The 69,650-nt window shown below is 41.5% G+C and overlaps 4 protein-coding genes, 1 long non-coding RNA gene and 2 pseudogenes across 18 annotated transcripts; 2 read left to right on the top strand and 5 right to left on the bottom strand.

The window, feature by feature from the left end:
* Nucleotides 1-6,292: 6,292 nt before the first annotated feature.
* Nucleotides 6,293-8,468, bottom strand: LOC112200225. Of its 3 annotated transcripts, XR_005809432.1 has the most exons (6): nt 8,250-8,468; nt 8,064-8,165; nt 7,893-7,978; nt 7,173-7,214; nt 6,994-7,061; nt 6,293-6,803 (listed from the first exon to the last, which is right to left on the bottom strand). It is a non-coding gene; the product is annotated as an uncharacterized LOC112200225 (long non-coding RNA). The 3 variants fall into 3 exon arrangements; XR_005809430.1 differs by having other exon boundaries at nt 6,293-7,061; XR_005809431.1 differs by having other exon boundaries at nt 6,293-7,061; nt 7,910-7,978.
* A 7,739-nt stretch (nt 8,469-16,207) lies between these two features.
* Nucleotides 16,208-17,044, top strand: LOC112199755 (annotated as a pseudogene).
* Nucleotides 17,045-17,530: 486 nt separating this feature from the next.
* On the bottom strand, nt 17,531-23,367 carry LOC112200604 (annotated as a pseudogene).
* Nucleotides 23,368-23,940: 573 nt separating this feature from the next.
* LOC112197382 (receptor protein kinase TMK1) lies at nt 23,941-28,149 on the bottom strand. The gene is made up of 2 exons (XM_024338027.2): nt 25,417-28,149; nt 23,941-24,707 (listed from the first exon to the last, which is right to left on the bottom strand). The coding sequence occupies exons 1-2, from the start codon at nt 27,674-27,676 to the stop codon at nt 24,172-24,174; spliced, it is 2,796 nt and encodes a 931-aa protein (XP_024193795.1). The 5' UTR covers nt 27,677-28,149; the 3' UTR covers nt 23,941-24,171.
* A 4,257-nt stretch (nt 28,150-32,406) lies between these two features.
* On the bottom strand, nt 32,407-40,079 carry LOC112199882. Of its 10 annotated transcripts, none has more exons than XR_002936086.2 (8): nt 39,866-40,070; nt 38,834-39,179; nt 36,498-36,669; nt 36,198-36,242; nt 35,949-36,070; nt 34,384-34,936; nt 33,220-33,579; nt 32,407-32,982 (listed from the first exon to the last, which is right to left on the bottom strand). XR_002936086.2 is itself a non-coding variant. In XM_024340856.2 (8 exons), exon 3 carries the CDS (start codon nt 37,902-37,904, stop codon nt 36,792-36,794), a length of 1,113 nt encoding a protein of 370 aa, XP_024196624.2. In that variant the 5' UTR covers nt 37,905-38,067; nt 38,834-39,179; nt 39,866-40,079; the 3' UTR covers nt 32,407-32,982; nt 33,220-33,579; nt 34,384-34,936; nt 35,949-36,070; nt 36,198-36,242; nt 36,498-36,791. The 10 variants fall into 10 exon arrangements, 7 of the variants coding, with proteins under 7 accessions (XP_024196624.2, XP_040374353.1, XP_040374354.1 ...); XR_002936092.2 differs by having other exon boundaries at nt 36,498-36,634; XR_002936090.2 differs by having other exon boundaries at nt 36,542-36,634.
* A 1,307-nt stretch (nt 40,080-41,386) lies between these two features.
* Nucleotides 41,387-42,955, top strand: LOC112199754 (conserved oligomeric Golgi complex subunit 8). Its single transcript, XM_024340726.2, has one exon. It carries the CDS (start codon nt 41,387-41,389, stop codon nt 42,923-42,925), a length of 1,539 nt encoding a protein of 512 aa, XP_024196494.1. The 3' UTR covers nt 42,926-42,955.
* Nucleotides 42,956-43,314: 359 nt separating this feature from the next.
* On the bottom strand, nt 43,315-49,444 carry LOC112197904 (histidine kinase 4). Of its 3 annotated transcripts, none has more exons than XM_024338862.2 (12): nt 49,079-49,444; nt 48,058-48,474; nt 47,563-47,796; nt 47,297-47,466; nt 46,834-47,055; nt 46,560-46,746; nt 46,424-46,475; nt 46,091-46,320; nt 45,758-45,856; nt 44,855-45,570; nt 44,073-44,579; nt 43,742-43,991 (listed from the first exon to the last, which is right to left on the bottom strand). In XM_024338862.2, exons 2-12 carry the CDS (start codon nt 48,397-48,399, stop codon nt 43,742-43,744), a joined length of 3,009 nt encoding a protein of 1,002 aa, XP_024194630.1. In that variant the 5' UTR covers nt 48,400-48,474; nt 49,079-49,444. The 3 variants fall into 3 exon arrangements, with proteins under 3 accessions (XP_024194633.1, XP_024194630.1, XP_024194632.1); XM_024338864.2 differs by lacking the exon at nt 49,079-49,444 and adding an exon at nt 48,600-49,066; XM_024338865.2 differs by lacking the exon at nt 49,079-49,444 and having other exon boundaries at nt 43,315-43,991; nt 48,058-48,399.
* Nucleotides 49,445-69,650: the final 20,206 nt, after the last annotated feature.

The raw sequence follows: 69,650 nt of genomic DNA, 5'->3' as shown, positions 1-69,650 counted from the left end.
ACATTAGTAGGCAAATTGGTACTTCTTATAGTCTTCGAAATAAAAGTTGAAAAACTTTATTTTCGATCATTTTCACGTATTCATGACATATATAGATATACGTCATATTCACATTTTCCACCTACTTTAATTTTTCTGTAGCTCGCGTTAAAAAATTTCCTTCTTAAATTTTGTTTGCTCATGATTCAATTCTCCTTAGGCATGCAAGTATGGATGAACGTGAATATAGGATTGACTGTTTTAGTCGATGTCGTGTTTCTCCAAATTCATTTTCCACCTTGTTGTTGCTTTTGAAAGGTTCACATCACTTCATATGCAATGTACAAGTTATACAACATTAGTAGGCGTATTGGTATTTCTTATGGTTTGTGAAATAAAAATTGAAAAACTTTGTTTTTGATCATTTACACGTATTCATGACATAGTTATATGTCGTGTGAAAAAATTGAAACGGTTCATGATTGTTATGTTATCGATCAACCAAAAAGTTATATATATTACTTCAGTTGACAAAGTGGATCGAAGTCAAAACTATGATGAAATTAGATAAATTTTTTATAACCTACATATAATATTTCAATTCTCTCATCCAACCGTTGGCTTTCCTAGTTTCTTACAAATTGATAAAGTTGCTCTTTGAAAAACTTAATTGATAAATCTTTGGTTGTAAAAGTAAAAGTAACTTTGGTTGACTAAATGATTTGAAGTCTTTACGAAAATGAATTTGGTGGATTATTTTAATTTAATTTTTTTGAATGAAATTGAAAGTAGATAAATTTAATGAAAAATTTATTACTACTCTGTAAAATTTAAGAAACTAAAGTGGAATACATGGATATATTACTACTAAGGTAATGTCAAATACACATATTCTCCGACCCTATTGTTTTCGCTTTCTTTTTCCGTCTCCATTCCTTTATAGTTTTTGGCCCTATTGTCAATTACATGTGCACCCTCCCTACTATATATTACTACTCAAACAAATTTAAGGAATTAAAGTGAAATTATTGGAAATTGAGTCTATGGTTTTGATGATTGTTAAAGACCTCAAGAATATTTTCTGAAATTTTTTTTTTTTATGTTAATCTCTAATTTATGGACTTGATAATAAGGTACGCAATGGGACAAGTCGGTGAGAATTAAAGAATTTTTTGACTGCCGAACTATTTATTATGATTTTTAAAAAATTTTGAATTATGAAAAATTATTTTTAAGGAATAAAAAATTTAATGACCCAAGGGGCCCAGAAGAGTCGGCTCTCTCTACCCGTTTTCTCGACCAACAAGGCTACGATGGTGACCCGACCGTATCTCCTCCATTAGGAAACGTCGCGGCGGAGAACTGGTCGCATCTAACTCATCTTTCCATCGCCGATGTGCCTGTGGTCTTGGTTTGTCGATTGGTCAAGTGTGGAGGGAGAATCGGTTGCCGAGAGCTTTGGCAGCTCCGCGGTTCTTCGGCCTAGTTTTCCGGCGATTTGGTCCCCATTGGCGATGCTGCTAAACTTCTGTAATGGCCACGCTTTCTTATGCCAATAACCATGCCGGAAGTAATTTTTATCATGGTTGTACTTGTTGAGAATGTGTATAAATATAACTCCCACATTGAAAAAATATAACTTTGCTTATGAGTTTATAAGGGTTTGGGCCACTCCATCCATTGTCAATTGATTTTGGATGTGAACCCCAGATTACTTTATCATGATATCAGAGCGGGTTACCCATACATTTGGTTTCAGGATTGGCCACACGTGCTCACCGTCACCCAATATAACTTGTCCACGTGATTGGTTTTGGATGTGAACCCCATATTACTTTATTAGTACTTCCTTGTGATTCAATTATAATTTTGAATTCTAGTCACCTGCTTCATCTATACCTCACAACCCAATCATCCCGGCCTCTTCCCAACACTAGCTCCATGGTGTGGTTGCAATGGAGATCGATCTAGTCACTGGTCGACATCGATCAAGACTCAAAGAGTAGAGAATAATAGTTTCAGTTTGTTTCGACAGAGAGGCAGCAATTTTGATATGGTAACTTCGTTAGATAACGGCGTGTGGCTTACACGGGCTGTTAGTTTTGTCATTACAACTTTACTAACGGTGCATGGAATAAGCTCCCCTAGAAGATGACTTGGAATCAAATCCAAATGGCATTCCAAAGGAAAGTGATAGGAGCATATTTATGCAAAGTTATTATTATTTAACCCTATGCTTTTCTTTGTTAGTTTATATTATTTTTAGCTGATTTATTTGTTTTTGTGTTTATTAGGTTTTCCGAAGCAAATTAGGAAAAGAAGGCTTAAAGAAGGAAAGTGCGTGGAATTTTGATTCAACAAGGATTTTCGATGGATTATGACTTTTCTTTGAAGCAAAGAGTTAGAGATCCACAAGGAAACAAAGTGGAAGAGTTTTAAGACGGAATAAAAGGCTTTTAGAAGTCACAATCAAGGGCTACAACGCAGAAGAGAAGCAAGAAACCATTGAAGCAACTCAAGGAGAAGAAGTAAAGTTCGGAGCCTAGAAACGATCGATCGCTGGCATCTGACGATCGATCGTTTGCCCTGTTTTCCATCTTTTTGATTCTTTCTTCTTTCCAAAACTCATGTATTTCTTTTGTGTGTTTTCCAAGATGATGAGTAGCTAATTTTCTTTTAGTTAGGGGCTGCTTTCAGCCCTAGACATGGTATAACTATGATGTTGGTGTTTATTTAATAAGTTCTTTGGATTTCGGATATTCATTGGTTTATTGTTTGTTCATTGATCAACTTTGTATGTCTATTGATGGTGCGCAACATTAGTATGCATGCTAGGTTGTAAAGGTATGAGTGTCTTGTATGATCATCATATCTATTTGCATTCTAGAGTAGCGAGTGAATGACTTGAGCCGCATTCATATAAACCAACGTCTAGGTAGATTAGGACAATATCAGTACCAAAATTGCCTAGCCTTATTCATAATCTTTTAGACCTTAATGACTTCTAAGTGAGATCTGTGCGAAAACATCACTCTAGGTTCCATTCTAGAAGCTAAGTTAAGTTGAAAACATCATTCTCTTAACATACAAAGTAAGAAAGATTGATAGGTTAAGTACAACACATGTAACGTCCCGTATCTCAATTACCCGTTTACTAGTCATTTGGACGGTAAACGACTTTTATTTTCACTTTTATTATCGTTCCAGTACGTTTAGTGGCCCTAAAAGTCGACTTTTTGTTCGGGTCAAAATTTGAGAAAATGTTCTTCATGAAAGTTGTAGGGGACGTTAAACCGAGCGCGTGCATATGTAGTACGTAAAAATTGGACTTAGTATGTGAGAGTTATGGCTAAAAATGTAGAATTTACTGTTCATGGTAAGTTATATATATATGGAAATTACTGTTGGTAGATTTCTATTTTTGGAAACCTACCCAACCGGGTAACTCTTCTTTCTCTCTCTCCCCGACTCTTCCTCCCCTCTCGGCCGAATTCCTTCCCCTTCGATTTCTTCCTCTTCCGGCCGACTCCAGACGTAATCCGGCCACCCCCAAGCTCGGTTTCTTCCCCCGGTCACGTCTGTGGAGGTATCTTTGGACGATTTGGCCGGAAAAGCTCGGATTGAAGGAAATTCCTCCCCGGTTGCAATTTTGGGATTTTGCCGATTTCCGGCCATTCCGGCCACCTCCGGCCGCCATATTCCCATCGAAGGTACGGTTTTTGATGGTGATTATTTTCCCTAAGGTGGTTCGTTCCAATTTGCATTGTAGAAGCCGAATTGACAATTTTCCATTCTAGGGTTCTTGGAGCTTCGGGGCTTTCCTTCACCGGCTCGATTCGGCCACTTAGAGGTAAAATTGATCAATGTTGTAGTTGAGAAGTTGATTGGGTCTGTTGAGATGATGTTGTTGCCGGAATTTGGTGGTCATCGGAGAAGGTCGCCGCCGGCGCGTGGTCCCCACGCGCCGCCACTGTAGGTAGCGTGTGGTGGCGCGTAGACTTGTGTTTTAATTGTCGTTTTAATCCTATATAGCCTATAATGATTGTAGAATGTAATGCTTGAAGTTTGGTGGAAATTGGAGGATTTACAAATTGAGTTTAAATGATTAATTATTGATTATCGTGAATTCGATCGCTGGATTCCTTTCGAATTCACTCTAGGTATTGCATCAATGACAGATTAATGTTGGAGCATTAAGGATGGATATTGTAGAGGGTTGAGGAGTCGGATGTTAGGAAGGGGGATGTTTTGAATTTCCAATTAAGTATCGTGAAATTAAAATTCCGTCCTGTGGATTATATATATATTTATGATTGTTATCGTACAGGACGTGAGGAGGATTCCCTCGAGGAGGGTTCGGATCGACGGCAGGATTAGCCGTACACTGTGAGTGGACTTTTGTTTTTAAGTAATTGATGCATGCATTATTTTAAAAAAAATATGCTCTATTTATTCATCAATTTACATTTCGAGTATGAGATTATAAATTGATTTCGTATTATCTCATATTAATACTTTGATTATTGATTAGTTTCCGAAATTGCTTTTGAGTTATAATCTTAATGGTGAAATTATCTTATGTCCGAGGTGATTTCCGGAATTATTCTCTAATTATATTTTATTTCGATTTGAGACTTTTAAAGGAGTTTCAAAATGGGATTTCGATGGAGTTGTATTTCCTCTTTTTTTTTTTTATCGACTTCGGTTTTGGCATTGAGAATGCCTTGTTGTTGATTTTGGAAATGGATTTTGTTCCGGTTTACGAATAATATTATTTCTGCCTATTTACTTTGAATTTGAGATGATCTTGGCGTGCGGGGTCACGTCTTTATACACTTGGATTCTTATTTCGTGAGATGTGTGGGGAAACTATACAGATTTATTGGCTTTCTACGATCTTCTTCCTCACCATACGCGGGTCATGTGAATAGGTCTCCTCCTCACTTACTTTGTGTTTGTGAGTGGCAGTGAGGTAGCTTTCTCCTCCTCACGTGGGTGGTAGTAGAGGTGATATTCTCCTCCTCACACAATCTATGTGTGAATGGAAGTTGAGGTTATTAGTTCTCCTCCTCGCACAATCTATGTGTGAGTGGCAATCGAGGGTAGGTTGAGCCTGAGGGGCTCCATTCCCGTATGGTGAACCCATTTTCCCCATGTTCTTTTGTTGTTGTTCTTGACTAGCGGGGCTAGTCGGTCTTTTCTTAATTATTGCATGCATCGGGAGTTTTATTGAGATAAATGTGGAAAAGTATAAAACCCTTTTTCTTTCAATTATTTATTTTTGTCCACTCACGCTAACGTTTTTATATACTTTTTCCTGGGCCCTTCGGTTTCAAATGCCCAGTTCGCAGTGTAGCTGTTCGGCTTTAGGAGTTGAGGCTTAGCACCACCGCTGTCACCTATCCCTCGTAGGTTACTTGCTAACCTACTATGTGTATTGTTATTCTTTTGGTTCTAGACTGCTCTGATAACCTTGAGATTCTGTGTATTATTATTGTAACCTTTGACTTGGTTGTAATTTTGAGTTAATTGGATAATTTGGTACTCTAAATTGTGAAGTTGTGCGGTTTTGGGAGCAGGGTGGCTCCAGGAGTTTTGGGAGGGTTGTTTAGAAGTGAAATTGAAATTCTACAGGTTATGGGTTACCCATTTTTAAGGAAGGTTATGCCGAAATCTTTGGTAAACCTTCTTTAAAGGTGGGTCCCGCAGGGCCACTTCGGATTCCAGGGTGGAATCCGGGGCGGACCCTGTCAACAAATCATTGGCTTAGCTTGAGTAAGGATATCTGAATGAATTGAACATGTTAGTAAATACATCAGAGGTGTAATCATTGTCTAGTGGTGAGAAGTAGTTCCTAGCTAGTTTTCTCATATTTGATCAAAACCAAAATCCCAAAATCTTTTTCTTTTTTCATTAGTCTTCTGTCCTTCGTTTTCTTCATTTTATTTAGTATAGTAATTCAACTTCGATTACCCCCAAATTTTGTGTGCGTCTTTGTCTGTGTGTCTAGTTAGTGTATATTTAATTTTAGGGCTAAAGTCTGTTTAGTCCCTGTACTATGCCTCTCTCATCGTTTCAGTCCCTGACATTCCAATTTAATCTGAAAAGTCCATGAGGTCTCAATTTCCATCTAATAGGTCATTTCCGCGGGAAATTAGGAATTGGTCTTTGTTGAAACGAAAAAATTCGCACATCCAATTACAACGAGGCCCGTCTATGTCAGGAAAATATGAGTGCTTTATTTAAATAAAATTAAAAGCCTCTCATGAAAACAAGGATGGACAAAGTTGATAGCTTTTAAAACTCTAAGCCAAAAGAAAAAGCACAAGAGTCATTAAGCTGGTCTATTGGATTTTTACAAGACGTCAGAGTTCTTGTTTTGTCAAGATATAAATTACAAAGCAACTACAAAATACAAGAGTTGTAGTCTTCACGGAATACAAGTTCCCCAGGTAGTTCACTCCAAGTTGAACTCTAAAACTCTATGTTTGATACAAACCAAACTCATGATCGTGGCAATATAAAAAGCACTGCATAAAGACAAAAAAAAGGGAAGGAAAGCAAAGGGGACAGAAGAAGCCGCAGCGTGCTCCATAGGAATCAAAGGTGGAGGATCCGTCTGCATCTCTTTATGGTTTTACCACTTTCAAAGCTCCAGTGGCGGTACCTTTAGGTGCCAATACTGTTTCAGAGCTTCATTCGGCGTGCCTTAGGGTGCCGAAACTGCTTTCAAAGCTCCGGTGGCGGTGCCTTATGGTGCCAATACTGTTTCAGAACTTTGATACGGCGTGCCTTAGGGTGCCGATATTATCCTCAAGTTTTGGCTGTTTAATACACCGAACTGTTAGAGGGCCCCTTATAATCACAGGAACTCTGTCAATTCCACTTAAACACCACATATAATTACCCCCTGCATCCTTTCAAAATACCATAGCCAAAAAGAGCCAGTCCCGATCTCCATTCCAAAACACCTATTCTCAAAATAGCCAATGGGTAAATAAAAGAAGGCCTCACCCTTGAGTTTAAATCCTGGAGTTCTGATACTTGGCTACGGTATAGTCGCTGTTCTTGTCTCCGGCCACCTGTATAGCCAGGGAGAGAGGCTATCAAAATAAATACAATTCTGCAGCAGACTTTAAATTTAATGTCTGCAAATAAGTTGAAACAGCTGATACTCTAAAGAAGAAACTCACCTTTAGAATGCTGTGACTACTATCACCTGGTCCGACTTGAGCCTGCACAGGAAACAAACTTGTTAAAGTTAAATACAAGCTTTGAAGCATTTAATTCCAAGAACAAAGCTAAAATAGCCAAAGAGACAGTCTGAGGCTTTTAACATTGAAAGATGACAAACAAGAAAGAAAGCTGGGTAGTGGGATTGCCAGGCAGGTCACAAGTTGTCAAAACTAATCACACTCTTTGTGGCAGCCAATTCCAAGACAAGTTTAATGGACAGGTTCTTATATTTGCAAATGATCAAGACAACCAAATGAGACAGACCAAGACTTGATCTCAAGGGTTGACAAGTATGTGTTCGTGGGTGCAGTGTGTCAAGAGAGTGGACTGACAAGAACCAACTTGAAGGTTTAATTGGAGGCAATTTGGCTCATTGTTCATCAAAAATGTGTTGAAAGTGCACTATCATTCAGGGCATATTCCAAAGCCAAATTAAATCTATTCAAGGAGAGGGCAACAGGTCCTGAACCAACATTATTGCAAGAAATATCCAAGAGGTGCCGACATGAGAAAGTAGAGGAAGAAATATCTTGGTTTGTGATCTTACAACCAAGTATGAATGTTTAATTAATCATGCATTCTCTCTGTGCAAGGTGTGCTGTGTGCAGTACCACCACAAAGAAGAAAAGACAAAAAAGAAGCAAAGTTAATAATAAAAAAAAGGAGCTAGTCTTTACTTCCAAACCAGACGCACCAAAACAAAAGCAATATTGGGAGTCCAGAGGCTTTGACTACCGGACTACGACAAGATGTAAAGTTTCCCCTGTAACAAAGAAAAAGGGGTTAATCGCAGGGACTTATCGGTGGGAGCAAGCATTCCCTCTTCAAAATTATGCTCACAAACGCACCTGAAGAGTCAAAGCCAGGAGTATTGCTTTCGCAACCCAAGGTGTACCTTTGCCTTGTTCGACCTCACAACACCAGAAAACAATATTCAATTCCCCGAGTCGCTGATGGGAAGAACCAAGAAGAAAATTTCAGTTTTGTTGTACACAAATCAAACAAAGGAGTGAAATGAAGGATGCAATCCTCACCCGGTTTGTGTGCAGAAATCTCAATTGCAGGCTCTGAAATCCTCCTTGGGCAAGAATATAATTGCGACTCTATCTTCAATCCCATCTCCAAGTTGATTTCTGTCTTCAAATCCAACTCCAATTCAACCTCGCAGTAGATCAGTATTGAGCTCGTGTTCTACCTGGTTTGGGATAAGATGGGGCGATATGCTTGGAGAGAAAAAGAATAAGAAACAATGAAAAGAAGAGGAGAATTGAAAGTAAAAAGAAAAAAATGAAATTATGGCTGGGTGTCCTTATCAAATTTGGGACTCTGGGAAGATTGGGCCTTTGAACAGTTCGATGGGTGCCTGGGCCTTCGAAAAGTCTCTCTGATGCCCAAAACAAAAGTTCGATATACTTCCCCGAATTCTTTTCAAGAAAAATTGAGACTCGGAGTTCACTCGCTACATTGGGTGTCCCCGTATTAAATTTGGGGCCGAGAAAGCTTCATGGAGCGAGGAACATGATTCGCAAGGATACAAAAGAAGCCCATTTCAAAATTTGGGCCCGTTGGAAGAGTTCGGCAAAACATGACGCTATGGGTTTCCATTTCCAAACACCCAGGCTTTGGTTTCGTTAAAGATACTTCGGAACCTAAAAAATATCTTTCTGGTACAAAACCAAGAAAAATCCCAAATTCCCAAATCTTCAGAACTACAATGGTTTGATCCCTTCACAGGGTATGTAGGCAATCTAGCGACCCACTAGATGCAACCACAAATTCAAATCGAATCCCTGACTCCACCAGTCAAATTCACCCAAACACCAGAAAAATCAAATCATTCCCAAATTACCCAAATACAAATTCAAGGGCTCTAAACCCTCAAAAATATCTCAAACACGAATCCAAAAAATAAATGGGTCATCTACCCATTTAAATCCCAAAGGCTGGAACTACATGTGGTTTGATCCCGCAAGGGTATGTAGGCAATCTGGAATCAAATAATCTAGATGCAACCGCGTCCTAAACACTATTCCTATTCCAAAAATCCAAGCCTTCCAATGGGTCATTCACTCATTGGAACTCTTGAACTACGAGTGGCTTGATCCCTTCCCGGGTACGTAGGCAACACATTGGTTTCTTTATAAATGGAATCAAAGGGTGTTCTCTTGCAACAAGAGATTGTAATTAAGAGACACATTCTGTCTTGAATGGGTCGAACCCGAAATAATTAAAACTCTATTCTGTTAATGAATATGAGTGAAATTACGTTGGGTGACATTTTCACTTTGTGCAATTTTTTGCCTAACAGTCTTGGATGAAATGTCCAATATACCCCTCAGTTCTTTCTTTTTCCTTTTTAATTTCTTTTTTTTCTTTTTTCTTTTTCCTTTTTAATTTCATTTTTCCTTTTTTTATTTTTATTTTTTTCCTTTTTCCATTTTAATTTCTTTTTTCTTTTCCTTTTTAATTTCATTTTTTCTTGTTTCTTTTTTCTTTTTCCTTTTTAATTTCTTTTTTTTCTTTTTCCATTTATTTTTCTTTTTTCCTTTTTCCATTTTAATTTTTTTTCCTTTTTCCTTTTTAATTTCTTTTTTTCTTTTTCCTTTTATTTTTCTTTTTTTCCTTTTTCCATTTTAATTTCTTTTTTCTTTTTAATTTCTTTTTTCCTTTTTTTATTTTTCTTTTTTCCTTTTTAATTTCTTTTTTCCTTTTTTTTTTCTTTTTTCTTTTTCCTTTTTAATGACCATCGTATTCTGTTGCATCAGTAGCACCACGTCGGCGAACTAATCCAGATCGACCCGAAACCCCAATTCTTGTTCTCCACGCCAGCGGCCATTTTTCTTTTCCATCACTATTCTTCTTCTTCACTTCTGGTTTTTGTCAACTTTGCCATCAAAAACCACCATTTCAACCAAACTAAAAATCCAAATCACCATTTTGAGCAAGACCCAAAAACCTCAAAGTTTGAAAAAATGGTAATTTTCAGTGAAAAGTTAAAAAATGGTAATTTTCAGTGAAAAGTTTCCAAATTGAGGCTTGATGTGGAGAGAGAAAGTGGGATTTGAGTGGGAGAGAGAGAAGTAGGCTGTGAAAACAAGAGGGGAGTGGTTTAACGGCGAATTTCCGAGCTGATTGGGAAACAGATGGGTTGTGGAGTTTGATCGGAATGGGATTGGTGGGTTGAGGAAGTAGAAAGTAGGCAAAATGAAAAAGAAAAAAGAACTTAAAAAGGAAAAAAATTAAAAAGGAACAAGAAAAAAAGAAGAAATAGCAAAAAAGAAATTAAAAAGGAAAAATAAAAAAGGAAAAAAAGAAGTTAAAAAGGAAAAAAATGAAAAAGGAAAAATGAAAAAAAAGGAAAAAAGAAATTAAAAAGGAAAAAGAAAAAAAGAAATTAAAAAGGAAAAAGAGAAAAGAAAAAAAAGAAATTAAAATGGAAAAAGGAAAAAAATAAAAATAAAAATAAAAAAAGGAAAAAGAAAAAAAGAAATTAAAAAGGAAAAAGAAAAAGAAAAAAGAAAAAAATTAAAATTGAAAAAGGAAAAAATAAAAATAAAAAAAGGAAAAATAAAATTAAAAAGGAAAAAGAAAAAAGAAAAAAAAGAAATTAAAAAGGAAAAAGAAAAAAAGGAAAAAAATAAATTAAAAAGGAAAAAAAAGAAAAAAGAAATAACTGAGGGGTATATTGGACATTTCACCCAAGGCAAATTCCTAATTTCCAGCGGAAATGACCTATTAGACGGAAATTGAAAACTCAGGGACTTTTCAGATTAAATTGGAATGTCAGGGACTGAAACGATGAGAGAGGCATAGTACAGGGACTAAACAGACTTTAACCCTTAATTTTATAATTTTTGGTTGAGTCTAGGTATAGTTTTATTTTTGTCTTTGTCTAGTGTCTGTTTTGAGTTTTCAGAATTTGTTTTGCAATTGTTAAGCCACAATCCTCTGCGGGAGACACCCTCTTTCCTATACTACCATCGATAACCATTGAGATTGCAGGGATTTATTTATACGCCTATTTTAAGTGTATCAGAGAGCTTGTAGCATCTGTATCTTGCTCCACGTGTTTACCGAGCCTATATATCACTAATGTATTAGAACCGACCACCACTTAACAATAGTATTTGAAAAACTAAAGATATCTCGTAAATAATTATGATATTACAGACATTTGCTTCCAATTCCAAAAGTGCAACAAAATTCCTCTCAAGTGAAAGTGTAGACTTTCAATATATTGATCGAACTCGGCCCCAAGTAGCATGTCAGATTGTAAACCCTAGATTTCAATGGTTGCGCATAGGGCATCCAGAAGATAAAACTTTAGCTAGCTTCCACGCCAAATTAACACCACTCATATCTTCACAGTCGAGTATTCAAATAAATAGACCCATGACACGACCCCTTCCTTGGATTATGTGGTAGGTTCAACGACCCCGAAATTTTTGGTTTATGTGGAAAGGATATATAGGAAAGTTAGTTAAAAGAAGAAACAATGAATCCAAAGTGGATCCAAAGTCACACTAGATGCAAATTACTGCGTAAAATGTGCAAAATTAAAACTATGTATTGGAAGGTCATCATCAAGATTTCAAACGGGAAAATGATCATTTACTTGATTTTAGGCTAAAAATTGCCCACGTGCTCCACCAACTGTTTTTTAACCCCATTTACCCAAAACACTCTAAGGGATTATTTCCCCTTTACCCAATTACTTTTTTTTTATTTTTTTTTTTGAGACTTTTTTGTCTTTTCCTTCTTTTTCACTTAGAGGGAGAAGTCATCCTCCATCTTGCCGGCCTCCGGTGACCAGTGGCAAGGCGCTGGCGACCGGTGACCGGAATTAGGCGAACAGTGACCGGAATCCGGCGAACGGTGACAGGAATCCGGTGACCATGACCAGAATCTGGCGACCGGCGACCGGTCCCTAATAATATCCAGTAGCCATATTATTGCCCCCCAGTAATCATATTATTGCCCCCAGTAATGTTATTATTGCCCCCCAGTACTCATATTATTGCCTCTCAAAAATCATATTGTTGCCTCCAATAATCATATTATTTCCGTCCAGTGAATTGTATAAACTCCCAAAACCAAAATTAATACATTACAGACACAATTGATCATATTATTGCCCCCCAATACGCATAGTATTGCCTCCTAATAATCTGATTATTGCCTCCAATAGTCATATTTTTTCCGTCCAGTGAATTGTATAAACTCCCAAAACCAAAATGAATACACTACAGACACAATTGATCATGTTATTGCCTCCCAGTAATCATATTATTGCCCCCCAATACGCATAGTATTGCCTCCTAGTAATCATATTATTGCCCTCAAGTGAACCAAAATGAATACACTAAAAACACAATTGATCCATTTGTATGTTCAATTGTACACGTTAACTTTTTTTTTTTCCTTCACCATTCTCGGAGATCACACTGTAAAAAAAAAAAAAAAAAAAAAATTGATCTGGGCACCCAGAAATTGCTCTGGGCACCAGATCAGAATGACTGGGGACGAATCGGACCGGCAGATCTTGAACTCGATATCGGACAGGCAGGTCTTCAAGCTTTGGGCCGACGAGCTCGTCTCCAGTGACTTCTTCCTCCACCCCACTACCGCCGACCTCAACCTCAACCACCTTGAGTCTTCGTCGCCGTCGGGTTACCCAAGGAAGACCCGGCCAAGATTACGATCGAGAAACAGATCTGAGTTGTCCCAAAATCCGCCGGAAAGGTTTCTTCACCGTCATCGGCTTGCCGGGCGACGACTTCTGCAGTGAAGTCTTCACCGCCCTAGATTGGATTCTTGGGCTCCGACGCTCCAACGAGGAGGAGAAGGTGTGTGTGTGTGTGTGAGAGAGAGAGAGAGAGAGAGAGAGAGAGAGAGAGAGAGAGAGAGAGAGAGAGTCTGAGATAGAGTCCGGTAGGAGGAGAGAGAGAATTTTGTACTTTAATAATTTGATTGGGGGTGAAAATGTCATTTGCGATTAAATTGGGTAAATGGGGTCAAAAAACTCTTAGTGGAGCAAGTGGGCATTTTTTAGGTTAAAATTGGGTAAGTGGTCACGGCCCCATTTCAAACCTCTGAGGGGATTAGGAAAAGGAAAAACGAAAACAAAATCGATATGGATATATATGCATTGTAACTTCGGATAGAAATATCTATGATTAATCTAGGTGTCTGTTCATTACAGGCTAGCTTTGCACAATATTCTAAAATGGTAAAACAAAACAGAGTAAAATCATGGATGAACTTTCATGTCAATTCAACCAATATTTTGACCACTTTATTTCCTCTAGCTACTGAGATTCAAAGGAACATCTTCATGCATAAAATGCCAAATCATGGATTGCATATGGATGATCGAGCTTTCAACAAGTGAAGTGTTTAACCAATATTACATCATATGACCAAGTCCTACTTTAATTAGTTTTCTGTAAAACTAGACAGTGATGCTCGCCAAGCTAGTTGGGCTTTGCCTCTGAGTTCTGAGTATTTGTACGGATTTTGACTGGATGATCGAGATGAGAAAGCGATGTTTAACAAATTAGCTACATTGAAGAAGCTAGCTAGATTGAGAACTACTGCCATTCGTTTTTTTTTTTTTCCTACATCAAGAATCATGCATTATATATAGATATTGAAATATAGTTTGTTCAAAAAAGATTCATATATTGATGTCCTCAAGTACGTATTTTAATTAACGCATCTAACATTTTTCAAGTACACGTTTTACAGTTTTACCATATTAAGAATGAACATTGTGCAGTATTGATGATCATTAACCAACCGATCACCTTCCATGTGCATTACTGGTAATCATATACATACATAGCTGTATTCTCTTCCATATTACATACTTTGTAATGTGTTCTTCGTATGGCATGATATATATAAATATATATAGAAGGGGGCGGATCCGTGGCTACCTAAATTATAGTTAAGATTATACTCTGATTCTAGACCATTAGATCATATAACAACTAATGGTTCAGATTAAACAAAATGTGTTATTTATTTTTAAAATAATATATTTTATTACATATCTAATCAAATAACCAGCCAGTAATTTCTTTCCTATTCTCCTCCAAATTCATTATTACAGACAACTTAAAAAATGCTCAATAATTACAGGATCCATTCCCTCAAATTACTTTCTTGTTTCTCTTATTCTCTAAATTCATTTGTTGCAGGGAAAAAATTAATTGAGAAAATAAAACTGATTTTTTTTTTTTTTTTTTTTTGCATTTTGATTGATATGCAACTCACCTAAGGAGTAGAATCAACAAATGAAGAATTTTTTTTTCTCAACCTCTAAACAAAATTTACTCTATGTTATATGAAAAATTCTAAATAGTTTTCCAATTGATACCTTAAAATTAATGAGGTTAGAAAAGAAAGTGACTAAATAGATAATGTCATTTGATTTGGTATTCCAAAATGGGTTTTTCCTGCAGTAAATGAAGGAGTAAGAAAAAAGGAAAAAGTATAATCATCTACTTTTGTATTTTAGAATATGCATTTATTAAAAATAAAAACCGATAAAAATATTGTTTAATCTGAACCATTAGTTGTTATATGATCTAATGGTCTAGAATCAGAGTATAATCTTAACTATATTTTAAGTGGTCACGGATCCGCCCCCTATATAGAATGATACATATACATACGTATATCAGTAAAATATAACAATATCACAAAGCTTGATGAGTATGCATTTTGATCAATATAATTTGAAAATAGAACAGCTAATTAATAGGTTATATATAGATACAAATTAATAGGTTCTTTTTGTAGTCGTGATTGGTTGGGTCTTCTTAATTTTCAGTTCTGTTAGTTGTTAGTTTGATTGGTTTATAGAGACGAGGTTGTTTTTCATGTACTTCGTTTTTCGTGTTTTGCTAGGGTAAGGTTTATGTCCCCCCGAGTGGCTGTTTTCTTTTCTTTTTCTATTAAATTTCCTCGTTCATCGAGGTTTACCAAAAAAAAAAAACTTATCTCCACATACGAATATGCTTATTTTTAAATTAGTAAATTTCACTCTTTCCGACACAAAACTTGCATTCTTTATGTGTCACATAAATATTGTAACTACTAAACATGTATACATACGTTTACGAATCATATAGATACTAAACAAGATTATAGTGATGAGTGGTCGACTACCCTAGCTGCAGCTAGCTGGCCTCAACTTGCATAATTATTGAGATTAATGCACACATCTTTCTGCATGCATGCGGTTCCTTTTCCTGTGTCATTAGTAAGCTATACACAAATCACCTAATTTGAGATTAATGCACACATCTTGGTTTGGCATCTATATTGATAAGTACATGCATACAGGGTATCGATCTCGATCGCAGTATGTTAGAGCAACTCCAACAGATTCCCTATATTTTGATTTTTCTCTACTTTAGGGAAAAATGAGCATCTTTTGCTCCAACAGATTCCCTATAACTATCTCTATTTTAGGGAAAGTGAGGAGAGAGAAAACCAAATTCCCTATATTTACAGCAAACTCCAAAATTTTAAAGAAGAATATGGAGATTTTATAAATTACTGTAAACTAGGGAATCTGTTGGAGTTGGAGAAGAAAAATAGGCTGAAGGTTTGACTTTTGCTTCTCTATAATACAAAAATTATAGGGAAGCTGTTGGAGTTGCTCTTAAAACGCGTAAAGTATTTTTCTTTTCCCTTGAGGGAAGATAACTGTCCACATGATATTAAGTAATAACTGTTGCCGTATTTTGCAGTGATCGAGTGATGGCTAGGTTGACAATATTCACTCTGTACATCACTTCAGCAATATTGGTCCTTGTCGAAGGCATAGGGTTTAATGCTGATAGCGGCGCAACCCAACCATGCCATTTCAAGTCGACACTTATGACATAGACAATGTGAGGGTATTTCTAGATCGCACCGGTGCCGAATTCATTGGAAGTAAGTGGGAAGGCCGGCCTGACATGACTATTGTTGGCATCACTGTGTTGGCATACGGAACGAGGATGTGCCCAACTTGGCGGCAAGTGCCGATGAATTGGACTAGTGGTACACAGAAGTTATCGATGGTGCCTTAAAGCCCTTCCGTGTCACTCACATCACTGTTGGCAATGAAATGATTCCAGGTCCCTTTGCTAGGGAGGTTTTAACCATAATCAAGTCTCTACAAGACAAGCTCGTTAAAATTGGGAAAGCAGATATGGTGACAACATCTGTGGGATCATCAGTTTTGGGGGCTTCTTATCCGCCTTCTACCGGTGAGTTTGCAGCAAATAACCTCAATGACATGAAAGACGTTCTCCGGCTTCTATCAGCATACGGAGCACCGCTGATGATCAATGTCTATCCATACTATGCATATGCTGCCGACCGAAGCCACGTTTCCTTGGACTACGCTCTCTTTAATGCAACCGCCCCTGTGGTTCATGATGGGGAATTGGCCTACCAGAACCTTTTCGATGCTATGGTGGATTCATTCTACTGGGCAATGGAGAAAGCAGAGTACCGAAATGTGAGTATCGTGATGTCTGAGACTGGCTGGCCTCGCACTGGCACTATCCCAGAAGTTGCAGAAACATATAGCCGGAACTTGGTGAAACGGATGAAGTCAGGAGTGGGGACCCCCAAAAGACCTAACGATACTTTTGGAGCGTTTATATATGCGTACCACGATGGGCCACATGATTCTTTTGGAGTTTTCGATCCAAACCACACCGACCGGCCTTTTTATGCATTTCCAAGGCGGGAGGCCCCTGTATTACCGTTGTGTTATAATAAAGTACTTTTGCAATCTTACGTAAGATTGCAAAAAGATAAATAAGACATTTATATTAACATGAACGATTCTGGATATTAGTGTAAAAACCTCTGCCGCATCATTCGTTCATTCCTCAACCCCTACTTACCACGATTATAACCCACCAGTTTAGAAAAGCTAGAAGACATACATCAATCAAGGGACTATGCGGAGAATGCATAGCATGGTATAATCCAAGGCTAGCTTGGGATAGTGTGGTGAATATAACAATCCGTTAGTGCTATCTGCAGTTCTGAACTTAGGATGATTAATCAAAGGTATGTGCCACTACTAAACACATCTAAACAAAGTCCACGAAGGAATGAAGGATTATCATTACATATTCATTGATAATTCTGTCTAGTGGTCATCTCCACAAGCTCTAATGTACCAGAACATTTGAAACTACTATGACTTAAAAGTTGGTAACAACTAAGATCTGAAAAGCACAAGAGGAACAAACATGAAGCAGCAGATGTATAAATAACACTACAAGCCACCAAGGCATCTTTACCGCCCATCTGATGATGTAAACGACTCTGCAAATCCACAAGGCCGATTAGGAAGGCTGGTCTGGGTGGTATGCCCGCTAGGAAAGATCGATGAAGATGAGGATTCATCAATGTTGCTTTTGCCCTCCGCAGCCTGCCACATCTTTACTGCTTCATTTAACGGCACATCGAAGTTGATTGCATCCATCTCATCCAAATCTTCTTGCTTAGATGGCTTCCATTGCTCAACAAGCGATGAAAGTACATTGACTGCATGACCTATGTCAGGCCTTTGGTACGGCTCCCTTGCTCTGCAATGACCAGCAAGCTCAGTGTTGGTGCCAATTTCGGCATCAACGAGTCAACGGAGGTTCCGTTGAAATCCAAGTGTAAAGTGGTGGGGTTGTTTTCTTCAAGTGGGCCTATCTTTTCCTTCGATTAGTTTGGCTACATGAGTAGCCCTGGTCGTCCACTTGTGACTGAAGGTATGCCCTGGTAGTCCTGTGCCTAGCCTTGGTCGTTCACCTCTTGTGACTGAAGGTATGGCCTCGGGCTTCCTTCATCTGATCCTGGGCCTCCAAGCTACCTTGTTTGGTGAAACTGATAGTCTCGTCTCGGACTTCCTTCACCTGGTGTTGGGCTTCCACCACCTTGTGTTGGGCTTCCAAGCTCCTTTCTTGGGTGGAACTGATGGCCTCACGTCGGGCTTCCTCCACCTCGTGTTGGGCTTCCAAGCTCCTTGTTGGGTGAAGCTGATAGTCTCGTCTCGGACTTCCTTCACCTCGTGTTGGGCTTCCACCATCTCGTGTTGGGCTTCCACCACCTCGAGTTGGGCTTCCACCACCTCGAGTTGGGCTTCCAAGCTCCTTTCTTGGGTGGAACTGATGGCCTCACGTTGGGCTTCCTCCACCTCGTGTTGGGCTTCCAAGCTCCTTGTTGGGTGAAGCTGATAGTCTCGTCTCGGACTTCCTTCACCTCGTGTTGGGCTTCCACCACCTCGTGTTGGGCTTCCACCACCTCGAGTTGGGCTTCCAAGCTCCTTTCTTGGGTGGAACTGATGGCCTCACGTCGGGCTTCCTCCACCTCGTGTTGGGCAAGGTCCTTGTTGGGTGAAGCTGATAGTCTCGTCTCGGACTTCCTTCACCTCGTGTTGGGCTTCCACCACCTCGAGTTGGGCTTCCAAGCTCCTTTCTTGGGTGGAACTGATGGCCTCACGTTGGGCTTCCTCCACCTCGTGTTGGGCTTCCAAGCTCCTTTCTTGGGTGGAACTGATGGCCTCACGTCGGGCTTCCTCCACCTCGTGTTGGGCTTCCAAGCTCCTTGTTGGGTGAAGCTGATAGTCTCGTCTCGGACTTCCTTCACCTCGTGTTGGGCTTCCACCACCTCGAGTTGGGCTTCCAAGCTCCTTTCTTGGGTGGAACTGATGGCCTCACGTTGGGCTTCCTCCACCTCGTGTTGGGCTTCCAAGCTCCTTGTTGGGTGAAGCTGATAGTTTCGTCTCGGACTTCCTTCACCTCGTGTTGGGCTTCCACCACCTCGAGTTGGCGGAGCTCTATGGAAAGGACTATGCATTTTGGCATAGCTTTCGGAGAGAAGAGAAAGTCGAAGTCCTCCCCTCAGCCTTGTGAAGGCTGGGTATTTATAGGAGAAGAGAGTTGACGTGGAAAGGGAAAGGCATGGCTCAATCCCATAAAATCGGGGTGTCAGCCCCCCACTCTTTGCCTACTGACACTCCAGGATGGGCTGACAGAGTTGGTACGTGACAGGTGTCACCATGATGTGTTCTGGTTTGGTTGAGATGGAAAGGACAAAGTATGGGTTCTTCCTTAAAATCGGAGTGTCAGCCCATACCTTCTGCTTGCTGACACTCCAAGGGATGGCTTTGACAGAGTTGGTGACAGGTGTCACCACCATGTGGTCCGATATGGTTGGTGAAGGGTCAGAGACAGGTGGCGCCTATCCAAGCTTCCTTTTCCTGGAATTACTCTTAGGCCATGCCTTATGTCGGAACTTGACATGTGACATGGTTGGTGAGATTTTGCTTTGATTGGTGCTCCATGTCTCTTCATGACGATTACATGTGCGTAGCTTGAAGGTCGAGGCTTTAGCCTTGGAGCTCGTGGTCATGATCCTTAGAGGTCGAGGCTTCTAAGCTTGGGGGTCGAACTCTTGGTCTTGGGGATTGAGACTCTTGGTTCCTTTGGAATGTGCTATTCCAGTAGTGAGGTCGTGATATGCTTTTGCCTTGCCATCCAAGATGGTGAGTTAATCACATGGTGACTGTCCGAGACTTAAGAGGTGGAGATCCAAGGTTGAAGACTTGGAGTACCAAAGTGAGGCATCTCACTAGTCATGATTATTTCCATCTTAGGGTTATCTTTTCTTTCTCGATAAAAGGTTTAAGTGCGTTGAAATGTCAGAGTCCTACGTGGACTCTTTGACATTTCAACGCGTACCACGTGGAATGGGTTGAAAAGTTAAAAGTATTTATCGAACCAAATTATGACATCAACACTCAGCAACTGTACTAATACTAGAAATTGTTTCCTCATTGACATTAATTCTTGGATCAACCATCTCTGGGAGTGCATCTGTTTTAATGATCTTTCTATGAAACCATGTCACTAGGTGACAACTCTCCTCAGGCTGGCTTTCGTCAAGTGCTTTTCTTCCCGTGATCAACTCCATTAATATTACTCCGAAGCTGAAAACATCTACCTTCAGCGTCATCCGTCCAGTTGCTGATACCATGAAAATATTGTGAGTTTATGTATTCATTAATTGACAAATTACAAGGAAACAAGTAAAACAAACTATATGCACAACTGCGCATTAACCGGGGGGGGGGGGGGGGGGGGGGGCGGCACAGGAGACAGAGTAGAAGAGGGTTTCTAGCATTTGTTTAATTCAAAATTTGGACACTTGTTTAGTACACAGATAGGAAATTCAATGTTAGATACACATGGAATACATTCAAGTTTAATCAAAAGGCGGCAGGAAAGGAAAGTGTCCTATAGAAAACAATATAACGATCGAACTGTTTGGTTTCCAAGTTTAGCCAGCTACACATACAATCCTCATCAATCATTCTCTGTATTCTTCACATTCCTGATCAAAGTTCTTCACATTGTGCATTCTTAACATTTTTTTTTTCTTAACATGCCAAAACTATTATTGTCTCATATTGAATGTGCGCACTGTTAGGAATTTTAGTATGTCTGACGATCGACGTACAATTAATTTAAAGTAGTCCTACATGTGGTTGATCGGAATACTGAAGTTTTATGATTCCCAATGCCCTCACATATTCAAGATGAAGCTACAATTTTCACCCTGTAGTGAATACTGATCTTCTAAAGTGGTGAAACTATGCCAGGATCTCTAGAGCACAATTAGTAGGATATAATGTTATACTGGCCTTGTTCATTGACCAATATAATTTACAGGAATAGCCAATCATACATCACAGAGAAAACAGTTTGAACAGTGAATAAAAGTAATTTACCTGCATATTCTGGAGCCAAATAGCCAAAAGTTCCTGCTAGCCTTGTCTCAATAGAGGCTTTCCCTGCTGGAGCAAGACAAACCAATCCAAAATCTGCCACTTTCGCCCGCATATCATCTCCAAGTAATATATTTGAAGGTTTAAGGTCTCTATGAATGAAGATTTCGTTGGCCAAACCATGCAGGTATTGAACACCCCTCGCAACATCCAAGGCAATGGTTAGTCTTCTAGTCCATTCAAGTGGCTCCAGCCTTCTTCTTTCCAGTTGAACAAATGTCTACTAAGCGTCCCCTGCGGCATGTACTCATAGACAAGAAGCCTCTCATTCCCATCCAAACAATATCCAAGAAGTCCCACCAAGTGGCGATGTCGGACCTTAGTAAGAACTGCAATCTCAGACTTGAACTCATGCAGGCCTTTCTCAGCTACCACTCCGGATTCCATTCTCTTCACTGCAATTTTTGTTCCATCATGCAATTCTCCTTCATACACAGTTCCAAACCTACCTTTTCCCAATATATTATCTTCATTGAAGTTATTGGTCACACCCCTCAAAACCTGGATTGAAATTATCATATTTCCAGCCTCAACTTGAATATCATTAGGTCCGTTACTGTGATTTTCACTTCCAATGCCATTAACCCTGTTAGCAACAGTAATTTTGACAGCATTTTGATCACCAGAGTGACGAGGATGTATAACCAATGAATTTGGACTTTGCACTTTACTATAACGACTATGTTTTCTCTTAAGCAAATAAAAAGCAAGCAAACCAACTAGAAGTGCTCCAACAATACATCCCATAACAACCCCAACAATCACACCAGTCTTGGATTTCTTGCTACCTCCACCATTAGTAGGGCCACTAGGATGGTCCTTACCTATGTCTGGGTTTCCTCCTAACTTAACCACCACGTTTTCTCGAAAGCTAGGTACTTTACCACAAAGTTTATTGTTTGAGAGATCTATTTCTTCAAGGTTGTGCAAATTTGTGAGCTCTTGGGGTATAATACCGGTTAGACTATTATCTCTAAGTATCAATCTATTCAAGGATGTAAGCAATGAAAAATTGGAAGAAATCGTACCCGTCAGACCCATGTTGGGAAAATTGAGAACTGTAATGTCATCTTTTCCTGAACATGTTAGACCAGTCCAATGAGTACTACCACCACAAGGATCATTCCCTATCCAATTCTCTGCAAACGCAGTAGGGTAACCCATGTCTTTGGCAATGGAGAGCAATATAGTCACGCGGGGATCGCATTTAGTACCAGCATCATTGGTGCAAAAGTTATTAGATGTCACGTCCACTTGCTTAATAGCACCACCGGTGAAATTGGGCATAAGTCCTTGAAGCAAATTGCTGGACAAACTGACATTCTGAAGCAAACTGAGGTTTTGCAAAGACGCAGGAACAATACCTTTGAGCTTGTTATGCCCCAAATTCAAATCCAATAAGTCGGTAAGCTCTGAAAATTCTGGTAAAGGACCCGTGAATTGATTACCGTGTAGCCAAACTGGAGTCAAGCTGGTCATGTTCTGTAACACAGAGATAGTCCCATTGAGCTTATTGTTGTTGTTCAACAAAAGGGACTGGAATCCCGGAACCGGAAAAACTGGCAGGCAATTCACCTTCGAGATTATTATAAGCCAACTCCAAGGTAACCAAACTAGGCATATTGTTGCTGTCAAAAAATTCCGGGATCTTTCCGGAAATGTTTGCATCGCCAGCTGTGAAACTGGTCAGCTTGGAGGCAAACTTAGTGCTATCCGGAATCTGCCACGCCTGGAAGGGGTTGTAGTCGACGTGGAATTCTTGAAGGGAATCGAGGCCGGAGAAGAAATCATCTACTGGAAAATAAGTGAAGTTGTTCTGGTTGGCATAAATCTCCTCAAGCTCTGCCAAGCCTTGTAGGATTGGGAAGGGTCCGGTGAGATTGTTGCGCATAATGTGCAGACGCAGCAAAGAAGTCAGCTTATTGATGTCTGGACGGAGAGAGCCGGAGAGATGTTGATCTTTGATCATGATGGTGACCACCTTGCCATTTTCGCACGTTACGTCCCCCCAGGTACAGCAATCGGCGCCAGACGACCAATGCGTGGGTGCTTTTGGTTTGATGTTTTCGAGAATAGCTTTCATGGCTGGCTGGTCCTCGCTGAGCTTTTGGGACTGGGAATGCACAGGTGCGGACAGTGACAGCAAAACGAAGACACAACCCCAGAAACCCATTTGGAGTCGTGTCTAGGGCATAGAGTATAGGGTGTGGGGTTTATGTAACTTATATTTTTTGCCAAGAAAACCAGAGATTGAAAACAGCTACAGAGTACAGAAAGCAAAAGCTTTTATGATATGGGGGAATGGGAAGTGTGGAGTCGTGTCTAGGGTCTAGGGTTTATGTGTTTCAACTATTTAGGTTTTGATTTGAGAAGAAGAAGCGGCGGACATAGAGGAGGGGAAAGGAAAGTGATAACAAGTGGGTTTTAATTCTGGAGATGGGGACATGGGGTGGTTCTAGTGCTTTGAATGTGTTTTAGATTTTGGTATGCTTGTTTTGGAAAATAATCAGAAAAAAAAACTCAACGATTTGCGCATGGGATTATGGTTTTGATTCTTTCCTAATCCCCGCGGACGTTTTAACTTTTGATTAGGGTTCCCTGCCCAGTACGTATACGTACGTCTTTCCTGTATTAAACAGATTTTACTTTTTGGTCACCGGATATCTAAGGGATTTTTTTTTTTCGAAAATGGTGATTGGTAACGTCAAAAATTTTATTAGTTAGTTTCGAACCATCACATGTTTGTGGTAGAACAAGATTTGGTTGGTTTGTGCGGTTGTCTAGCTACTTGGCTAGCACAGTTTCTCATATTTTATGGGATGTATTTCGCACTCAAAAGAGGTATAGCCATTCTGTTGGCCTCACCATTGACACATAAGACTACCAGATTCCCAGAATAAGTATTCCTCGACTCCTTGTAACGAAACACGTCCGACATGGCTAAAACAACAATCACTAACATTATCCCTAATCTAAACTACTCTGACTCAAAAGATGGGAAAAAAATGTATCCACCGTCAGATCAGGAAAGCACAAGAGCAAACATGGAGCAGAAGGAAAAAACAACACCACAAGCCACAAGGTAACTTTCGATGTCTTTACCGCCCATCTGATGATGTAAAAGACTCAGCAAATCCAGAAGGCCGGTTAGGTATGCTGGTCTGGGTAGTATCCCCGCTGGGAAATATTGATGAAGATGAAGAGTCATCGATGTTGCTTTTGCCCTCAGCAGCCTGCCACCTCTTTACTGCTTCATTGAGTGGCACATCAAAGTTGATTGCATCCATGTCATCAAAATCTTCTTGTTTAGAGGGCTTCCACTGCTCAACAAGTGATGAAAGAACATTGACTGCATGACCCATGTCAGGCCTTTGGTACGGCTCCCTTGCGCTGCAATGACCGGCAAGCTGAGCCACCGTGCTTATACTAGAAAGAGTTTCCTCATTGACATCAATGGTTGGATCAACAATCTCAGGGAGTGCATCTGTTTTAATGAACTTTCTACGAAACCATGTCACTAGGTGACAACTCTCCTCAGGCTGGCTTTCGTCAATTGCCTTTCTACCGGTGATCAACTCCATTAATATTACACCAAAGCTGTACACATCTACCTTGAGTGTCATCCGTCCGGTTGCTGATACCATAAAAATATCATGATTAATTGTCAATACAAGGAAACAGGTACAACAAACATTATGCATAACTGCTGTGAGGTTATTAGAATGAAGAAGGGGGAAAAAAAGAAAAAAGAAGTCCAGAGTTGAGTTATGGCATTTGTCCAAGACAAAATGTTGTCAATTCAATGAAAGATGTTTCAAGAGATGTGCAAGTTTAACCAAATGGCAGAACCATAGGAAAATGTCAGTATTTGTGCACAGATACAATAAATCCAAGGTTAATTCAGCTACATCTACTAGCCATATCAGTTTCTTTTTGTATTCTTCACATTCCTAAATTTGAACAACATAGTACATTCCTAGCATGCCCCAATTATCATTATCTCAGAATGTGCATACTGCAATGTGTAGAGTTATGAAGTTTAGTACGTGCGAACTCCAGTTATATCAATTTAGTCCTACATGTACTTGGCTGATCAGAACACCAAAGTTCTATATGGTCAAATTCTGTCCTACTGTCATTATAGTTTCAGGACAAAAGTATATTTTTCACCCTGTGATGGTCACTTATCTCGTAAGGTGATTAAACTATGCCAGTTTCTCTAACCACATCAGTGAGATATAATCTCATACTTGCCCTGTTCATATAATTAACAGAGATACCAACCGTCATAGAGAAAACAGTACACTCTAATCTGAAAAGAATAGTGAGTATAAGAAGTTTACCTGCATATTCTGGAGCCAAATAGCCAAAAGTTCCTGCTAGTCTCGTCTCTATAGAGGCTTTCCCTGCTGGAGCAAGACGAACCAATCCAAAGTCCGCCACTTTCGCCCGCATATCATCTCCAAGTAATATATTAGAAGGCTTAAGGTCTCTATGAATGAAAATTTCGTTGGCCAAACCGTGCAGGTATTCAACCCCTCTCGCAACATCCAAGGCAATGGTCAGTCTTCTAGTCCATTCAAGTGGCTCCAGCCCTTCTTCTTTCCAGTTGAACAAATGTCTACTAAGAGTCCCCTGCGGCATGTGCTCATAGACAAGAAGCCTCTCATTCCCATCCAAACAATATCCAAGAAGTCCCACTAAGTGACGATGTCGGACCTTAGTAAGAACTGCAATCTCAGACTTGAACTCATGCAGGCCTTTCTCAGCTACCACACCAGATTCCATTCTCTTCACTGCAATTTTCGTTCCATCATGCAATTCTCCTCCATACACAGTTCCAAACCCACCTTTTCCCAATATCTTATCTTCATTGAAGTTATTGGTCACACTCCTCAAAACTTGGATAGAAATGATCATATTTCCAGCCTCAACCTGGATGTTATTAGGTCCATTATTTGGGGGACTATTGTAAGACTCATTTCCAGTGCTATTTAACCTATTAGCAACTGAAATTTTGACAGCATTTTGATCACCAGAATGACGAGGGTGTATAACCAACGAATTTGGACTTTGCACTTTACCAGAACGCCTCTGTTTTTTCTTCAGCATACAAAAGACGAGAACCCCAACTAGAACCAATCCAACAATACATCCGACAACAACCCCAATAATCACACCAGTCTGGGATTTCTTGTCACCTCCACCATTAGGAGCCGGAACCGGAGGTGCGCTAGGCGTGCTAGGCTGGTCCTTACCTATATCAGGGTTTCCCTCTAATTTCACAACCACACCATCTCGAAACACAGGTACTTTACCATAGAGCCTATTGTTTGAGAAATCTACATTCTTAAGGTTTGGAAGTTTCGTAAGCTCCACAGGTATAGTCCCAGTCAAGAAATTATCATTGAGTCTCAAATCTGTCAACGATGTAAGCAAGGAAAAGTTAGAGGATATTGTACCTGCCAGCCCCCTTTTACCAAAGCTGATTCTGGTAATGTTCCCTCCTGAACATGTCAAGCCAAGCCAAGAACCATCGTTGGCATCACAAGGATCATTCCCCCTCCAATTTTGTGCAAACGTAGTAGGGTAACCCATGTCTCTGGCAATCGAAAGCAATATATCAACACGGGGATCGCAATCCTGACCGACATTAGGATTGCAAAACATATTCCCTACATCCATATCCAACCCAACACCACTCTTGAACTTGGGCTTGGGGCCCTGAAACAAATTGTTGCTCAACGTAACATTAGCTAGGGAGGGTTGATTCACCAATGAAGAAGGAATGACACCAGTGAGCTGATTATCCCTCACGTCAAAGAATATTAAGTTCTTGATATTCGAAAAATCTGGCAAAGGACCTGTGAACTTATTCCCATTTAAATGAACTTCATTCAGCTCGGTCATGTTCTGTAACACATCAAGAGTGCCATTAAGATTCCCATTGTTCTCCAACCTAAGTTTGTTAATATTCGAACCCGCGAAACTCGAAGGCAACCCGCCTTGCAGCTGATTCGAATCCAAATCCAAGTCTGTCAAACTCGGCATATAGGTGGAGTTAAAGTAATCCGGGATTTTACCTGTAATGTTGGCTCCACCAGCTAAAAATGTCGTCAGACTCGAGGCCTCTTTGATACTCTCCGGAATCTGCCACGGGGAGAAGGGATTCTGACCGATGAAGATTTCCTGAAGGGAGGAAAGGCCGGAGAAGAAATCACCCGCCGGAAAAGAAGTGAAACCGTTCTCGTTAGCGTAAACCTTCTGAAGCGAACCGAGGCCTTTGAGACTCGGGAAGTCTCCGGTGAGGCTGTTCCGCATGAGTTGCAGACTCTGCAACGACGTGAGGTTTCGAACCGCCGGACTGAGCTTACCCGTCAGATTTAACTCCTTGATTACGAGGCCGGTTACCTTGTTGCTATTGTCGCACGAGACTCCGGCCCAGGTGCAGCAATCGGTGCCGGCCTTCCACTTGTTGGGTAGTTTGGATGTCAAGCTTTTCAGGATATCTTCCATGGCTGGCTGGTCCTCGCTCTGTGACTGCACAGGCGCACACAGTGACAGGAACAGGAACAGGAACATAACACAACCCCGGAAACCCATTTGGATCAGCTTCGATTTCTCCAACAAACAAACCCACAGCCACACAGAGAGAGAGAAATCGAAAACAGAGTATAAAAAAGCAACAGCCTTCTCAGAGAATACGAGAAATTGGGTAGAGTCTATCTAATTCATCATTGAATTTGGGGAGAGTTTTTAGGGTTTTTGTAAACAATTTGGGGGATTTGAATTAGGGAAGGTCATAACTTTTGGGTTTTGCGGGTTATTGAATTGTGGTGAGATTTAAGGGGAAAGGGTGCTTCGGGGGTGCTTTGAATGCGTTTTTTCGATTATGGAAAAATTTGGGTACAGCTGAGCAGAAGAAGAGCTGAGAGGAACCAGAAAAACAGTAACAGTTGGCATCTGGAGACTGGAGACGCAACGATTTTACGTGCGAGATTTGATTTTTCTCTTCCTAATCCCCCGCGGACGGTTTAAATTCTTTCTTCAATTCTCATCTCCCCCGCCCAATACGTTTTTCTACTTTTGCACCACCCTTTACGCTGTCAACCACTACACTTTTTTTAAGTGTGGTGACACTACTTGGATATGAGCGCATCTCTAATCTTTTTTTTTTTTTTTTTTTTTTCCTCCGTCTTTTTTGGACGGATATATTGGTTGGGTCGAACTTGCCACGTTATCTGAATATAAGGTTTCCAAGTGTTTTTGATGTTATATTGTATAAATCAAAAATATATGGTAGGTGTTTACATGGAAATTTATATATTGGTGACTAGGAAGTCGAACGTTTTATCGGCCGGTTTTAAACCGTCGTCACGTATTGGTTCGTTTTATTTCCGTTGACCTCACTATTAACGCGTGAGACTTTGAAATTGAAAAATAATTATTTCTCGTAACGTAACGCGTTTTTTGTGGCTAAAATTGTATTCTTTGTAAACAATCAATCCGCAATCATTTTGAAAACTTCATCTATAACTTTATCAATCTAGGAAAAAAACAATCAATTTAAAATGACATTTCTGTTTTAAGCCTTGACTAGATTGGCTCTACCATTTACATTATTTCTTTTTAGCGCAAACAAATGCATGATTGTAGTCCGGAAATTACTAAGTATTTAGTAGGTTTTTTATTCATTAATTTGACAAACATGCCGTGTGGATCCTGCTGGGATTATCGCCACTGTCATTAAGCCGTAATCCAACAATTAAATTAAAAGGATTTGGAGTAAAAAATTGTGAGATTTGTTTACCTTTTTCTCTCTGACGTTTGTGATCCTTAACCTAATGATCTTATCGATATTTTATGATTCTCTCATTTCCATCAACTTACGTGTATAATTTATTAATTTCTTTTTTCATTTTTAATTTTTTTTAAAACTTATTTTGTATTTAGAAAGATCCAATTCAACTCCAAAGTTATTAATATTGTTGAAATTACCATTGTGAAATGAATTGTCTTAGTTTTCTTTTTTAGTCTATTTTTCCTAAGTTGGCCACAGCGCACTTCATTGCAATTGGAATTTGGTGATGCTTTGAAGTTTGAAGGTTTCCAGCTAATAACTAATTTGGCTTTATATGGGAATAAATGTCACTTAAATAGACAAGGTTATTAATGTTGGTTGGATCTGGATTTGTGATTACAAATTAACAATATGCCAATATGGCAAACACCAATCCATTAAGCCCATTATTCTCGAACCTAGATTGGGTTTCTTGGTTTTTTAGTTAGGGCCAAACATTTGGCCCTATTGGTTTTCCCTTTGTAATTTTGGGCTTAAAGTTGAGACTGTCTTGAGCCCTACATTTGTAATTGTTTATTTTCAAGTGTATATTTTCCATGAAATATTATGTTGACGAGGGCTTTACGATGAATGATTCCAAATTGGTTTAATAGCATTTTTAACGTTCTTGCTTAAGTGTAGCATACAAATTGGATCGAAACACTTGCAAACAGAATAAAAGTGTGTAGGTGACTGTGACCGACGTATGCCCCAGCTGTACGGATCAACAAATTAACTTGTTTAGGCACGCCTTCGATTCTATTGCTAGCTTACCCACGGAAAAGATTAAGATAAACCTTGAGGTGCTGTCAGTCCAAGAAACATTCTCCTTCTAACCTTCTTTCATTCTCTCTCATCCCGCAACGTATTCTCACGATTTGGTTCATTTTTGAATACATGATCTTTGTAGTGGTATAGTAATGAAAGGTTCCAATTTTGAAATCACTACGGGATGGAAGAGATAATGAAGAAGGTCATGAAGTAAATATAAAAATTGCTATAATTTCTTGTTTGAGTACCCTATTGCAGATGCAGTGACTATTCTTGTTGAACATCATTTATCTATATTTGCTACGTGTTTCCTAATTATTAAGGGAACTGTAAGTGTCTTTAGTTTTTAGGGGTGGACAGTGGCGGAATCAGGATGAAATTTCTGTCTAGGCTAATTAGAAGGGCACAATAATAATATTTTGATATTTTCTGAGTGACTGACCTTCACCCAGTGACCGACACACCGTCACCGACCATGAATCCATGATCAAGAATCAAGAATTCAAGATCCTCAATTCCTCAACTAACATGGAATCTCTCTCTCTCTCTCTCTCAGTCTCTCAATCTCTCTGTCTCTCTCTCTCCCCCAAATCTCAACTCATATACAAAAGCCCAACAGCCCCAACTCACAACCAGACGGCCAAACCTCAGCTAACATGGAATCTCTCTCTCTCAGTCTCTCTCTCTATCTCTCTCTCCCCCAAATCTCAACTCATACACAAAAGCCCAACAGCCCCAACTCACAACCAGTGGTAGCAACTAGCAAACATAATCGACAATCATAGGAAAGAGATCTGGGATTTCTTTGAGGAAAGTCAAGAAACCCCATTGGGAAAAACAGAGCAGCAAGAAGTGAAGAACAGAGGAGATTGATAAAGCTTCATACCTTGTTTCAATCCATAAGTCCATAACCTCCATTGAAAGTTCGGAACACTAGAGGTCTAGAGTACGGGACTGGGAGCTGGGAGCTGCTGTGGGAGTACGGGACTGGGACTCTGGGAGCTGGGAATACGGGACTTCTACATGTAATTTTTTTTTTTTTTTGGCTGGTATGGGTTGGAGGTAGAGATATCTATATACTTAAGGGTTTTTTGGGCTAAATGTTGTCTAGGCTTGAGCCCATATAGCCCACCATGTGCTTCCGCCACCTGGGGGTGGATATATATCCACCAAGCAGTTCGAAAACTAATAGATTTATACACTATAATAAAGTTATGAATGTTGAAACGGCCGTTGTTGTCATTCCAATTATTTACATAATGATTCTATTTGATAAATTGAATTAAGTTTGCATAATTTTGTACCATTCCATTCCCTATTTAGGAAAATCCCACTCTAATTTAAATCTGCGAGGTTCCACATTCTTTATTTGACGCTTGATGAACACATGGCCTGCAGCAACGAGGCTTGATCTTTTTTTGGGTCAGTAATGTAGCTTGATCTTGATTATAATCAAATCAATGTTTCCATTTCCTGTTTCAAGTAGGAAATTGGAACAATTGGGCCGTCGTAGCTCCATCGTCCGTACTCACATTACACATAACTCTCCAGCGATATTACCAGAGAGACGAGAAGAGTGTGAGAAGCAGGCGGGTTCCGAGGGTTTTGAATCAGGCACGTGTGACGACCATGACCAGCACGAGAGAGTAGCCAGCAAGAGAGTGAGAGAATATATGATCTCACCGCCCGGCCTGTTTGGGTTTCAAACTCACCTTGTCATTTCCAAATTAAGTAGCTGACTGAGACCCACCTTACTGCATTGCTCTCTCTCTTTCTAGCTTAAACCCTCCGCCAAAACCCACAAAAAGAAACCTCTCCCTGCTCTACATTGCTGTCCTAAACCCCTCGCCAAAACACACAAAACCCATAGAAAGAAACCTCTCTCTGCTCTACATTGCTTTCCTAAACTCTCTCCGCCAAAACACACAAAACCCATAGAAAGAATCTTCTCCCTGCTCTACATTGCTCTCCTAAACCCTCCGTCAAGAAACCAAGTCCGACTCGTTCTCTCGCTCGCCGACGACTGTGACGGCCAAGAACGCAGTTCCAGACTCCAAGAACCGACCATTCCAAGTCAAGAACGCTCAAGTAACCCATCTGTCATCAAATATGGTATGAGACCTGAGTTTCGTCTATTCGTCTCAGCTCCTTCCCATCCGGGTCGGACCCTCCTCTGTTTTGCTGATAGTCTAAAGAATATTTCGTAATTATTTGCTCATATTGTTTTACAGTTTGTCATGGATTTTTGTATTTTTCTCTACTTTTAGGATCTCTTTCTGGCAAATTTCTGGGATTATAATATCGTTTCTTTGTTGAAATGCAAATTGGGTATTGCTGTTCTAATGGCCTAGGGACCCTGGAGGCCACCATGCATAAACTATTACACAAGACCCAGAACTTTTTTCGAGCATGAATATAATTTATGATTTAGTTCTTGAGACTGATTGTGCACCTTACATTTGCGCAATGATTAGATTGATAGGCTTTTTCCTAAATCTTGTGATGCCAAAGAGGCAAAGAACCTTGCATGGTCTTGTGCTTGTATGGTTTGAAGAGAATATATTGCTTCCTGTCAAACATCTCAACCAGGGTTTATGAGATGATTCAAATGTGTAAAACTAAACTGGCTTTATGATTTTTGGACAAAATTCCAGCAAAAATGAGATTGATAGCACTAACTGCTTCTCTTTATGTCACAACCAGGGTTTATGAGCATATGAGATGATTCAAATGTGTAAAAGTAAACTGGCTTTATAATTTTTGGACCAAATTCCAGCAAAAATGAGATTGATAGCACTAACTGCTTCTCTTTATGTTCTTACTTTCATAGAGTTCAAAAGTTCTAGCTGCAGGGGAGGAGGAAACTCGAGAAGCTTTAATAGCTTCACCTCTATCTCACGACGCATTGCACCGTGTCATGATCAGTGCTCATCGGAGTCCCTCCTCGTCTTTCAGATGGCAAGTAAATGGTTTTTTAACTCAATTCGGTCCCGTTCCTTCCAAGCAGAACATGAAACATTGCGTCGTAGTAGAAGACACTCAGTACTCTTCAGCACATGGACTGCCTCAAATCAGACATTTTATTCTGTGCCAATTGAGCCAATAAGGGCAGAAGCTGCCTCCACCAGGGCTATTAATCTCACCGCATTTGATTTGACCCAGAACTTCACTGGTGAGTTGGTCCATCAGGAGGAGTCCTGCACTGATCACTACAGGGGACAATCAGCAAGGGGCTTGATTCTGTTCTCCAGGAGCTTCAAATGGAACGCGCACCAAGACCACGTATCACTATATTATCCTGCAAGCAAAACATCATTGGTTATCCCCCCTACTCAACCTCGACATGCATCCTACTCCAACATAAGTTCTACTACATACTGCCTAGGCTATAGCGCACATAGTGAGATCTACAAGGTTTTGGCTTTTAATTGGACGGGCAACCAGGACTGCATTTTCAAGGTAATAACAGTAAGGGAGAGTGATCAATGGACTGTGAATGGAAGAAACTGGAGAGAATTGAAGGTGGAGAACTAACCTTTGGTTTTGGAGAGCCAAGTGTGTGTGCAGGAAGATTTATGCGTGCAGCACATAGGCAGCATTCACTGGCTGAATCTCTCTGCAAAACTGATTCTGTCATTTGATGTCAAGAAAGAAATATTCTCTACAACATCAGTTCAGATTCCCTCAGATGAGTCTTGTGGGCGACTATTGAACCTTGGGGGACGACTAGCATTGGTTGGTTTCATCACTGAGACAGTGTTGTGGACTTCAGAAGATGACCTTGGTAAGGATTGGAAATCGGAGACCATCCAAATGGAGTCAGATGACGACATGATTGCTCCTCTCTCCAATCCCATTGATGACCGTTTTCTGGCTTGGCCGTCTCCTAATGCCTCTGCAATGGAGATCCTTCAAAGTCATTTCTACAATAGGGCTAATAAAAGGACCACATCCCAGAATGTGCAAGTGGACTCAAGAGAATGGGTGGATGAATTGGGTCTCTTTACCACCTATGAAGACATTCTGTTGCCTATTCCCTAGAATTCATCTGATAAACTTGTAATACCTAACTCCTAGATTTCCTATTTCCTGTAAGTGGGGTCTTCACACAGATCTGAGTTTCTATACCCTCGGCTGCAATGGAGATATGCTATAGTCTATTGCATAGAATTCATCTGATAAACTTCTGACATCCTATTTCCTATCAATGTGGTTTTCTCACAGATTAGAGTTTGCATTCCCTCCACTGTAATGGAGATTCTTGGTTCAGCTCTACAGTCAGGATACTAAAAGAAAATTTCCCAGGAGGTGCAAGCAGACTCATGAGAATGGATGGATGAGTTGAGTCTCTTGACCACCTATGAAGAGATATATTTCCTATTCCATATATTCCTAGTTCCTATCAATGTATTTCTGAGACACAGATCTGATGAACTTGTGATATCCTATTTCCTAGATGACTACTTTTGTTTTGACACAGATGTGATATACTTATGATATCCTATTTCATAGGTTTCTTGTTTTGACAAAGATCTGATAAACTTGTATCCTATTTCCTATCAATGTCGGTTTGCATTTGGTTGTTTCCTGCTTGGTAGGCATAGTGTTGCAGCTTTTTCTAGGGTAAGAATGCACGACAAAATTGTACAATAATCATGTAATATTGTTATATAGCGTACCACAGCAGAAAGAAGAATACCTGATAGAAATGATGCCACTATCCCACCTATCTTCCATTTTCTCCAACAAGCCAGTAATCTCAGTTTGCATAGTCTTCATGTTGTAATCATCTCAATGTGAACCTTCTAATATTTTTAGCTCCTCTAGTTTCTTCCGTCACTTTTCCTCTCTCACCCTTGCAAACACTATTTGGAAACTTTCCACCTACTCTTCCTCCACTTTCACCATGTTTGCCTGAATCTTCTACCCCTTTCCAAGCTCAATCTGCCTTACTCTGATACATTCTAGCTTTAGCTGCCTCTTTCCTCACTATGCTTTCCAAGTTGTGAAATCCATCTACTTTCGGTACTGTTCCCAACTGGAACTCATCCCCATTGCTTATGAGAGATTTGACGTCATCTTGCAGAGATCACTTGACAATAACTCGGATTGTATACTAGAACTTGTGTTGCAAACAGCATATATTAGAGGTAGAGAAGCGGGTTCTAAAAAAGAGTTGCATCGCTAGGTTGACTCGAGGAGCTGCCAACTCTTTTCCTGATGTGCATGGTTATCTGACACTCCATCTGCATCTATATATAATAGGGGGAAAATCCAGAATAAGATACGGATGATACATAATCAGACACACTTCAATACAAGTACACACCTAAACAAGTTTATAGACAAACATTTGACCTTATCAACTAACCAAAAGAAAAATCAGGCTGTCTAGAAAGGGATCAACCTATCAAACTGAAAGAAATACGATAGCGAAACAGAAGCCTAAGAGAAATAACATAGTAAGCAGCAAGGATACGAAACCTTTCAACAGCCAATACAGCCAATACTTCCATATACACTTATGTATGTTAAAAGCATCTTAATTTCTGCAACCTAAACCTACTCAGCTCAAACAAGTGTCATTAAGATGCTTAATTTGTGGTCCTGAGTTTTGCCATTCAGAACCCACTCAAGCTACAAATGGAACTCTTTGAAATGCCTAATTCATGCATTATGCACTACTAGCCTTCCTGCACGTGTGTGCGGCGATTAAGTTATGTTTGATTTATTATGATTATTTTATATTGTAACAAATCATGTAAATGAAAATGGATTTTATTGTATATACAGAAGATATTACAAATGGAAGTGAAAACACAAACTGATCTTTTATTTACAAATGGAGATATTCTTTCATTTACAATCCAGCAGGAGTAGAAGCACTTGGATGCCGTTGTAATGAAACAGTAGAGAGCTAAATATCATTTATCAAGAACATGAGGAAATGATAAACTGAACCTATTTCATGGGAATGTGTAATAAAACATCTTTATAATTCAATTCAAAAGCACTACCATAATTAATAGTGTGTTTTTAATTTAGCCTTTAATCCATTTTGGTTAGATAAAGGTGTTTTAAGTTTTGACCTTGATACAGCTAAAGGTGTTTTACTTTAGCTGTGCTTTGATATTCACATAATCTCTCTTCCAGATAAATAATGGTTATGTAGTATTCTACTTCTAAATTCCCCTGATTCCTCTCTAAATCAAAAATAGAAAAAAGCATTGTGATTATATGTTACTGCAATAATTGCTTTCATACCTTAATCTTCCTATCGAGTTTGTTGAGACCACTATTTCCTTGCAGATATTTAGTAGCATAAACTCGTCCTACAATCTATGCTGCAGAGATAGCTATTGGACCAACTCCACAGAAGACATCACCTGTCAATAACAAAGAAATAACACTAAGCAGCTCAAATAGATGCTTTAAAATTATAGGTGATGAGGAAGCAAAATTCAATTCTCCGTGATAACTAATAGCAGTACCCTAATTAACACAGTATATTACCAACTGATTTTCATGTCATAATCTTGAATGTCTGCATTGTTGTTTCTGCAAATAGAAGATAAACTAATTTAACAAAAACTCATCAAAGGTTTCATTTTTTTCTGCGTTCACTTGTGCATCCTACCTACCCTTCTAAAACATAAAGTAAAAAACTGGTCATGATTTTGGACAATAGAAGAGATCCCAATATTAAATTGTCAAAAAATTTTATGTAACAGAGAAGGTTTTGCATCAAGTAAGGTATCAAACCAATCATCAGCAATCATCTTCTCAAGCACAACTGAATTTAAAAGCAGAAACCTGATGAGTGCTAGTTCAGCTTTCATGCCGGAAATGTCGCTTACTTTGATAACTTGCAGTTGGTCGAATGCACAATTGTGGGTATCATCTAACCAAGAGCTTACTTTTGTCGTAATAGCTCCATCTTGTTGCTGATTCTACACAAAGGTGAAAGCTTCTACAGCATCAGAATCTGAAATTTCAGAAGAAATAAAAAGTTACCAAATATAAAGTAGGTTAAAATCTTCACTTTGAATTGCATTATTTTTTTTTTTGAGAAAAGGGCGGTGCGGCAGCCCTCAAGCCTTGATAGCCTTAATTAAAGAAACTGTCGAATACAAGGGGGGGGACATAGAGCCTAAACCCCTGATTATAATAAGTAGAACCTCCTGAAATACTATCCTGATTTTCTACTAAATGCTTGTACTCAACAAAGCACCAACTAGCAAAGAGCGCACAACTGGCGACTCTATTTGCTTTAACTGCAGTAACGCAGCGGTGACACAACGGAAAGATAACTTGGTCTGCAGCCCGGCTACAGCAAAGCATAACTACCATATGCACAGCTTTCCCATTATGATGCCACCGGACATTACATCCGGTGACACTTAAATTCCCTCTGTTACTAAGAGGCAGCGACCATTTGCAAGTGCAAGGAACTCGCCGCCAACCTAGAGCAGAGAAGGCACACAAGGTGCAAAGACTGGCACACAGGCCACTGGCACTCAGGCCACTGCCTCCAACCGGAACACGGTTGGAGGTTATTACCGACAAAGCAACAACTGAAAGAAGAACAAACAAATAAGCATGAAATAAAAAACAGCAGCAAAACCAAACAGCCGAAGCCCGGCCCATCCACCATCTCTCCCATAGGCCCAATGCAGACGCCCACCAAGCGAGCATCGATCTGCCAGCGCCGGCACCAGATCGCCCCCAAGTAGCACGTCGCTGCCGCGCAGCAACCCTGCACCGCCGCATCACCACGACACTGTGCAGGCCTTTCTTCAACCCGATTGGTGCCCGAAACCCGATCCAGAACCGACTAGATCGAGATCTCAGCGACCGTCCCCCAGCCCCCAGTTGCCGCAGAGCCTCCACGGTTCGCCGCCGACCGTCTGTGTCCCAGAGCCACTCCAACTGCTCCAGAAACAACACAGAAACACACCTGCAGATCCCCCTCCAACCCCAAACCCAGCTCCGAGATCTTACTCCGAGACCCAACCACCGCCAAGAAACCATCCTTGGCCCAGACACCTGCAGCATCTGGCAGATCAAGCCCCGCCGGCAGATAACACGACGCCGGAAATCCGTGCCAGCTCCCACCCCCGAACGACGAAGAGACGAAGCTCCGCCCCGATCCCAGTAGAAGCTGCCAACCTCCATCCCTGAGCCAGATCCCCGCCATAGAGCCTCGCCGCTAGCCTCCATCCTCCTCCCCTCCCGGACCGGAACGCAGCGGCAGGGGGCCCGCCGGCGTTCGGCCGGGAGAGAACGCGCTCGAATCGAACTCTCTGTTTTGGTCTCCGCGCGTGAGGCGCGTTCTTGAACCCACTTGCTTTTTGTACTATCGTTTCTTTGAATTGCATTATAACTGCAACAGAGCAAAATGAAAACTGATAGGGAAAAAGGGCTGTTTAATTTGCAGGAAGTTTAAGAAGAAGGTCAGAAACATGATTAATCAAAAAGCTGTAAACCAAAAATATAAACAAAAACAAAAGATCCCCTTTTTATGCATAAGCTGATTCATATTATTAAAAAGGCAAACAAAAAAGGCACCTAATGGTCCAACAATAAACCCGGATTAAATAAAAAAAATTGAGTTAACAGCCACCAATAGCAAAATAGAGATATAACCAAAGGAAAAGTTAAAAACAACAATACAGAGAGCCAAAAATCACTTCAAGCTTAAGGATAAATCTAAATGTTGCTGTTATTTACACAAAGTCAATAGCAAACGCAACTATAAACTAATGCAACACACAATTCCAATTCTATACTAAATTAACCACATCCTTGCTTGTATCTTATAGACTGAATCATAGCAAACTTGAAATTCAGCAACCCAATAAACAGAATGAAATAAACATGAGTAATCGGATATGGTAGATGGTATTTGAAATAAGCAAGAGCTGGGAACTTGTTGAAACAACCTTAATTAGTAAGAAATTATAACTGAAATATACTGGAATCTGAATACTTGGATTGGCTCTTCAACAGGTAAACATCAAAACGGCTGGTGATTTATACTGCTTTATCTGAGATTGATTTTTTATGGATATAAACTGATCCCAGATAGTGGAGAGGCTGAGAGACTGACAAAGAATAAATGAAATAAATTAGAAGCCATGGTAGAGTACCAGGGATGATCAGTTTACTCGATTTCTGTTCAAATCGACCATCATGCACCCGTGCTGACTTGAACAAGAGTAAATTTCTTCCCGTCTCCCTCTTCTTCTTCTTTTCTTTCCTTCTGTTTTTTTTGCTTTCTCCCTTGTTCTCTTCTGGTGTTGGCAGAAGCCAGACGCCCGTCTCTTCTCTTGCTCTCTCCATGATCTTCCCCCTCACCATTCTTTCTGCTTTTACATTCCTAACCCTCCTTGCTGTCTGCCACCTCACCCACACCATCGGCAGTTTGGGAAGTTCGAAAATTTGACCAAACAATGAACAGCAACAGGCGCTTTGCTTTATATATGCTTATCTACCCTGAAAGGGAAGGGAAAAAAAATGTTTGAAACATTAGGGAGGCCTGGTACAAACCTTAAACAAAGTTGAGTTCAAACAAGGCTTGGTCTAGATTCTATTCGCGAATCATTACAAAACAACTTGTCCTCCTTCTCATCAGAATATATGAGCCAACAAGAATTGGCCGTCTTTAAACAGTTGATGCTAACATAAGAAATGGACCAAATAGAAAACCATTGGATATCACTCACAAGTCAATTACAATTATTATATTATCATCTCTATGGCTTTACGTTTACACATGAAGAAGCAAAAGTATATGCTGCTAATGAAATGATTACGCTTTTCTAGTCACTCTTGTCACCCATCTTGACATATAGGGCATATCCTGGATGATCCAAGCAACAAAGGGTTCAGAATTTTAGCCTGAATCTGGATCCTATTTAAATTTACATCTCAAACTGCGCCTATAAAAAAACAAGATGATGATGCATGGCATATTCATTTTGCCTTGGGGAGGCAAATGTAAAGCTCGTTACTTTAGGCCCTTTCATCTCACTAAGTAGAGAAATCAGTTTGGAAAACAATGAAGAGACTATCACCAACACAATTATATATGTCTTATATATATATATATATATCTCTATTGAACACAATATTGCTTACAGAGCAGAGAGAGTGAGAAATTTTGATGCTTGGATTCTTACCACTGAGATTGATTGGGCTTGGTGGGTGGCCAGAAGGCTCTGCCAAAGGTGGTTCAACAGACCCACCACCATCCTTGGTTTCCGTTCTTAGCAACGATGGCCTGCCAGGTCCTCCCACCACGGCGGAGGAAGAGTAATAGGAGTTACTTACGGTGGCCAATTCCTATGTATTTGGGCCTTCCTTGGGCCCTCTCATCTAGCAAGACATATGGGGGAAGGAGCAAAAAGTGTAAAACAATCTCTCTTTTCTCTTTTTTTTTAATTTTATTTTATTTATTATTATTTTCATCATGGGTGAGATAACAAGTTACCTCGGTTAGTAAAACACTCACCCAATCAGTATTCGGACAGATGTCCACGAGGGTATCCCAACAAACTCAGACTAACTCCCCGCAGCAGGCGCACGAACTCGAAAGCTTCACAAACTTGTTGGCCACAAACTGATGGGAGTTGGGAGTCGAACGCTAGACATGGTGATTAAATGCTAGGCCGCTCGACCAATCTTATCACACTAGGTGGTTTAGTGAAACAAATTTTGACTTAAAGTTCTATAGTGATTCGAAGGAGAGAGTCGTTAAATTTATTATTGTTTGCGTTGTTTCCTGCACCTTAAAATAATCAAACGGCTCCCAATACTTTGCGAGTTGATCAATTTTTGTCTCTATTTTTTTTTTTCATTGACGATTTGTGACTTTTCTAAATATTGAAAATCTTTAGAGTAATTAGCTTGATATTAAATCTAACGAATTATGGTAAAGATCTGCCATATTTGCTATCGGACTAATGTGAATTATGGTAAAGATCATTTGTCTTGCAAGCTCGCAGAAAACTTTGATACATTTCCCTGTCAACATCAACAGTCTCTCCTGCTTCTAAAGGATTTGGGCTCAAAGTTCCTAACGCCTCTAGGAATGCTTGGAAATCATATCGAGCAAGGCTTTCCCTTCCCTATAGGCATTGGAATCCTTTGGAGGTCAAATCGAAATGGCCTATAATTATCCATTAAGGCAATTGATTATCTATACTATTATTAAGAGAAGAGGTTTTGTTAGCCAAAATTGAAATTTTTTACAAATTTAACCCTAATAGATTAAAAAACTTTCAGAATAAATTAAAGGGTTAAATACTGTTTACTCCCTGAATTTTTACCCAAAAAAAACTTTAGTCCATGTTCTTCTAATTTCGCACGTTTACTCCATGTACTCTCAATTTTGGATCAATAGATCCATTCCGTTACTCTCCGTCTAAAAATTCCATTAAATAGCTGACGTGGCGGTCTTTTGAGGGTGAGATTTATTCTCTAAATCGTCTACTTCCGAAAAGCTAATATCGCCTCATCCCTTATTTTAATTATAAAAAAAAAATTATATATACTATCTTTTCTCTGCAATAATTGTTTTCTTCCATTATCTATTCTTTTTTATTTTCTAAAAAAAAAATTATAAATCTGCTAGTTATTATTTAATCCGAGCAGATGCCCCTCCGAACGTGCGAACCCTAACAAAAAGTAATTCTCCCATGATGGAGTCATCTCCAGCGTCTAGTCTCCTCCCTCAACAACACCACGCCTACGCCTCTGAGCTCCTCTCCTTCCCCCTCGCTCGCCTTAACAAGGAACCGGAGCTTCTCCGGCTCCACGGGGACCGAATCCAGAGCCAAATCCAAGACTTGATGGCTGGTAATTACCGAGCATTAGTTCACGCTGCGCATACCTCTTTGTCAGTTCAAGACGAACTATCTTCCATTGACAAGAATCTTAAATCTCTGACGTTGGAGAAGATCCCTGAGTTAACGAATGCATGCACCGAGTTTGTTGACACTTTGGAGAAGAGGAAGAAGATGAATCAAACACAGCACTTACTTGAAATCCCTCAACTAATGGAAACATGTGTTTGGGATGAGAACTATGATGAGGCTCTAGAGTTAGAAGCCTTTGTTCGCAAGCTTTCGAATATGCACCCCAAATTGGCAGTTGTTAGAGATCTGGCTGAACAGGTCAGGAAGATCACTCAATCTCTTGTGTCCCAGCTTCTTCAGAAACTTCGTTCGGATTTCGAGAAACCCGAGGCTGAATACTGCCTCCAGATTGTTGGATATTTACGTAGAGCAGAAGTGTATACTGAGTATGAACTGCGGTTGCAGTTTTTGAGATGTAGGCAGGCATGGCTTACAGGAATGTTGGAGGATTTGGATGAGAGAAACCCTTACGAGTACCTCAAGGGGATGATTAGTTGTCACAGAAAGCATCTAGTTGATATTATTAATCAATGTGTGTTGGTAAATTACGATGAAGATGATGGTGGTCTTCTCAATAGTTGGCTTATGCACCAAGTAACCTCACACCTTGAGACTCTCAAAATTCTGCTTCCAAATATAAGCGACGGAGTGTCGCTATCTAATATTCTAGAGGAATCCATGTATTGCGGCATGGTGCTTGGTAGGGTGATTGGGCTAGATTTCAGGGGTATGCTACCACCAATTTTCGAAGAGGCGGTTGTCAACATGTTCTCAAACAATGTGAGTAGAGCAGTTGAAGGTTTTCAGTTGGTTTTGGATTCACATCGTTGGGTTCTACTACCAGCTATAGCAAATAGTAGTTTTGGTGGTGGTGGTGGTAATGATGATGATGATGATGACGACGTAATTGAACCTCCGTATTGTCTCATGGATCATCCACCTCTGGCTGTTTTTGTTAATGGAGTGTCTGCGGCGATGAATGAACTCCGGCCCTGTGCACCCTTAAGTTTGAAGCATGAGCTTTCTAAAGAGTTGATCAAGGGATTGAAGGCTGTTTCCGACTATTTGATGACTTACAATGCAACATCTGGGATACTACTGAGAGAAAACAAAGAGTCTGAACTTTTTCTCTCACTTTGTCTAGCATTCATTGAGATTACTTACCCACATTGTGCCAAGTGCTTTGGTCGCTGTTACCCTGGCGGAGCTGCTTCAGTCATGGATGCTAAGAGTTTATGTGACAGCATTCGCCGCCTAGTGATGACAGTCTCTCCCAGACCAAAACCTCCAATTGGCAATAGAGACGGAAATGAAAACTACTGAGAATGTTGATAGATGGTGTAACAACTGACAGCCCCGACCTATTATACTTCATTTCCTGTATTGTACGCATGCTCATCACTCAATTAGTTTGGAAATCCCAAAGAAAAAGGGTGACTGCATAGAAACTTAAAAACTTCCCTAATATGTGAACCAGGTAGTTTTTGGTAAATTGCTTCTTTTATTTATTCTGGGATTAATTAAGCAAATTAGTTTTGATGATTAACTCAGAATTCTGAGATGCTATACTGGAATTATGGAATTGGAACCTTTCAAGTTTTCACTTCTATATGTTAGTTCTACCAATTGAAGTTTCAGACTAGAATCTCATGAAAGAAAAGTTTAATGAGTTATTAGCGTTTCCATTGAATTTGTTGTACAATATCTTCATCTAAGCTTGTTCACAAATATTTCATTCTTGAACATTAGATTTGTTCTACAAGAGTGATACAAATCAAGGTATTGAAACCAGACTCTTCCTCAGACGAAAGATTCCAAGAAGGGTATGCAAAAACATATGATTTACACATTTTGCTCCTTCAATTCTAATCCTATACATACAAGTGGGATGGGAGGTTTATCTAGAATACATTTGAGTGGATAGTAGATACTAATCAAGTTATAAAGTTGGTTAGAAACGACTGCTCAACCTGTATTGAATTCAAGGCATTAAGAATTATCAAAACTCTAGGACCAACTGATGCCCTACTCTACAGGAAGCCAGGCCCCAGCACAATATTGAAAACTTGCTGGTGATGCTCGAACAACTAAGAGGCCGGCAGATTTGCAATTTGCAGCTTCTGTGAAGCAAAAGGAGAACTATGACTCTGGTTTAGATTTGAAGAACTTCGCCACGGCTTGATACAGATTCTCTTCCTCAAATGGCTTTGAGACATATCCATCCATACCACATTTTAGGCACTCATCATAAGTGGCATGGATAACATCAGCCGTCATAGCTAATACTGGCAAATGCCACTCACCCTTTCTTGCAACTCCTTCCAATCCACCATTTATCTCCCCATTTGCCTTGCTCTCCATCTGCCGAATTCTACGAGTTGCCTCAAAACTGCAAACAAAAGAAACTTTCAGAAATTTTAAACAAGGAATTTTCAACAATCTAAATACTATACTCGGAATGGAGACATACCCATCCATTTCAGGCATTTGAATATCCATGAAACAAGCATCAAAGTTGTGTGGTATTTGAAGCAAATGCAATGCAGCTTTGCCACTGTCAGCACACACTACATCAGCTCTGAACTTTTTTAATGCGCCTTCAGCAACTCTTCTGTTTACCTTATTGTCATCAACCACCAAGATTTTTTTACCAGAGAGCAGGCTTTGAAGGAAATTAGATCCATTAGGCAGCTCCTTCCCCTGTTGCCTCTTCTTCCCTATGCCAAGCACCTGTTGAAGACATGCAGCTACCATACTAGCCCTCAAAGGTTTCATAATCACGGTATCTGTAAAACCAGCTGCCTTTGCATTATCAAATTCACCTTCACCGAAATTGGTTGCAAGAAGGATCATCTTAGGCAGCTTATATATATGCCCGTTCTGTTTCCATTCCAATTGCTGTATGTTGAGATCACATTCTTCACCAGAAATCCATGCATCCTTTTCTACTAGAATTATATCTGGAGGGACAATATTTCTGCCATATAGAACAAAGTAGTTCAGCCCAATTAGTCAACTTGTACATTTTTCAAGAGTGAACATGCAAACTTATTTTTAGGTCTTCTAACAACATATTTGGTAGGTTCCATGTCCAACTATTGCATGCAAGTGTTCTCCATATGCATTAAAGATGTTTTTTTGGCTTTACAAAACTTTCCTCTCAGAATTCTAAGAGATCTTTTCTTAGTTTGATATGTATTTTATTGTAGTTAATGACAATACCATTCAAAGATTTAGCAAGAGTAAACGTACCCAGATGTCGCAGAACCATTTCTTCCACAAAAAGCAACAGCCATCTTTATGCTACTTACAACTTCTACCAAGATTCCAAGTCTCTTCAAGTGGTATTTTGTTACAGCAGCTCTCACAAGTTTTCCATCAACTAGTATCGATCTCAATCCTCTAAAGTTAGAAGGTAGATCTTCCAACTTAGGTTTTTTCAAGTCACTAACTACATTTTCTTTGCACCTCCCAAAATTAGCCGTGAACGAAAATGTGCTCCCAACATGAGGTCGACTTATGAAGTTTATCCGACCACCCATCAGCTCAACTAGACACTTACTGATGCTCAAGCCGATACCAGTGCCTCCATAATGTCTAGAGGTTGAACTGTCTGCCTGCATGAAGGGCATAAATACTCGTTCTTGGGCACATAATGGTATACCAATTCCTGTATCTTCCACAGATACCATCAAAGTGACATGTTCAGAAGCCTCGTTATTGGCTGCAACATTACTTGAAACATCAGTTCTATGTTCTTCATTAGCAATTAGATGCTTAAAAGTATCCCAACTATTCTGATCATCAGCTGCTTCACATCCACTTAACGTCTTAAACTGACGACCAACAGATGTTTTTACACCTTCATCTGACCCTCCGTTCAAGTAAGTCATTGATTTCCCATTAATCATGGCCTTCGAGGGCTCGGCTAGATGGACTTTGACAAATATATGTCCTCGTTCTGTGAACTGCAACAATTCTTATTATAATGAATATCAAATATGAAAATTAGACAGGCAAGACAACAATGAATGTAATGGTCGAAATTAGCTCAGCCAGTGTAAACCCCAATCAGAACTTTCCAGGGGAGAATTGATTAAGATCTAATGAATATCATATCTGAGTTAGCAAGTAAAACATGAAAATTCCACTTACTTTAATAGAGTTGCCCACAAGATTTGTAATGATTTGTCTGAATCTCCCGGGATCACCGATAAAAATTTCTGGAACTTTATCGGAAACAAATACTGCAAGCTTCATATCCCAAGGTATATATCAAAGTAGACCGATTTGCAAAGGGTGAACACCACCACCCATTGAGAAGAAGGAACCGAAAGTTGAAAAATGAAGAAAGAGAAATTAGTTGTAATATAACAGTTCATGGTTGACAATTTAAGAACACTAAGAAAATGCGACCATGACAGAAATGAAGCAATCTTGAAAATGCAATAACTCTGAGCTGCTCTTACTGTTGTTATCAGAACTTACCTCTATACCCATATTTCTGGACTTTTCAGAAAATAAAGAAAGGACATCATCTAGTATAGATCGAATGCCAAATGGAACTTGTTCCAGCTCCAACCTTCCAGCTTCAATTTTTGCCCGGTCAAGCACCTCATTTATTAATGCTATCAGTGCCTTTCCACAGGCCTGAGCAGTTTGAGCATAATCCCTCTGGGTTCCACTTAAAGCTGTATCTAGAAGCAAGGCAAGCATTCCTGCAATAATGGGGAATGGTCACTGTAACATTTACAAGAAAGTATTCGCAAATTGATAACATGATACAATAAGATGTATAAAAAGGAAAATCCGTCAACATACCAAGGATTCCATTCATAGGTGTTCGAATTTCATGGGAAACAGTAGCAAGAAACTGGCATAAAAACAAAAGAGATCACGGATCACATACATGGCAATAGGAAATTAAGTACATTTTGGAAAATGTTGAAAATAGTACCTGGGACTTGGCAACATCAGCAGCTTCTGCTCGAACTTTTAATTCTTCCATTTCACGGAAATCATCCTCGACTTTGACAATGTGCATTGCAGCTCCATATAAGATATACCCAACTAATAAACCAATCACAAAGAATAAGAATGCAGTGTTAATTGCTGTCCATGATGTCGGTGCCTTGTGATGATATCTGCTCAGAATAAAAAATAATAAAGCATCAGCATGACAAAACCACTAAAACTTCTCCATCTATTATAAGCTGAATGGGCGCCCTTACCTACATATCATCTGATGCTTTCTGAAGGGATCCCCAAAATCAAGCTTACTTTCATGCAGAAGAGACATGTCACCATCTTGATGATATTGGTGACCATACATGATTAGGGGATCAGAAGATTTTGTGACATCATATACATAAACCATAATGGCCTGATTCCCAGCAAGTTGCCCAAGTAAATTCTCTACAAGGGACTCAACATCAAAGGCTCCACCAAGGTACCTGCATTCAATCATATTACAATTTAAACACACACATCTACAGCTTCCAGATAATATGTGCAAAAACTTGAAAATGAGAAGGGAAATACTTCTTTCTACTTGGGCCACAAAACATCATAATGGGTGAAACTACAGCATATTAGGTAACACAAAAGTTCTGATTGCATTTTATTTTGAAACAGGCATCGAAATACTAGTCATGCTGCAATGTCAATGGCAATGGAAGTGCTGAGCTAAATTACCCGGAAGCTGCTTTTATGCGCTCCTCCACAGATGGGTTTGGAGGGAGCTTGGATTTGTAAACAGGGAAAGTCAGCACAACACCAAGATGGTGTGAACCGAGCAGCCTGAATGGACTGGTCAGAACTGCTTTTCCAGTAGCCCTAGCCCTTAAAATGTTTTCTCTGTCCTCCTGCACCATGCATTGAAAAACATAGAGGTCAAATGAAACACCAAACTCATGTTCTAATAAAAACCAAAGTAATGTTCACACCATCCAGATGATTACCTCCCCAGACATCATGTCAATTGACTCAATGTAAGAGACGGTTTCCTGCGAGAAAATTACAGGTGCATACTCATCTCGGATGGGTGAGGGCTCCCTCTCCATCGTCTTTATCGTCCAGCCGTTTTGCCTTTCGAAACTTTCCCTCTCCGAATTAACAACTCTTTGTGCATAGGCCACCCCACTTAATAGAGGCCTCTCGAAGGCAGTTCTGGCTGTGTATTCTGCAAAAGTTTCCTGCATTTTTGCAAATACAGAAACCCAATCAAAAATTGCACAGCTGAAACCATAGAGCCACATTGAATCATCTTCGCATCCTCAAAATTAGTAAAAAAAAAAATCATTGGGAACTTTGACATTTGCTCAGTAACTCATTTTTCCCCTTTCCTTCCCTAATTTGATAGCAAAACAAACACATCCCCAACAATCTTGACCGGAAAAAAAAAAAAAAAAAAAAAAAAGTCCCCAACAAGCTATGATCAAAGTTCAAGCACATACCTGATCAATTGCTGATGGGTTCTTGAGGTAATGAAATGTTGAAACAAGGATGGCCAGGGCATGCACATGATTAACACTAACATTGAACTGATCTTGCAACATTCTTGCTCTCTGATCACACATGCTACTAAGCACTTCCACCCTTCTCACTTTGTTATCAGCATCCATGTAATTGTAGATTGACAAGCTCAAATATGCCATCACCAGAATCCAAAGCATCAACAGCTTTGGGAACCAAGCTCTGTAGGCCTGAATAAAAGTGAAGCCCTTTTTGGCCCCCATTTGCTCATTCAGCCTCACAGCCACAGAGTGGTGGCTCTGCGTCTTCAAATTCCCACCCATCACCACAAATTCAACAACCTCTTTGCTTCTTCTTCTTCTTCTTCTTCTTCTTGTTTCCTCTTCACCCACCTCATCCTAAGCCAAAACAGAACCCCAAAAATGAGCCAAGCCAACTTTCTCAAAGTAGCTAAATTCCAGAAAATTTTTCCTCATAGAAAAGGAAAAAGGTTGTACTAAACTCTTAAGTAAATTATCATTACAGCATTGTTTTGCGTGATTCAAACACCCCAAAGCAGAAGCAACCAAAAATATGACCAAATAGCTCCTACTGTGGAATGTAGACTTCACTGAAAACCCCCTAAAAGAGACAGAAACCCAGAACTCGAAAAGAAGAATTCTCAATTGTCAGAGACAAAGCATGGCTCTCAAAAGATGGGGAAGGAAAAAACTAGAGCTCAAAATCCAAAGCAAGTCCTGTCAATTATCTCTGGAAATTGCCTGTCTCAGGCTGTGAATGTTAAACAAAGAAGAAAAAGGCTTTTTAGGATTATAAAAAACACAAGGAACTCTAATCATGTCCTGACAAAGAAGGAGCACGTTCACTGTATCTCTTCCATTTAATAATGGAAGCCTGAGATTGACCCGAGAAACACACACAGCTAAGCTAAAGCTAAGCACACACCAGCACACCCAGAAAGAAAAAAGAGGAACTGAGGTTGTTGAAAGACTCCATCTTTACCTGTCCAGTTATAGAAAGGCGTTGGCTTTGGACTTTGGTTAGGAAACACAGTTGAACAGTGAATGTGGAATGGTAGAGGGTACGAGTTTTTGGTCGTCTTGATCTGAGTCTTGAGTTTTCTCATGGGTTTTTCAGCAGTGTAAAACTAGTTTTGACGACTTTTTTTATGCCTTTGCTTTTTAAAGCAAACTGAATCGAATTTTGTGGATTTTCAGAGATACGCTCTTGTCTCCCTTCTTCCTCTCCACGTTATAAACTAATGGCTCTCTCTCTCTCTGTCTCTCTCTACACTCTGTCTTCTTCCTTATTATATATTGCATCTCACACCACTCTCTGTCTCCTCCAACTTTCTCTCTCTGTTTTTTGGGGTGATACTTTTGTGAACTACTCTCCATTGACGCCGATAGTCCAAACTCCAAAGTTGGGAAATTCAACAGGAAAGATTTTTCATAGGTGGTCCTGTCTGTGACCTTCAAAAAGGAAAAAGATAAAGGTACCCCCAAATGGGTTACGTTTTTTGAGTTGTTTAACATGCCAGAATCTGATGGGATGGCTGGCCTTTCTGGTTTCCTTTTGCATCATAATTTACATTTTTAAGAGAATTCGACCGAAATGTATTAAATTCAAGAAAAATATAAATAAAACTCGGTATACATAATCTATCGTGAAAGTTAGGACATAAACAGTTATCTATTAATTACGTTCATTATGTTTAGTTGTCGCGAAAACAACAGAACTGTTATCTAATAATGTTTTTTCCATTTTAATAAAAGAGGGTGGAACGCAATTGGTGGAAGTGGAAGCCCAGAAATCGCAATCACAAATCTTTGGGATAATGACATTGCGACAGGACCAGATCTCATTCCCTTCTAAATCAACTTAAACCCAGAAACTTCTTGCTTTGAATTCCAGAAATACCCTTCTATTTTCTTGGGCCTAATATAATTTTCCGTCGTTTTTTTGACTTTTTCTTCATCACATGCATTCATACATGTGCCTCTGTGCTGAAGCCTGGAAAATTATGGTCTACTTTTGGGAGTGATAAGGAGAAAAAACAAATACCTTTCATCTATAATTTAATTACTGAAAAACAAAAATGTAAATTGTAGATGGCTCTTCCAATATGCCAATGGCTAAAGCCAAAGCAAAAGCACAAATGGAAGGAAACGTGAATGTTCACGTAATTGTGTAGCTAACAGTTATTCAATGGACAAAGTCGTCAATCATTAATGAGAACGTAATTTGATGAATGCGAAGTCGTGTTTCAATTTCTTTGATATTGCACGTTGTTGCATATTTACGACTAAAATAAGTAAATATGTTTAATCGCTACTAAATTGAAATTTAATAGAGACTGATAGCTTAAAAGATGTCGTAGTTAGTTAAGAGTTAAAACTACCAACCAAACCAACAACGTGAAGCATTGCACATATAACAAAAAGTGGTTCAATTCCACGTCTGCTTTGATTAGGCTAAACAGGAGTTTTTAATAGCGGTTGATGTTTGGGAGGAAGAAAAGGGATGATATCTTTTGATGGGATAAGTGGAAGATTTCATGGGGACCATTTTCACTTGCACTATATAGCTAATTAGCTAGGCACATCACACTACATAGCAAAAGCTAGTAGCATGCATATATAGCTGAATAAATTGATATCAACATAGGGTTATCTGAAAATTAATTATTTCTGCCACTCAAAGTGTGCATGGGGTGTGTCGGCCATGTGATGAAGACCGAAGTAGTGATTACTGATAAGTGAAAGTCTTCATTTTACATAATTCTTATATATTAGGATAATCAGACCATTAAGTTTTATGAGATTGTTTAATTATCAATTTATTTTTTGCATATCATATTTTACATTAATATAAAAATGAATAATTTTACACGTAAATAAAAAAAATGTATTTTAAATATAATAAGATGTATTAATGGGACGACCGTGACATGATATCACTTGAAGCTTATCATCACTTTCGCATCCCAAATGCCAAAGGCATGAAGGTCAATGTCTTCTATCTTTCTTTTTTGTTTGCTTGGTTCAGATGTTAATGATGATCATCATTACCATGATGTCCAGTTCTGCCGTATAAACTAGTCTTTCTCACATGGGGTGATGGGTATGCATGCAGGTGCTGCTGCTTTTCAGAGACCGAGACTGAGACTGAGACTGAGACTATCACAAGGGGCACCGGTGCCTTACTGGGGGATAGCTATATTTTTACCTGATATACAATCTGATCGACGATCTATCGATCTGCTTAGGTAACCTTCTCTTATACATTAGCTGTCTACAAAAGTTGCCATGCCTTGCCCTGCTGCGCATTAATACTAGTACGTGGTTCATGGATATGCATGATCTCGTTTTCATTGAGCTGGATAGCTAGCCGTGTGATGAACTTGATCCATCTTTCATTTTTATGGTTTCTTGCCTGTATCTCTTTCCATTTCCATGATTATTAGGACCTTCATGCAAAAAAGGACGTCATGCTAGCAACTAGCTACAAAAGAAATTAAAGTCGGATATTACTATTAGTGTGTACTATAGCCGGCCCTGCATGGTGGTTTAGTAACCGTAGTGTTTATGAATATGATTTTTTACTTCAACAGTGTCTGAATTCTTCGAGAACTTTTGAAATGATACATGAACTTTCAAAGTTATTAATGTGATACCTGAACACATTTTTTCGTATCAACGTCGTACCTGCGATCGATTTCCGTCACATAACCGTTAACTATGACCACGTGCCCAGCATGTGAGGCACTTAATGAGGTTAAAAGACTAATTTACCCTCAAAAGTATATACTTCAACAGTGTCTAAACTCTTCGAGGACTTTTGAAATGATACCTAAACTTTCAAAGTTATCAATGTGATACCTGAACTCATTTTTTTGTATCAACGTCGTACCTGCGGTACATTTCCATCACAGAACCGTTAACTATGACCACGTGACCAGCACGTGAGGCACAAAATAAGGGTAAAAATGACCTTTCCCACTTCCTTTAGTTCTTCACGTGTCCTGTCGTACCTTCAGTTCTTCTTCTCCATTTCTATTTCCTTTTTCATCTGCAAAATGCAATCAGATGGGATGATGACATTTCCTAGCAAAATGCAATACCCAAAGCAAAACTTGAATCCAATTCTCTGATGGACAAACACCGTCGGGGACTCAATCTCGTCGGAGTTCTCCAAGCACAACTTGCTCGACGGCTTTACTTCTCTGAATTTATTGCAGGCCGGAGCGGTGTAGACGGTTTCATGACTCTTGGCCTCTAGATTTGAGACTTGGAATTTACCTGAGATTTCAGACAGAGGGATCAGAGAGAGAGAGAGAGAATATGGCCGGCGACAATCTAGACCTTCTTGTGCAGCTTACCGGAGATATGACGGAGGCAGGCCACGCAGTCGTGGCACTCGGCTTCCTCACCGCAACTAACATCACAGCATAAGTTTATGAATTTCAAAAATAGTCCTTGTCTTTGTAATTGAATCAAAATCTGCAAAAGTGAAGGAGACTGAGAGTCTCTCTCTTTCTCTCTCTCAACAGCGGCGAAAATGCGAAGGATGGTGATGATGGGAGAAAACCCAAAACTGATTTTTCCGCAACTGTGTGTCTGTGTATAACTATATCTATATGTATATGATTTATCAAACAATGGGGCAATGATCATTTCACTGATTCCAGTTTCTAATCAATTTGTCCAAAAAAGAACCGGCCTTTGGTTATTCGCAGTTGTAATATCAGTACTTAGTGGGAGCCTCGGACAAAGTACTCCGGCGATGCAATCGGTGGTGGTCGGGGCGGGTGAGGAACAATCTGAGGGTTTTACGGAGGCAGAGGTGGATGACGGGGCTGGCGGATGGGCTGTGCGTGGGGCTTCAGGCGATGACGGGGCATTGAGTGGCGAGGAGCTTGAATTTTTGCAAGGTAGCCATATCGTTCTAGCTGAGTTCAATGTGGTTGTAGTCAGGTAGTACCTGGAAAGGGTTGGGTGGTTAAGAGAGAAGGTGAGATCTGATTTGCTGCTATGGCTTCCAATCAGAGGGGACAAATCAGAGGAAAGAAGACGTTGAAAAAGAAAAACAAGAAAGCAAAAAAAAATAAAAAAAATACTTTTGAGGATAAATTAGTCTTTTAACTTCATTAAGTGCCTCACGTGCTGGGCACGTGGTCATAGTTAACGGTTCCGTGAAGGAAATCGACCGCAGGTACGACGTTGATACGAAAAAATGAGTCCAAGTATCACATTGATAACTTTGAAAGTTCAGGTATCATTTCAAAAGTCCTCGAAGAGTTCAGACACTATTGAAGTAAAAAACCCCGTGAAGAATTAAAGGAAGTGGGAAAGGTCATTTTTACCCTTATTTTGTGCCTCACGTGTTCGGCACGTGGTCATAGTTAACGGTTCTGTGACGGAAATCGACCGCAGGTACGACGTTGATACGAAAAAATGAGTTCAGGTATCATATTGATAACTTTGAAAGTTTAGGTATCATTTCAAAAGCCCTCGAAGAGTTCAAACACTGTTGAAGTAAAAAACCCTTATGAATATATGAAAGTTTAAAGTCGAGAGTTGTTAGATTAGCTAGCTTCTGTTTTTAATGTGTTTAAAATAATGAGTTAATTTAAAATTTTCAAAAATGCCCAAACAATATAAAAAACTCTAAAGTCTGACTCACTTGCTTTGATACCTAAATTTTGTTCCAGCAACATTGTCTTCATGATATGAATTCATGTGCCTATCCCTATATACAAACGGTCTGGTTCACAAGTCCCATCATACAACTAACAAATAAACCAAGCTAGCTAGGCATTTAATCTAAAGTCCGTGACTATATGCTAATATGCTATGCGAGCACAACAAACTAAATCATATATATCTTACGTTGAAATCAGTAAGTACTTTTCTTTCTAAGGATATTAATTAATCAGCCAAATCCCAAATGCAATCTCTTGTTGTACCATTCACAATCCTAATTAATGCGAGCATAATTCGGTTCCGTACACTATCTGTTCAATATCTGATAAAATTAATTAAAAGAATCTTATATATTCTTGTAGTGCATGGGTGCCTTATTTCTAGTTTTCTTTCTTGGATTTGAAGGCATAACTACTGCAAATATAGATCAATGGCATTTTTGATAAAGATTCATCTCGATCATGTTGTGTAAAATTACGATCCCTGATTGGTTTCATTTTTATATCATAAGTTAAGGACTCCTACATTGAAATTTGCATATCCAAATCATGCAACTGATGCAAGTGTGTCTTCAAGTTCCAATTGATCGAGCAGTCGACATTGGTCAATATGTGTAGGCCAAAAATAAAGTAGACGTCCAAATTGAGCAAATCAACTTGATCTAGCTAGCTAGTGCTCCATCGATCTCTTCCTTCCAAAATCCAAAGCAAAGTTTTTGAGACATAATTTCTCAAACCAAACTGAGAAAAGATATTCCGATGACCATATATTAATGTGATATATGAGCTGGTAGCTAGCTAGATTAGCTTAGCTTGCGTTCTTCTCAACCTTTCTGTCCACACTTTTATTCTATCTTTATAATGATTATCGAAACCGAATGAAAATAATTAAAATTATGATAATTTGAGTTTATTAAAAGTAACTAGAGAAACTTAGCTTTAGAATTTGTTATAGACGGTAGAATAGTTGGATTAAGATACGTCTAAAATTCAAGTTTTGATCATTGAGGCCAGGAAAATGTAAAGCTCTTTTTCTAATTGGACTCGCTGAATTATTAGACCTTGAAATGAATGGTATATGAGACCATATAGTTGCTCATCTATCTTACTCTTCTGCTCTCAAAGCACCAATTATTGACCCATGACTTTACCAATGATAGAGCATCAGATTCAGATACATGCATGCCTATTAACATTGATATTAGGATTAATCGGATAATCCTATTTTTCTGAAAGTAAAATAAAAAAATGGGACTTGATCTAACAAAAACTTTTCAAATGCTCGCACATGATAAACGACACAAAATCCAGCATCGATCATGCATGGATTAATTAAGCTACTGCCTACTCCTTGGTTAAAGAAAGGTTCATTGCATTTTTTTTTTTTCCGAATGCTAAGGTTCATTGCATTTGAGACTACTCCGATCCGATCCGACACCAGTGCATATTTAGTCCTTAAACACATCTATGTATAGCTAGATTTACATGTGCGTTGATACTGAATATATTAATTGTGTACGCAGGGGTTTGTACTATAGCCCAAAAAACTCAGTTTGTTTTTATAAGTAGGAATTGGAAAAACCGTTCTTAGCTTGATAATATCGCACATTATAATCACTTAAGAATATAACTTGGTTGAAACAGCTCAGAACCCCCTGTTTGAGCCCAAAAGTAATTTTGGCAAGATCTTTTAATGGATTTAGTATAGCGGATCGATACCTGCAGCCCAAAAATAAGCTTGCTTGAGTTTGGGTTACAGCTTCGCCCATTCCGTAATCCATAAGAAAAACGAAACCTTATTGGAGTCAAGTAGCAGAGATTGAATAGGAAACTTCAATCAATAATCCTTCTATGGCAAGGAACAGTCGAAACCCTAGTTATAAATACTAGGTTTCAAGGACAGAAGAAGGACCTCTCTCTCGAATCAATCAATCCCAGCGATTACAAAGCCTCCCCGGAGCAAACCTTCAACCTCGTTGAAACCCGGTGACCGCGCGCCAGTCCTAGTCTCTCCAAGAGCCGACTGTCAGCATCACTAGATCAACCCGGCGACCGTGCTTCCAGTCCTAGTCTCCTCGCGAGCCGACTGTTAGTGCTACTGCCACCGATACAACCAGCGAAGTAAGGGTAACGCCCTCGCAACCCAGCGAAGCTAAAGTCACGCTTTAGCAAAACCCGTGCTTTCTCCAAACTTCCCAGTGATTGCTCTGCTCAGCCTACAACGTTGAGTATCGATTCGGTGACGCGAAGAGATCACATCCAAAGTCCTTATCCGTAAGGCAAGAAGTCCTTTCTCGGAATGCTAGAGAAGAACCTTGTGGCGAGGTTGGTGCTCTCCTCGTCCACAAACGCTTGAAGAAGAAGTCAGGTCAAGGGACTCCCCCGACGACTGCACCCCACGGTGCTGGCACGCCTGCGCACACGCTCAAAAGAGACAGTTTGCAAGCCAACTGGTTTTGGAGCCAAACATTTTGGCACGCCCAGTGGGACCTAATAGTGTCTCTTCGTGAACGTAGCCATTGGGAAGTCGAGCGAAAACCCTTACCAAAAGGTTTACGCTAACTGCTCAAGACACAAGACCTCCAGTTACAGACCGCACTCTCGTGCGGACTGTCGTGGTCTTTCTGAAGAACAAGTGATTCAACGATTCTCTCATCCTGCTCAATCATTCGACATGTCTACTGAAGGGGAAGAGAATCACCCGGCCACTACTGAGGGCCAGAATGTTACTGCTCAACAGGCTGGCGAGCCTGTTATCACTACCGCTGTTCCCAATACAGTAGAAAGTGGAGGAAGAGATTCCAGAAGGAGCGACCTCAGAGGTGAGGTTTTCTCGATAATCATGGAGAACATTGAAAATCACCGCAAGAAGATCGCCGCTGATTTTGAAAGGGAAACCGAGAAGACAAACCGGCTCATGCTCGAGTTAGACCAACGCATTACCCGACATGCAGCAGATACCCAGCAACAGATTGCACAATCAGAAAGTGCAGTAAGGGCTCATGTCACAGGTGTCGCTAGTGAGCAGAATCAGTGCCAAAAGGAGATCATGGAGGCCATCGCGAACCAGACCAAGCAGACTACGTCAGATATGGCAGGTCTTCGCAAGAATGGCGCTAGCCTCGCAACTGAGGTGGCCATGCAAAGGGCCGAGTTGAACCAGGCAAGAGAAGTGCTGAACAAGGCTTTAGGGGACCCTAATGCTCTCCTCGGTTCACTTGGCCAGCTGTCCAGCTCTAGCAAGTACGTACTGCCTAATCAGCGAGAGAAAGCTAGCAGCAGCACCGCTACACCGGCAGCAGCCGTTGGCGCTACGCCCCAGAAAGGCAAAGAGCAGGCTTTGGTTATCGGCGGCAGCAAAGAAAATGCCACCCCGTCAGGCGGACAGACCACCAGGCAGAAGCATCAGACATCGAGGGTTGGTGGAACCGCATCTGGTTCTACCACCTTCGTTCAATATGACAGCGACGGGGCCGAAAATGTATATCAGGAACTGCCAGGAAGCTATTATGGTATTGACCAGGTGTTGATACCCAAAAAAGCACAAAACTTGCCGTACACACATTTCAACCCCGACAAGGAAATACACATGCAAAACGTATTCGGAAATACAAAAATTACATATTTTCTCGAACCCTCATGCCACGCATGTGGACCCAAGCCACAACTACGCTCTTGGGGCTTACAGAAGTGGGTGTGGTGTGGAAGGTTACGGAAACACATAATGCTCGTCTATTGATATAGTATCATTGGTGATTTCGGTCTTGGGCCTGGAATCCAAGCCCGATGACTTAAATCAATAACGAAATGGTGAACATGAGAATTGGGCCAACCTCTCCTTTAAAACCCAAAGTCTATGTCAGAGAAGCCCAACTTCCCTTTTCTTCTTCTTCGTTCTCGTCTTACCTCTCTTCCCTGTAGCAATCTCGTATCTCACCTTTTCCTCGCAGTAACCTAGTACACAAAGAGTTAAACCATAATCCTTGAGAAACACTGATTCCTTCTGCCAGTTAGTGAGGAGGAAGCTTTCTGACCAGTAGAGAGATATCCTCATCTTCCTTAAACAATGAGCCCACAGTTCCCAAATTTCCTCGTCCACCTCGTTCCAGGATTTGTGTCACTGCAGCTGCCTCCACTGCAATCGTTGTCTACTGTTGCAGCAACTTTCTCTTTCTCCCAGAACCTCATCTCTCAAGTAAGCTTTTCTTTCCCTGGATTTAAGGCATGAATTATGTGTGGATTGAAGAAGAAATGCTTTACCCATAAACTATGTGTTCCCAATAGTCTATATAAAAGGAGATTTGGGGGAGAGAGCGGGGAACCGAACAGAATCAAGCAATACCCAGAATACTTAGAAACACTTATAGAAAATCAAGCTTTCAAGCCTTTAAGCACAAACCCAACTCTTAGCCATTTTCTCCCAAAACCTCCTTCAAACCCATCTTCTAGAAACCCAAATCCAGAAAACCCCCAAATTCTCTCACCGCAGTGTGTTTCTAGCTCCCACACCATGCTTCACGCTGTCAAGCCCTAATCATTATCTGAATCACGCACAAAGTCCTCCCAATAATCGGATTATTGGGTTGATTTTTGCCTAGTCAATGCTTAATTCAAAAAGGACCCTCACACCAGGCGGGTAACCCGATTAAGATAACTGCCTTGACAAAAGAGATGCCCATACCAGCATTAACTCTTCAGCAGCCAGCTACGACCCACGTTGTACATGTAGGAGAAGGGGCAGGAACTCTGAACCAAGCGATACCCTTACAGGCTGCTCGCCATACTGTGGCAACACCTCCTCCTCCTCCCCCTCCGGGTCAGGAGTATGTAAGACGTGAAGAGGTCGAGGAGATGATCAAGCTAGCTAACCCCAGAACCCAAGTGGATGGGGTCTATGAGGGACCTTTCCCGCCACATGTAATGCTCGCACCCTTTCCCAGGGGCTATAAAAATATCATATTTTCTACTTTTTCAGGAGAAGATACAGAGAACGCGGCTACCCATCTAGCCAGGTTTAGGGTACAATGTGGCCAGTACCAGAATGATGACATCCTCAAATGCAGGATCTTTGGCACCTCTCTCTCAGGAGCTGCCTTTAGGTGGTTTTCGAAGCTTCGACCGGGAACTGTCACAGATTGGCCCGCGATGGAAAAGCTATTCCGAGAAACCTTTGGGGCCATTGAACCTGAGGTTGACTTGGCTTCTCTCACCCAGATGGCCCAGCAGCCTACAGAGTCTGCCGTGGCCTATCTTCAGCGCTTCCAAATTCAGAAAGCCAAGCTGAATGTCATACTGCCCGAGAAGGAGTCAGTTAAACTAGCGGTTAAAGGTTTGGAACCTCGTCAGCGGAAGAAGCAGCATGGCAGCATGATCCAATCAATGGGAGAGCTAATCACAAAGGTAGGCAGCTTTGAACATCTCCTCAGGGAAACTGATGCAAGGAAGAATGCATCCAAAGGGACATATGTGCCAGGAAAACATCGCACCGTAGCGGCCCTGAGCTATCAGCCGGCCACCTATGACCCTTACTACCATCACCACAATGACGAAGTGGTTCAGGATGACGATGAGGAAGAGGAGAATGATATCGCTGCTTATGAGCTAACCGGAAGGAAGAATCCAGCCCTGAAGCAACTGAAGATCTCCAAGGAACCTGTCAAGCTCAAATCGATGGCCTTCACCAAACCTAAGTTCGCGACATATACTTATGATGCCAATAAGGCACACGAGATTCTGGATGAGATGATCGCCGCAAAAATGGTGAAGACCGACTTCGGACCCTTTCCTCGGCCAGACCAGTTGAAAGGAAAGAAGTACTGCAAATTCCACAACCTGTGGAACCACAATACCGCGAACTGTGTGAAGCTCAAAGACCATATTCAGGTATGGCTTAATAATGGCAGTTTGCAGGTGGAAGCCCCAGTAACGGCGACATCGCTCGTAGACTTGAATCGTTTTCCCGACACTGGGATCAACATGGTCGATGTGAGCTGGGCTAAGCAGAATCAGAGGAAACCGACCTTGGATTTGAGGACCAAGGAGAGAGAAGGAAAATTTTCCGAGGATGAAACCTCTGCAAAGCAGAAGGCTACAGCGGCCGGAAAAGCCTCACCCGTGATCCTATGCACGCGATGCAAAGAAGAATGTGGCATCCAAGTGTCACATGAAGAGGTCGAGCAGACATTTCGTTTTGGCTCTCTCCCGCCCATTAAGTGGGCCTCACCATCGCGGAACTATCAGCCTTCTAGCCCAAGAGGAAAAGAGCAAATGGAGTCACCATCATCCCCAAAGGACTCCAACTTATTCAGGAAACTGAAAGCAGCCGCGGTCGATCAGAAACAAGCGGAGAAGGCCATGAACGAACGAAAAGATATTCTAACCAAGCCCTACATCCCACCTGCTTCAGCTGCCACCATCAAGGAAGGAAAGTGGTACACCAGGTAAAAAGGGAAGGCAGTGGAAATAAGCTCTTCCAGGAAAAGAAAACTGCAACGCAGGTTCGGGGAAGCCAAGCGCGCTCTAGAGGCTCTGGATCAGGGCCTGATCAAGCCTTCGCAATTGGTCAAATCACCGGAGCAGTATCAGAAGAAAATGGAGGCACTCGCTGCCAAGCCATTAGTGGCTCCCCGCAGCCTTCAGAAACAAGCAACAGGGGAAGATAAGCCCAGTGTTTTTTGCAGGATCACTGAAGAAAGGATACCTCCGCCAGCTCGGAACGAGAGTTCGCCGACAAGGCGACCTCATGTCAGGCGCAAGTTATTTCGAGAAGAACCAGAAGCTAAACCTTCGGTTTTCGAGAGACTGGGGGGCAAGGAAAAGACTACCGATACTTTACAGTTGAGGCCAAAAAGGGTCCAGAGTGTAGTGGTCGCTTCCCCCAACGTAAGCGCAGAAGAGGAACCGAAGCCAGACTCGCCCAAGCAGACACCTGAGGTACAGGAACGAGAGCAGTGTGAGGTCAAAGGCCTTACAGAGGAGTCGTTGGTAGATCGATTGGCTAAGCAGTTCAACACTGACGCCCCTGTCAAAAAGCCCAAGCTTAATCTAGACGATGGCATGGAGGAGACCGACATGGCTGATACATCATGCAACATGGTTTACGTACTTCCCGCGCAGTATGCACTGCCGATTGCCGCCCAGGAATGTGTCGAAACTGAGGAAACCAGTGCGCAGCCATTGCAGATCACATAGCGGTCACGACACTTGTGGAAGAAGTGGTCTTGCTCAAGACGGAGGATGATCATAGCAAAGAATTCTTCATGAGCTTCACCAAGCCAACACCTGCGATGGTCCAACACATAAGACCTCTATATATAACTGCAGAAGTTGGTAGCATCAAGGTTAGCAAGATCATGGTAGATATCGGCGCGGCCGTTAATGTTGTCACTACCAGAACCATGCACTTGCTCAGAATCAAGAAGGAGAAGATCCAGTCCACATCCCTTACGCTCAAGAACTTCGCTGGGACTGTAACAAAAACCCTGGGACTTCTTTTCTTGCCCATCAAGGTTGGCCCAGCTTTGGGAGTTTAGGCTTTCTTTGTGACAGATTGTTATGCGGCCTACAATGCTATTCTGGGCCGAGACTGGATCCACAGGAGCTATTGTGTTCCGTCAACTATTCATCAGGAGCTCGTTATGTGGAACAGGAAAACAGATAAAGCGGAGGTGATCAAAGCGGATCCTCGTCCATTCCCCGTTTCTGCGAACTATGTAGATGCCAGGTACTATTTGGAGCCTATCACTCCATTGCAGGTCGGTGGCATCGATGACAAAGGCCGCCCCACAGGGGTGACGGCCTCTGAATTGGCACAGTGGGGGCTCACGCTCTCAAAAGAAGGCTTGGAAAGGCCTGGCCACACTGTGCCCAAACCCTTAAGTGATTAATGGATTACGACCTTTCAGAGGAAGGGATAGAGGCCTTCCACTCGCTGTATGAAAGATTATCGTCGTACTTAGTGGAAAAAGAGGCATATGATCGGATCGCGACCTTAGAGGCCGTGAATGAGACACTCTCTGACCAGGAACAGGATGATGAGGTCGATATTCAGCTCGCCCCAGCAGCGCTGGACGATACGCCTCCTAAAGTCAGAGATCCTACCGAGAAGGTCAATCTCGGAACAGCAGATGAGCCTATTGAAGTGGTCATCAGCTCATACTTAGAGCCTAGCGAGAAACATAGCATTGCTCTATTACATGAATTCAAAGATTGCTTCGCGGAGAAGTATGAGGACTTGGTTTGCCATCAACTGCCAACACTCCCGGACAAGAGGCCTATGAAACAAGAGCCGCGAAGGATGAACTCAGAAACCCAAGTCCTTGTCAAGGAGGAAGTCGAAAAAATTCATAAGTCAGGCATTATCAGGGTAGCCAAATACAATCAGTGGCTATCTAATATAGTGCATGTTCGCAAGAAGAATGGCAAAATGAGGGTCTGCGTAGATTACAGAGACCTTAACGTCGCTACACCTAAAGACGTCTACCCCATGCCGGTCGCGGATATGTTAGTAGACGCCGTAGCAGGACATGAATTATTATCCTTCATGGATGGCACCGCAGGGTATCACCAGATTCCAGTCGCAGAAGAAGACAGACATAAAACCGCATTCCGTTGTCCCGGCTTCGCGGGTGTTTTTGAATATGTGGTTATGCCTTTTGGACTGAAAAATGCCGGAGCAACGTATCAGAGAGCCATGAACCTGATCTTCCACGACATACTGGGGAAGATTTTAGAGGTCTACATCGATGACGTGGTGGTGAAGTCTCAGAAGAAGGGTGACCACATCACTGATCTCAGAAAGGTATTTGAGCGCATGCGGCAACACAAGCTCAGGATGAATCCAGCCAAATACGTTTTTGGAGTTCAAGCAGGAGATTTTCTGGGATTCATTGTCCATCAGAGGGGCATCGAAGTCCCTGAAGACAAGGCGAGCGCAGTCATCAATGCCACCGCCCCACGAACAAAGAAGGAATTACAGCGGTTGCTGGGTCAGATCAACTTTCTGAGACATTTCATCTCTAACTCTGCAGGTAAAATCCAGCCCTTCTCTCCCTTGCTGAGACTGCAGGGTCAGGCTGAGTTTGTATGGGAGCCTAAACATCAAGAGGCTTTCGACAGAATCAAAGCCTACTTAGCAAGTCCACTTGTGCTTGTTCCCCCGAAAGTTGGATCTCCACTGAAGTTATATATATCAGCAGCTGAGGCGTCCATTGGCAGCCTGCTTGCCCAGGATGATGACGAAGGCGTCGAGCATGCCATTTTCTACCTTAGTAGGACACTAACAGATTACGAAACCAGATACACTCCAATGGAGAAGCTTTGTCTTACATTGTACTTCTCAGCATGCAAGATGCAGCATTACATGTTGTCCTTTACTACTTGCATCATCGCTCAAACCGACCTGGTTAAATACATGCTGACGCGCCCAATTCTGCGAGGCCGCATTGGCAAATGGATATTGGCCCTGTCCGAGTTCTCGCTACAATACGTTCCCCAGAAAGCAGTAAAAGGACAGGCCATCGCAGACTTTCTGGCACATCATCCTGTCTTGGATATCCCGATGGTGCGAGAGTTAGAGATAGCGACCGTCACTACCACCCGACCAGATCTGGCGCTCATTCCAGAGTATGCCATATGGTATCAAGCCACAGTCTCCTTGCAGCCCTGGGTATTGTTTTTTGATGGTTCAAGAACTGAAACATTAGCAGGAGCAGGAATTGTTCTGGAGAACCCAGCGGGCGATCGTTTCTCTTACTCTTTCCAACTGGAGTTTAAGTGTACAAACAACCAAGCTGAGTACGAGGCCCTTATTATTGGCCTAGAAGTCTTACTGGAACTGGGGGTAAGAGATGTTCAGGTCCGCGGTGATTCCTTACTTGTAATAAATCAGCTTCAAGAAAAATACAAATGTGCAAGTTGCTTGCTCGTCCCCTATTTGAATCGCACCGTTGAGTTACTGGATCAGTTTGATGACGTTGGTTTGGAGTACATCCCTCGCGAGCGCAACTTCGCGGCCAATGAGCTCGCTCAGTTGGCTACAGGCATTACATTGAAATATGGGGTTCGCGAACGCATTCTGAAAGTCGAGCGCCGCACGCTACCTTCATGGCTAGTACGGCCTGACCCTCCTGATGATCCAGTCGTCGCTGTCCTCTAGCCTATTGACGTTGATTGGCACATTCCATTGATCAATTACCTCACACAGCCAGACCAGACGGCTGACAAGAGGACTCGTTTTCTTGCCTTAAATTACTTCCTCAGGGACGATGAGCTGCGTCGACGTGGGGAGGATGGCATAGATTTTCACTGTGTGTATAGCCACGAAGCGAAACGACTAATGCGCGAAGCACATACAGGGGTTTGCGGCTCCCATCAAGCGGGACCCAAGATGCGATGGCTCATCAGAAGACATAGGTATTATTGGCCTAGCATCTTGAAGGATTGTATCGCTTTTGCTAAAGGATGCCAAGACTGTCAGGCACACGGTCCGGTCCAGCACATTCCCAATATTCCCATGCAACCTATCATTAAACCTTGGCATGCACAAGGCTGGGCATTGGACTTGATTGGCATGATTCACCCCCATTCTTCTCTCCAACATAAGTTCATCATTGTGGCTACTGACTTCTTTACCAAGTGGGTTGAAGCTGACCCTTTGAAGGAGGCATCTGGTGCCACCATCCGCCAGTTCATCTTTTGTAACATTATTTGCAGGTTTGGCATCCCCAAGGTCCTCGTTTCTGACCGGGGGGCAGCATTCCTGGGAGGTCCTGTCGAGCAACTTGTCAACGATTTCGGCATCCAGTTCATCCACAACACTCCATATTATGCTCAGTCCAACGGTCAAGCGGAAGCCAGCAACAAGATATTATTACCCTGTTAAAGAAGATGCTGGTAGAGAACCCTCGACAGTGGCACGACACTTTGTATGAGACACTCTGGGCCTACCGCACCTCCAAGAGGAATCCCACTGCTACCACACCCTATGCACTAAAGTTTGGTCATGACGCAGTTTTACCTTTGGAAATCAACGTTCACTCCTTACGTGTGCAAGATCAGCACCACTTGATCGGTGAAGATTATGTCCAGGCGATGTGGCAAGAACACGAAGACTTAAGCGAGCAGCGCTTAGCGGCTTTAGATAATTTAGTAATGGAAAAGCAGCGTATCGCCCGCGCCTACGATAAGCGGACACGTGGTCGCAGTTACAAAGAGGGAGACCTTGTTTGGAAAGCTGTTTTGCCCTTTGGTGAGAAATTGACTGGTCGCGGTAAATGGACTCTGCGATGGGAAGGCCCTTTCGTTGTTCACCGCATTTTGGAACGTGGTGCTTTTCACCTAAAAGATTTGGATGGGGAACTTTATCGCAACCCCATCAACGGGCGATTCCTGAAGAAATATTATCCTAGTGTTTGGGAGTTCGAAGATCCACCGGGCCCACCTTCGTCCCAGACTGGGGGGCAACCATAGCATTCGTCGACTCGCATCATCTCTGTATTTAGGCCTTCAGTTGTGGCCTTAGTCTCATGTGTTTGCTCCGCCTACGAACACTAGGGGGGCAACACTCTATACATTCTGTAACATGAGGCCTTCTTTTGAGGCCTTATTTCTGATTAATTTCCAGGCCTTATTTTTTGAAGAATTTCCAACTTTTGTTGTAATTTTTCCTTGACAATGCGTGTTAAGAATATACATGGCGGCCTGTACATGAGGCCTTATTTTAGAACAATATTTCTTACTTGTGCTAAAAAAACATTCATTCATAGAGTGGCTTTGCGGCCAAAAAGCAGTACAAATTGAAACAATTACATTTACAATTACAAGGCCAAAAGTGGCTTGAAAAATCATAAAGGTTACAGATCTGCTTTGAGTTTCTTGATCTGGTTGCGACAAGGAAGATGTGGGTAGTGTGGGTAGTACCGCTGGCACTCTTCCTCTCTTCACCCACATCCTCCTTCGATCTGAGTCGCAGCTGCTCCCATTTGTACCGGAGGAAGAGGGAAGGAAATAATCCATCCCAACCCTTCTAGTTGATTATCCTCCGGGATGGAGATGGTCTTAAGAGAGAGCGCGGCTCACAACCACATCTACCTCCAGGGGAAAAACAGAAGCCTCGTAGTCAGACCCTGGAGGTAGGCCGCGGAAGAAGAACAGGCGGCCTCAAAGTGGCCTTCCGCCCTTCTCCCTCCTGCTCCATGAGAGCAGACTGAGGAAAGGAATCCCTCAGAATCTGGTTCTGCCGCGTTAGGAGCGCGACGTGTTCTTCAGTCTAACTAAAACCGGTGAATCTCATCCGGATTTCCAGAGACCAAAGACATGCCGCTGGACCTGAGATTAGGCCATAAGACCTACTCAGGTCTTGAGATTAAGACATAAGACCTAGAGATTTTGAGGCTGAGGCTGAGATCATGAGGAGAAAATTTCAGAAACTGAAGAAAGAGAAGTAAGGATCGTGAAACTATCTCTGGAAAAGCCATGGTTGCTTGTATTTATCACTTCTCCAAAGTACAGGTATTTATAGGGCCAGTCACAGTGGCCTCAGCCGTGTGATGGACAGTTGAAATATTTTCGACGCCATCAATGAGAGTATCAATGGAATTGAATGCAAAAATCTCGAAAATGAAGGCACTTGAAAACGCGTGGGAAGTGGGGCAGTTTTCAAGGAGATAACCGCTCTGTTACGAGATTATCTGTTCAAACCAACTTCAATAGTAATAAAAGTGAATATTGAATTGATTCAAAAGTTGAGCATATAATTGGGCCAAGCAAAGTGGGCTAAATATAGTAGATAAATAATAATATGTTCATACAAACTGGGCCTAATAATAATAGAGGCCTAGAGTTTTCAGCCCGCATGGGTCAGACGCAGTAGATGTTCGTCCAAGCGAAAACTGGCGTCTGCAGCAGCTCTCTCCGCTTGTCGGGTCGCTTCGCGAGCTTGGGTGAGACTTTGAGATAATGCTTCAAAGGCCGCAAGGGGTTGCTCCAGTAAGGGTTCCTCATGTTCAAGGCGCGCCGTCACAGCGGTCAACTGGGCTTGAAGATCTTGAATTTGGGACCGAAGGTGATTTTGCGTGATTCGCAAGTCCCTAACAAGGATAACCCTGTCCCCCAAGAAGTCGCGAGAGGTGTCAGCTTGTTGAGTGAGACCCCGATAGTGGGCCTAGGCTTGCCTGACTTGCGCAGTCGCGGCTGCTCTTTCGTTAATTCGTGGGGGAAGATTCTGTAGCAGCTCGTTTATCTCAGTAAACTCGTTTTCAGTGAGGGCTCGCTCGCGATAGAGAACCCTCAAGTATTCCAGAGCTCTGGTAGATGCGCCAGGCAGTAAGATGTCGGGGCTCAGAAGACGTTGGAGTCCCTCCCTTGCCTCATCTATAACTCCGGGAGGGGCCACCTCAAGTACTCGAGCAAGCCTTTCCAGTCTGGAAGGAGGCTCAGGCGATGGTACTTCAGCAGCAGCAACATGAGCTTCATGAGGCTCTATAACAGGGGCCGTTTCCGGTTCCGGTTCGGCATTCAACTCTTCTCCCGCTTCAGGAGCATGGGGGGCAGGCTCTTGGATCACCATGCCTTCGCCAGCTGGGCCTGCAGGATCAGTGCCAAGTACTTCCGCAGCAGCGGCCGCTTCCTCAGTAGGACCAGGATTCTGTGGTAGGGAGATCATTAGGGTGCACAAAGAATAAAATAAGGATCAAGGCATTATGCTTGTCAAGAGAATGTACCTCTGCAGCCGGAGACTCGGGAATAATGGCCATCGGTACAAGTTCTTGAGCCGCTTCACCAGAAATTGGGTCAGGCGCTATCTGTGCTATGGGATGTGCAGCGATTGGTTCCTCAGGCGATGCGTCCAAATGAGTTGTTCTTTCTTCCGTTTCAGGCGAGCTGTCATCTATAACCTGTACCGGGATTAAGGCCAATTGTACGTCGCTCGCGATGCTAGCGGGAGGTAGAGGATTATCGGAACCCATGGGCGCTTGGGCTTGCGAGGCAGATGTGCCTTCACCAGCGGCCAAGGAGCCTTCTCCAGCTTGACTGATGGACCGACGATGAACCTGCAAGCCAGGACAGTTATAGGAATGCGCGAAATGGGAAGTAAATGCTAATGAGGGTTTCCTGTTCTGAACCAGTCGATCAGCGATTGGTTCATCCTCTGCCCAGGCGTCGGTGCGAGGGTCTGAGCGATTGCACTTGCGAGCCAAGGCAGCGGCAACCTACCAAAATTAAAGGATTAGACTTAGCATGGGGAGAAAGCACGGTCCTAAGGGTGAAGGGTTCTTACCGTTTGCGAATTATCGTCATCAGAAGAGGAATCTTCAACCTCAGGTTCCGCGATTACTATCTTCTGCTTTCCAGACTAGCTGGTGGCTGGAGAAGCATTAACTACACGGCTGCCAGAAGGTGGCACATTTCCCTGGTACAACAGAATTTGAGTTAAAAGGAAGAATGAAAGAAGGAATAAAACGTAAACTAAGGTGCTTACATCTTGAGGGGGCTCGCGGATTACGATACCAGTCCGGGCCTGCCGCGGGGCTCATACAGGTTGCGGAGCTGGCTCAGGAGGAGGTGGAGGTTGTGCAGCATTTTCAGGGAAGCGATCAAGTATCTCTATATCAGCAGTGTAGGGACATCTCAATTCCCCAAAAATGGTTGCGAAGAGTTCATCATCGCGCTGGCTCCAGCAGTTAACAGAAACTTCTGCCCACCATGCCTCATATTCTTCCTCAGTCCCATCCACAGCATCGATATCTTTAGCCCAATCGGGAAGATCAACCAATGCGAGCATACTTTGTGCTGGCGCAGGTCCAGAAGGGGGGCCAAATCTACGCCAGGAGGTGTTGTAGTTCCAGGCATTGTACAGTGGGAATGGCACTAGTTGGGCGAGGTCGAACTGGCGAGCGAAATGGTTGGGGGAGTAAAGCTCGTAACTAAGTTCCTCGGCAGCGAGTCTGATATCTGAGCAAGAGATCGCGTGGCGAAAGGCCAAGCGCGCGCGATCGCTGTAGCGAGAAGCGCCAGGAAGGAATCCGTTTTCAAGCGGAGGTGGGAATCTTCTACTCAATATTGTGTCGCAGTATGGCATCTCATCCAGGAGATACATATAGGTAAAGCATTCGGAGTAGGCAGGAGATGAGTACCTTGCCTCGCGGTTGAACCATTGACCCAAGAGTTGGTCGGTAGGTGGAAGCAGCGGAATGTCATCGCGACGAAAGAATGGGAAATAGGTTTGGATCCAGAAGTCCAAGATCCAAAAGGGGCCAGATATGCTAGTCTCAAAGGGATGCATAGTGGCCTGGTACAAAGTGTGATAAAGGGCTCCTAACACCGGTTGCCCGAGTCCGACATTACGGCCGTTGTAGAGGGCTGTTGCCAGCAAAGTCCAAGTACCAGTGGGCTTGCAAGAGGAAGTGCAGAAGATGAATTTAGAGAGCCAATACTCCAAGAAAGCAATCCCGCCGGTCGCATTGTGCTCCCGACTATAATATGACAACCACCGTGGGTAGGAGCCACTGTGAGCACTGCGACCATGTTGGGCCATGGTCGAGGTGAAGGTGACAGAGTCAAATTGACCGTGTAAATAAGGCTCGCCATCGATGGGTAGGCCGGTGATGGTGAGAACATCCAGCAGGGTGATACTCATTTGACCGAATCGAAAGTCAAAAGTGTTTGTGGCGGTATTCCAGAAACAAAGAAAGGCAGCGAGCAGTGAACGGTTGCCGCCGCGCAGAAGATTAAAACAGAGATCGATAGTCTGTGTGATACCTGCTGCGTTCCAGCGAGCTAGATCCCGTGTGCGCGTTTCGCGATACCAAGAGAGCTCCGCCGCACTGATGGAGGATGGCCAGTGCCCTATCTTTGTTTGATGGTTCTGGG

The sequence above is a fragment of the Rosa chinensis genome, chromosome 4 (assembly GCF_002994745.2).
Source record: "Rosa chinensis cultivar Old Blush chromosome 4, RchiOBHm-V2, whole genome shotgun sequence".
NCBI classification, from domain to species: Eukaryota; Viridiplantae; Streptophyta; class Magnoliopsida; order Rosales; family Rosaceae; genus Rosa; species Rosa chinensis.
This window is presented reverse-complemented; position numbering and strand designations above follow the sequence as displayed.

Bases quoted from the DNA above. Each gene is read 5' to 3' on its own strand.
- LOC112197382 (XM_024338027.2), bottom strand. From the start codon at position 27,676: ATGGGTTTCCGGGGTTGTGTTATGTTCCTGTTCCTGTTCCTGTCACTG. The intron at 24,708-25,416 runs GTAAACTTCTTA...TTATGGTATCAG, and splicing joins TTTGGCTCCAGAATATGCAG to CAACCGGACGGATGACACTC.
- LOC112199882 (XM_040518419.1), bottom strand. From the start codon at position 37,904: ATGGAGGCTAGCGGCGAGGCTCTATGGCGGGGATCTGGCTCAGGGATG.
- LOC112199754 (XM_024340726.2), top strand. From the start codon at position 41,387: ATGGAGTCATCTCCAGCGTCTAGTCTCCTCCCTCAACAACACCACGCC.
- LOC112197904 (XM_024338862.2), bottom strand. From the start codon at position 48,399: ATGGGTGGGAATTTGAAGACGCAGAGCCACCACTCTGTGGCTGTGAGG. The intron at 45,571-45,757 runs GTAAGTGGAATT...GAATTGTTGCAG, and splicing joins TTGTGGGCAACTCTATTAAA to TTCACAGAACGAGGACATAT. The intron at 43,992-44,072 runs GTATGTCTCCAT...TTTTGTTTGCAG, and splicing joins CAAATGCCTGAAATGGATGG to TTTTGAGGCAACTCGTAGAA.